Genomic DNA, 64,080 nt, shown 5'->3' with positions numbered 1-64,080 from the left:
CCATCTTGATAGCGCTCAATTGTATACCAAGATCTCAGTGCTTTTTATTCGTGCTTGAAATTACTGTAACGTAGCCGTTAGTGCAAGACGAAAAATGTTCTCCACCCACGATGGCAGGACGGGGGAGGCATATCCTGGAAATCCTTCGACATGAGGCGTAATATCCGGAACTATCGTATAGCCTGTGTTTTACGCAATATATTTTGTTTAATAGAGCAGGAAATACAGCTCCATTGATGAACCAACCAAATATGAGCCCTAGGTTTGTCTTCGGGAATTTAACAAAATAGGAACCAAACTGTGATGCCTTACTTTACTGAATCACTGGCATCGCATTTTATGTGAGATTTATTACTCGTAGTCCTTGGAAATTAGTTGTAATACAGACTACATTTCCAGGTTCATTGTCCTCTTTCCGAACTTTTTATGTGAGAGGTTATTTATACGCTTTCAATCAAGCGAAGTGTTATAGGATTTACCACCTCCGGCGTCAATGGTGGACACTTGACTACCTGCATAGACAAAAAAAGAATAAAAACATATTAGGCGTTCAGTGAACATGGCTGCAAGCTGTAATATTGCAAAGCAACGTATGAAGAATGCTTCCTCATACAGTTTCACTGAAAAAAATCGGCACTAGTCGCTGGACCAGTGTCTGCATTTTGCGAATGCAGTGTAAAAAGGTGTTCGTGTCCTTTCATTACCTGCTTAAACGAATGAAAGAACATTGGTTCCCCCAAACACATGACTGGTTCATTATCGTGCCTCAAAGGTGCGCATATAACACAGCACTGACACGGATAATCGTTTGACTTCCCGTGCAATATATATGGGCAACGTTGTAGAGCCGCAGAATAAAAAAGTTAAAAAAAGCTGCTTATATCCCTTCATTACTCAATGCAGGGGCAACTAACCAATTTCCGATATTCTCTATGTACGACTGGCGCCACCAATATGTATAAAAGTTATTTTTCGATGTGCTTGAACGTGAGTGTATGCATACAACTTCTTTCTGGGCGTACACTGCTTCCACTGCAGATAAAGTGTAGCTAGCGTCTCTTCTTCCTTTCGAGTGAATGGACTACAGGCAGAGACAGATTTCGGAGGGGTTGTTTCTCTCTCTGGTTATGTTTCTTACTTTTGGGATAAACATTTATTGTACGCGGTGGTACCTACACGCTTTGCTCCAAAATATTTGCATTCTATTTGAAATTCCGACTCTGCCCGTTCTTAGAAGAGAGTTTAAAATGCTCGTACTTGATCAGAAGCTGAATGGCCACCGTCTGCGCATTTCGTGCCTGAGGTAAATGGCTCTAGAGAGCAAAAGCTGAGCATACTGCGCCTCAGCGGCACAGAAATACGGGGAAAATGCTTGCTCTAGAGGGCTATGGCTCTTCACATTTCTTCACGGCGGCGGCTTCAGTGAGCGCCGATCAGCCAAAACCTCTCCCCTCGGGCCTTAAAGTATTTGTGCGTAAGTCACCACGCCTCATTTCCTTTCCGCCGCCGACCCGTTTGCGTTGCGCTGCGACCACGTAGTTAGGCCTGAAAATGGCGACATGAGTCACTATTGCTCATTCTGCATATGCAAGAGCTCTGTAATTCATTGTGTGTAGAACAGTAGTTCGAGTTAATTCTTATTACGATTGAATTAGAGTTATCGGCACAACAAAAGCTAGCCGATGCCCAGCGTGACGAAAATAGCTGAGAGGTCTAGAGAGGTCACGTGAGCTTGTGGCTTTATCGCACGTCTTGATAGCCGTCCTGCGTGGTAAAGAGATGCCGCATTACTTTGTGACATCAATACAACCTGCATAATGGGCCAAATTGCAACCTGGACGCCGGTTTGTAAGCAGCCTGCAGACCGTGGCAGGTGGTAGTTAAATCAATCACTCGTCAAGAGAAGTCACGTGAACTTGTAGCGTCATCAGAACCTGCCCACCGGGTAGTCAGCAACCTTTTCTCTAGAGCGCAACCCAGATAGAAGGACAGAATTGAAAATCAGAAAAAAGTGTTATACAGGTAAATGTCGGCCCCTCACAGCGCAGTGGATAACTAGCACTGCAGCTAGCACTCCGAATATGTCGGTTGACGGACCGACAGTTGCAAACAAACTGACGAATACACACGCAGAAGTTGCAATAGAATCTGCGGCAAATGTGGAATCTTATGCTGTCGCATTTGTGGGGTTTGACATGGGGAGATAAGTACGTTCTCCCCACTCAAACGCGGCTGACACGGTTCAAAGCCGCCCGGACCCCACCCCGTGATCGCGTACGCTACCGAGCGCACGCCGACCACGGCGGGCCATGCTCTGGGGGAACAAAGGAACGACACATTGGCTGACACAAACAGGCATTTATTGCTACAGAAACAATAACGCCAGCTAGCAACAAGGTACGCTAATGAATCGAGGGCGTCCGACTCACCAGCAAGGTTCCGAGCGAATGCTCGCCCGCGCTAGGGCAAGGGATATAAACTCCGCAGGCCGGACGGGGCGAGTACGGGAGCCTGTCTCCCCGTCGCTTCTTCGCCCCGTCGGCGAAGAGCGGAGCCGCCGAGCGACGCGTCCGCCCCGGGTGATTATCCCGGCCGAAGAGAGCCCATCTCCCGCGGGCAGGCTTCAGCAGTCTCCCGCGCAGCGACGCTGGCGCCCTCTCTTGCCAGTTAATGTAACTGACAAGGGAATCCGCTCAGCCTCGAGGGGAGACCGCCGCTGCACGGTGCCTCGCGGGAAAGCAAACTCAGGGGGCTGCAGGGCAGGTCCCCACATCCCCCCCAACCTTAAATAGACCCACGCGCCTGAAAGTACATGCTATGGAGGAGTCTCCTGGTCTTCATGTCTTTGAGGCACGTCTTGCAGCGGAGGTCACGCCGACAGCGTCCACGCAGACTTCCGCGGTATTCCGAAGGCGGCGTGAAGGTCTCCGCTGGGACGACTCGTATGGCCCGCGGACTACCGTGTCCGCAGGCCCGCGAATCGAAGGCCGGTGGGAAAACTGCAGGCCAGGATCCTGCAGTAGTCGCCAGGGCAGCAGCAGCCGGAGGTGACTGCTGACTGGTCTCGCCACAGCTGCCCCGGATGGATGCGGCGAACAGGATACAGGCCGCTCCGTCGCAGCAGGTGGCAGCGAGACGATGTGCACCGGTCAGCAAGCCTGGGTGGCTCCACCGGATCTGCAAAATTGTCGAAACGCTCTCGGCGTGCCTTTAACGTAGGTCACGGGAGGGGAAACGGCATCCGCAAGGGCCTCGTGGCACAATGCCTAACTCGCTAGCAAAACGTGTCGGCGGCTGTGCAAACGCAAAGTTCGAGTGAACAAAGCCCTTTCTTGAGTTGAACGAGACTGCTCAGTTCGTGCGAGGTTACAAAAAAAACGGACGGGCAGCAAAGTGCGCCCCCTCTCAACGTCACGGTCCGGTGGTCATGTCTCTTTTAATGTGGTGCAGGCAGCTCCGAAAAGCCTCAGGCCTAACGACCACTCCGACAACGACCGTGACCACAACCAAGACCCGAAACGGGTTTTGTGCGCGCAGCCGCGAGGAGACATCAGCTTTGTGGGGTGGTCCTACCCCGCTCACTGCACAAAGCAGCTTCTGAGCGGTCGGCGCCCACCATATCGGACGGTGTCGGAGCGCCCGGTGCCGAGCTGCAATACCAGCGAGCTCGTAGCGGCACCCGTGGCCCCAGGCCACCCGGCTCCCGGAGCCGCGACTCCCAGAGTCGAAAAAGAGATAGTAGAGAAAATATATACAGAAACTCGGACCACCCACGCGGCTTCCGTACTCACTCGCTTCGGGCTCGGCGACTCCGCGGGCGCTAGGCCTCGAACTCCCTCGATGCGGACCAAGTCATTCTCACGAAGAAACTCCAGGGAAAAAAAAATGTGCTGAGCATGTCGAAAAGTTCAAACATGCTGCAGCGCAATACACCTCGCACTCAAGAAAGCATGCCGCAGGTCCTAGCGATCAAAATTCACTCTAGGCCTAGCACTTGTCAAGTCCGGACAAAGCGTTCCTCGAACCGAACCGACAGTCGTCCAATGTTCCAAGAGCAGGCCCCACGTTGGGCTGCCAGATGTGGGGTTGAATTGGGGAGATAAGTACGTTCTCCCCACTCAAACGCGGCTGACACGGTTCAAAGCCGCCCGGACCCCACCCCGTGATCGCGTACGCTACCGAGCGCACGCCGACCACGGCGGGCCATGCTCTGGGGGAACAAAGGAACGACACATTGGCTGACACAAACAGGCATTTATTGCTACAGAAACAATAACGCCAGCTAGCAACAAGGTACGCTAATGAATCGAGGGCGTCCGACTCACCAGCAAGGTTCCGAGCGAATGTTCGCCCGCGCTAGGGCAAGGGATATAAACTCCGCAGGCCGGACGGGACGAGTACGGGAGCCTGTCTCCCCGTCGCTTCTTCGCCCCGTCGGCGAAGAGCGGAGCCGCCGAGCGACGCGTCCGCCCCGGGTGATTATCCCGGCCGAAGAGAGCCCATCTCCCGCGGGCAGGCTTCAGCAGTCTCCCGCGCAGCGACGCTGGCGCCCTCTCTTGCCAGTTAATGTAACTGACAAGGGAATCCGCTCAGCCTCGAGGGGAGACCGCCGCTGCACGGTGCCTCGCGGGAAAGCAAACTCAGGGGGCTGCAGGGCAGGTCCCCACACATTCCAATCTTTCGTTAACTTAAGAGTGACCATAGTTTGTTTTTTTTATTCAGGGCGCAGCTCTTAAGCGCCCGTTCGTAGGCTGAACCGCGTCGCCGCGTCGCCACGTCGGTGTAACGGAACCAAACGATAACTGAATGAAAACAAGCATTGCCGTGACTGGGAATCCAGCACATGGCACCGCGAACCGATCAGCTTCGCTGGCCCCTGCACGAGAGCACTAGGCTGTCGCCACAGCCGCCTACGCCTCCTGCTAAACTGCAACATACACTCGCGCTGTGCATTTGACGTCTTCATCGTCTTATACTAATGCTGCTATCGAACTAATGCACACACACTCTCTCCCGATGTGCATTGCACATCGTTGTCTTCTTCAACTAATACTACTATTGAACTAATATCGTCGCCAGACGTGCTGACAACCCAGCAAAGCAAAGCAAAGCAAAATAATGAGCCTACAGAACCTAAGACACCGACAGAGTTGCTCTCAACTTTCGCATTAAGGAGAGCCGTAATCATCCTTAGAATTTTATTCCCCGGTGGTATACCGCCTCTTGACCAGTGCAGCGTTTATCTGCATTTTGTTGAAATCTTTAGAAAACAGTTGCGAAAGATGAAACGCATCACTCGAAGGGAGGAGGCGCGTGCCTGCGTCGTATACATGCGTTAACTGTTTCAGAGCGTTAGCTCTATAAGCCTAGAAGCTAGGGTTTCGCATTGTCGTCGGTGTCGGTGGCGTCGTCTTTGCGTCCATATTCCGCATTTCTTTCAGCGTAAGGATATAACAGCGTGTGGGAACGCGTAGCAAATATACTGTTGCTGGCTCGAGGGCTCAATAACTCTTCACTGGTCGCCACTATCAGTAGAGGGCTAACGTGAGACAGCGAACTGAAACCAAAGATTCTTACCCAAAGCGTGGCGCATGACGTTATTTCATTCAGCCTCGTTTCTCCCCAATCACTGACCGACTACTGCGGCTTTTCGTACTTTGAGGGTAGGTCGCACAGAAGGCAAAAAGTATGTTTGGTTTGTTTTATGGGGGTTTAACATCCCAATGCGACTCAGGCTATGAGAGACGCCGTAGTGAAGGGCTCCGGAAATTTCGACCACCTGGGGTTCTTTCCCGTGCACTGACATCGCACAGTACACGGGCCTCTAGAATTTGACTCCATCGAAATTCCACCGTCGAGGCCGGGATCGAACCCGCGTCTTTCGGGCCAGCAGCCGAGCGCCATAGCCACTCAGCCACCGCGGCGGCTTGAAAAAAGTATGTATTGAACGCCTGCACCGTGTGCTGCTCACAAAGTCGCTGCGACGAGGAATGCGAAAAATAACGATACAAACGTTTGACTTCTGCTGGACATGCTTACATCTGGACCATTTTTAACCTAATGTTACCGCCAGATATCGCGTGTTCAGTCCGAAAGAAGCCAAGAACGTGTTCTAGATAAGTGTTCTGCCCTCTGTCCCCACTCGCCATACTTTGAGGGTAAAGGGCTGAAGTTTTTCGGTCGTTTTAGCAGTATCCTCTTCGAGACTCTATGAACGAACCAAGCCAGGAAACGGGGTTTCTGCGCACACCCCGTTGCCATCTTCGCTTTATGTGATACTACTGCGGTGGTGTGGGAAATGTTTAGTGGTTACAAAATGACGATCACGTGTAACTTGTACGCCGAAAGAGAAATTCAGCTATGCAGTGGTAAAAAAAGACATACGTCATTTTTTAAATTCTACCATAAAGACAACGGCTCACGTTACGTTGGCTCACTTTGGAGGAATCGTCCTTGGTATTAATAAATGGAAGGACCCTTGGACTACTGGGAACATTTCTCCAGGGTTCGGGCTGTACTATACTCTGGGCATGACATAAGCTAAGAAACGTCACGTTCCATTGGTGTTATGGGGCGTTGAAAATGCAATAAATTTCTCGTTCGCTTCCCCTCAACGTGCAGGAAGAAAGCAAATAAAAAATCGAGTCTTACCGCCAAACTGCGACTGCGACAGCGTGGAGACCCCTGTAAAAAGACCGGAAGACATATTTTTCAGTGTCAACATATAATTCTCAGATGGAAAACAAAGAAGGCGGCACATATGTGAAAGCAGTGTTTGAATTAATTCCATCCGCAACTCTATCCACTGAGAAGTAACAAAACGCACAATACATCATCTTCGAAAGCAACTATACATTTAGGTTTCAGCACACCATCTCTTCTTGGGCCTGAAGGGACACTCAGGTTAAATTGAACTCGGTCTACATCGATAGACTACCCTTTTTTTCTCTTTTATTGCTCCTCTCAGAAAATGTAAAAAAACAGCATGAAAGAAAGAAAGAGAGAGTCCGGACCAGCAACGCTTCGTCAGGCTTAACGCCAATTCAAGATACATGTAAAGAGGCTAAATGCTCCAAAGAAAAAAAATGAAATGAGAAATTAGAGCAGTAAAAAACAAAAAACTAAACTAAAAAGAAGAGGAAACAAAAAGCACATCTCAGTCAAAGTCAAAGGCAAACAGACAAATCACAGAGTGCAGGCCACGACGAAAAAATAGCGTGATAAAACCAAAGTCACAGTATATTCAAGTTCTCAGTAACATTCCCAGACAAAGCACAGAGCGCAGGCCATGACGAAAATCAGGGAAGTAAAAACATAATCAAAACAAAAAAAGACAAAACAATAAGTCACAACACAGTAAAGGTCACAGTCGCTCAGTCAAAGCACGACGAAAGGCACCCATGCCCAACAATAGAGCACGGAGCCCTTCTGTGTGCAGAGACTGCCGCGTTTTATTCGCAAGGGCACTACTTTCATTGAAAATAGAGTTTATATATGCCCGGAAAGGTGAAAAAAGTAAAATTCAGGTGTCGCCACCACTGGCGTTTTTCGCAAGCAAACTGTTCAGTGTCGAAACAGTCTTTTAACGGATCCCTGAGGCAATGCCACATCGCTGTTGACTTCAAAGCGGTGATCACCACAGAGTGTTTTCTTTGTCTCAACGTCACGCGTTGAAGTGGAGACATGGAAAAATTTTAAGCTCAGATTTTTTCAGCAAGAAATGCCTTTCATACTGCCCCGGAAACAAACACATAGAGGTTTATAGAGTAGATTTTTTCAGGTTTCAAGTGTGTTAGAATGGCTCCAGCTTTGAGTTAAGACGCATAATAGCTACAGCTGAGCAGGAGCTTAGGCGACTTCCGTTGACATATAGTTATACCCTGGCAACGCTTGCGCATGAGGCGTTTTTTTTATGCCAAATGTAATCCAGACTTAAAAGCCGGAAATTTTCAAGCAGAGTGCAATCACAAGATCAAAGACAGATTTAGGACCATCGGCCTTAAATTTCGAGGCGCGTGAACAGAGAAGAGCTTAGTATACGTTCACATTTATATGACACTGCTTCCAGCTGAGCTCAGAATACAAGCTATACAAGCTTAGTTCACCGAGCCTGCCAAAAGGCCGGAAGCGAGAACAAATTTTTTCTCCAAATTTTAAAATCTGATGTAGAATGTTATAGAGGTCACAGCAGCTACTTAATTAAGAAGACAGAAGCTCATTGTAGTCTTATAAGAGAGCTTGCTTTCTTTCCGACGTTGTTCTAAACATCACCTAAAACCTGTCTTGCTCTCTGCCCTTATCAAAATAGTTTATAGACAGTCTATAGACTTGTTATAAACTCTATTGCCTTCCTATAGATATTGTTTTTTTGTCTACTCATAGTCTATAGACTGTCAATAGACAAAAGTCTACTAAAAGCGTATGACCATAAATCTATAGATTATCTATAGCGAGTCTATAGGATTTGTATTGCCTATAGACTGTTCCCTGGGTTCGTCTTTAGACAATCTATAGACTTTATAGACAGTAGTCTATGGACAGTCTACACACTGTCTAAAGATGATTTTGTAAGGGTGTCTCTGGGCTCACTTATGCGTACTACAGACTTGGAAGGGAGTTAACTGCGAGGCGCGGTCTCCTGTGTAAATGCTACTGCTGCAACTAGCGCTTTTTAGTGGGCCTTCAAGAAAGTAGCATTTAAGATTTTGCGGATCTAGGCAGGCTTTGGGTGAGCCTTGTGCCAGGACTCCAGGCAACATGCAAAGTAGAGGAGTTCCACATCGCCAGTATCACATTGGAGGCGCCTGCGATTCGCTCTAAATTCCTGCATGCTCGCTTTTGTGAATATTCGCCTAAGGAAGTCAAGACGGGACACTATTTTATAATACTTCGTTTCGTTCTCAATACTTACGATCATCAAATTAACCCAGACGAAAAGAACAGATGGGGAAGCAAACGACTAACCACAGCCGCAGCCGGCCTGGTTGCTGCATCTTGTATAGACGAGCCACAGGAACTACGCTTTCTGAATTCGTAGCACAACATAAACAATGTTTCCCGTGGCGAGATAAGCGCCGATAAGGGTAGTGAGACGGGTGAAGCATATCGTCGCCTTTCGTAATTCGTCAGCGTCGGCACCAATCCACAAGTGTGACTTTGGCCTATGGCGTGTAGTTTAGAGGCATTGGCGCGTGTCCCAGGCACGACTTCTCTAAACGCTTGTCTATGTACCTATTTCTGCCAAAAGAATGCGCGGTTTAGACAAAAAATCTTGGTAAGGTAGTCTTACCGGAATAAAAGGAGACCTGTGACTCTGCAAAAGCAAAAAAAGTTAGGCAACAATATTAATGCGTGCATTGATGTATTCAGCAAGTCCCTAAAACCCACAGTACAGAAATTGTATGCGAGCCCTCAGATATTTAATTGCATTTGAGTTAAGTGACGGTAAATAGAGAGTTGGCCCCTCCGCCAGCGCGGTGTGTTACATTTGAATTTTTCCTCAATTGGCCAGCGGCCTAAGGTCGTCTGGAAAAAAGGCTTTTAATTTTGTGATTCGAATGACTGAAAACCAAACTTCGAGTTTATTTCGACGCATGTTTTAGCTCATAATACTTGACCCATTCATCTCGCTTTAAAAAATTGCGTGGTTTCACAGTATAATTTTTTTTAGAAAACTGATTGAAAAATAATGGCGTAAATACCCACGTTAAGCGGGAAAAAAACGTTATGAAGGTATTAGGAGCAGCTCATTCGTATCATGGTTGTAGTATTGTGAGGACATAGTAATTAGTTTGGAAGAACAACTTTCTGAAAAAAGCGTTACGGGTTCTTTTCGATAGTGATGTAAAGAATAAGCCATATAAACCATCCCAGTAATCCTCTCAAATGGAGAACTACTTCTGTCTTGCCGACGAAGCTAACTTGGCAGTGCATTGCCAATTAAATCACGACCATGGTTGCAGCGAAAAGAATAAATTTTGACCTGAAACCCAGCGATACTTAGTGTTGTAATACACGTCTACCCTGTGCTATGTCAGTGCACGTTAAAGAACCCCAGGTGGTCTAAATTTCCGGAGCCCTTCACTACGGCGGCCCCACAGCATGAGTCCGTTCGGAACGTTAAACCCCTATAAACATACACGGCATGTCTACCGTTGAACACATTTAGTGGCTGAAACACGCTAAAAAAGATTCAGGTTCACATTAAAATAATTAAAATAATGCTCAAACTACCAAGCGGACGAAACGTAAAATCGTCGCGACGGCTCAGTGGCTATAGCGTTCGGGTTCGGAGCCCAAATCTGCGGTTTCAAATCCTGGCCACAGAGGCTGTGTGAGGAAGAGGCAAATTACCAAAATAAGCGTGCTCTACGTTGTATCAGCGTATGTTAAAGAAAGCCTAGGGGGCCGAAACAAATCTCAGAACTCCGTGAAGGAGTACTGTCGCGCCCTTGTAGCTTCGGGAAGTCGAATTCAGAAATGCCACACCCGAAACGTCCACCATGGAGATTGCACTTACGTTCAGACATTGTTTTTTGGTGCTTTTCTCGGTTCCACACAAGATCCTGGGCGTGGGAAGAGGAACTGAGCCAGGGCTATTCTTCTCTTCTCGAGCTGAAACGACAGCGCGGCACGAGGGTTTGCGCTGCGTGCGGCGATCTTCTTTTTCTTTAGAACGAATTAGAAACTGTACGCGAAGGACAAACGAGCCTTAATGGCAAATTGATTGCGAAAAGATGATGTGAAGAGATCTAAATCTATGCTAAGAAGTCCACACTTCGCCATAGAACGTTTTTGAAGGTGAGATAATGGCAGTAGTATTCAGGGTGGAATTAACATTGTCCACGCTTCAGATATATTGTCACGATTGCGTTTTACGACACGGCTGTCGTTGACAGAAGGTAGTTAAACTGGTGAGGAACTCAAATTGTTTGTTCGGGTGGTCCCGTGCACAAAAATAAAATACAACTCGCCGGCGACGATAACAGCAAGTGTGCCCGACTGTCTACGGGTTCAGAAGAATGTCTGCAGTTCACGGTCATTCTGCCTTTAAAGGTGACATGGGACTTTTGAGGCCATACACGGAAAACAATGACGACCGTTTCGAATAACGTAGAAGCCGCGGTGTGTCATCAAAATTTTTAAGAATGCACTTAAAACGCCTCGCCCAGCAAACGCAGAGTGATGCGGCGTAGTGCCGTCGACGATAACTAATGGCCATCATAAATCAAGCAAAAATTATTTCAAGTTTTATGCAGATCATGGCGTTCGCTTTTTATTTCCAGTTTACTTGTGGATAGTTCACGTAGGATATTGTCTACAGGTGGCATTTTTTCTGTAGAAAATGGTGGATGAGATAAAAAAGAAAGAGTGCGAAATAAAGGGAGATGACTACTAATGAGGCAGACACAAGTACATGAAAAAGGAAAAAAACAACAACAAGAGGACGGGAACTTACACCCAAAGCGACAACGGCTACTTACGCGACAAAAGGCCAGAGACCCAAGCAGCACAGGTAATCGGCCCAATATTGCAACAGGATGGTTCCATCTTGGTCCTTTGTAGGGCCGGCCTTACCCAATATGGTTTCAATGTTGGGCCATTTACCTGTGTTGCTTGGGGAGAGGAAGAATTCAGGAAAAAGTTGTGAGAAAGAAGTGCGAGGCATGGCATGATAGACCTGACCTGTCTGCAATCTAACCTTGGGCGGAAAAGTCACCGTCTTAATGAATCGGCGTATATCTTTTATAGTCTGTCTCATGAATAAAGCACGTCTCCTTTAAGATGTCTTCAATGCGTAAAGCAAAATGGCTGGTGGTTTAGCATTGCTGAGCACAAGGTATTGAGGGAAAACACAGTTTTTTTTCAGGTGTACACCACCGCCACCTACCTGAAAGCACGATTGATGTGTCCAGTGACCCAGGGAGCCATTTATGCGGGACTTACTCAATATGTACTCCGGCTGCTTGTGCGCCAATTCCGCGTTTCTGCTGAAATGTTATAATCCCGAACGCATATTGCTCTAGTGCCGCGTTTCTGCCACGACGTTGTTCAAGCCAACTCATGCAGCGCACATCTCTTTGTCACTACCAACACTTAGCTCAAAGCGCGAATATTAATTTTATAGCAGTATTAGTTGAAGAACACGATGTGCAATGCACAGCGCGAGAGTGTGTTGCAGTTTAACACTAGGCGTGTTCGGCTGCGGCGACAGCATAGTGCTCTCGTGCAGTGGCCAGCAACTCTGATCTGTTCGCGCCGTCACGGGTTGAAATCCCAGACGTGGATGTTTATTTTTATTTATGAATTTCATTTGGCACAAACCCACAATCATAAAACCCTGCACTAAACAATTTTCCACAACTTGTGTTTAGCTCATGATAGCCTTAGTTGTTTATGCAGCACTAAACTCATCACAATACAATAAAACAAACTCACAAATACCTCAAGATCTTGCTGGAGGTTAGCCCATTGCATTAGTGCTTTCGCCCTATAAGACGTTTATCTTCCGGAAACTTCTTTTATTATACTCGCTGATTCGACGAGTACCAAGCTTATGCTCTATTTACGCATGTGCAGTGAAGTGCATCAAAGTGAGTTTTATTTCCATTTTAAGGAAACAGACAGTTAAAAATAAATTCAACATCCGGTTTAACAAATGTGGATTCGTGAAGGGCTTGGCTTATAAGCTGGTCAAGAAACATCTAACTTGCAGTGCTCGTTCGTCCGTTGGTCTTCGAAGAGAGCGCGTCAGGAGAAAACCGCGCAATAGCGCTGTCAGGAAGTTTCAGGCTAGTTAAACAGTTGAAAAGCGTAAATATTTTTACTATAGCGCAATTCTTAAAAAAAGTATATTAATATAAACTTTTTACTTATTCTTCACGCATTCAAACAAGCTGGCAAAGCGGACATGACCCGTTAGTTGGCTGCCCTTCTCCTCATGTTCGCTTCTGTTGCGGTGCCGTCAGAATGGATAGGAAGCCTATCACTTGAGAGCCACTATAGACAGAGCTCGGCGCTCCTATGTGGCAAATTTTAGTCTCTTTGGGAACGATCTTTAGAAGCACATGTGGCCTTGCGCATCGCAAGGTCCTTCGCATAGGGCTCTGTAATAATCTTAGGCGGCTCTCGTGAGGCGTTAATCTTCTCAAGCTGGTGCTTCTAGGTGTCTTTTCCTCGAGATTCCAAGAAAAGTAAACACGCCATAAGGGTTTTCGTATTGCGCTACAATACCTTATGATTGCTATTTATAAGTACAGACAGCTGCTTCGCATAAAGCTAGCTGGTATGCTGCTGTTCTTTATCGATGAAGTATCGGGATCATGGGTAATGGCACCTCCAAGCTCGAACCAGTTCTGCCACCTGGACTCCACAGCTTGATGAATACGTACGTGACGCCATTGCACCTGCTGACCACCATCCGACAACCATCCCGCTCTCGACTTGGCGCGTCGCAGGAATCACAATACTCCAACGACAACCGATATCGCGTGGCCATGTTCTTACATACGTCCGTCATCTTGCTCTAGTTACCATCTCGCCGCGCGGGTCCCTCCGAAGACGTCCTGCCATGATCGATATTCTGGCCCTCAACGTGTCTTGCGCTGGGACACCGCGGTGACATACAAGATATCTACAAGCCTTCTTTCAGCTTGGTATTTTGTAAGCTTCGTGCATTGAGACCTATCAATCTCTATGCTCTTAAACCCCATAATATATACGAAGGCGACGTTTATGAGGCGGGGGGAGAGTCACGGACAATGTGACCGTGTGACAAAGCGAATGACTTGAGATGGCTGGTGCCTGCTATGTGGTGCTTTTCAATGTTCTCCTGTGCCATGATTCTGTTCTCAGAACGATACAGCCTTCAAGGTTCCAGTTAAGGAACCCTGCATGGCGGTAAAGAGGTTAAATTGTACGAAAAATGATAAAAACTATTAAAATAACGTTCATGACAGTCGTAGGTGTCCTTTTCTGGACTGGATTTCATACTGCTTGCAAAGCAAGCAGTGAAAGTACACAGTACATTATTTCACTGTAACAAATAGCACATTTAGGTAAGTGCCCACTCTAGTGGTGCCATGCATTAGAGAGATAACTCTTGGAATAAGGAAGACAGCATTTAGAACTCACTTTAAAAAAATCCTGTTTCTGTCGTCTTTTTTTTATATACGATGACGTAGAGGTAGAGCGTCCGCCTCGCGTTCAGGAGGACTGGGGTTTGAATCCTGGGGCTGCGCAATTCTCCACCGGGCTTAAAAAAAATCCGCGTGTCGATGGAATTGCACAACCAGATCTGGGGCGAGGCCTGATCTCGGTGACCAGAACCGACAACGCACTCCCTCAACAGAACAGGATTTGGCCACCCTGGTGCAGTAGTTGGCCAAAACCTTCTATGAACAAACCAATTAACCCTCGGCCCTCAGTCCCCAGCGGCTGCAGAGAAACTGACCACGGCGGCGGTCAGACCTGTGATGCAGCGGAGGGTGATAAGAATTTCTGGCTCCGGACAGGCTGCCATGGGAATCTGAACCTGGCAAGGTTTAACGCTAGAACTTTATCTAGTGAGGCTAGCCTAGCAGTAGTGCTCGTCCTTAAGGGTAACAGAGTGGATTCCAAGAGAAGGCAAGCGTAGCATGCGGCGGCAGAAGGTTAGGTGGGCGGATAAGATTAAGAAGTTTGCAGGCAAAGGGTGGATGCAGCTGGCAAAGGACAGGGTTAATTGGAGAGACATAGGAGAGGCTTTTGCCCTGCAGTGGGTGTGTTCAGGCTGATGGTGATGATGATGATGATGATGGCGATGATAAATGCACATTTCAGTTACCGTATCCCCTGTGTGTTACTGTATATGTTGCTTTTAAAACAATTTTGAGCCAAAATCAACCTTCAAAAACCGCCCAACGAGCTGGGCGGCGAAACCACATATTTGGATACTGTATAATTGGCAGAAAGGGTGCAATCTTCGCTATATGCCTTGCCTTGAGTACTCTCTGTGCGCTGTTAAGTAGCGGGTGAATCTTTTGTCTCTCACATGCCTGTGCCGAAACTAGTAGTCGGCATGATCAAATGTCTGATAGTTAATTGGATCGGGTCGAGTTGAGAGGAAACAAAGATAATTGATGCTGTTTCGTTACCAGGCGTTCACTATCCACACTAATTTCCACTCAGAAACACACGGTTGCAAATGATAACGAAGCCAGTGTACTTCCACGTTCCAAGCCGACTCGGGGAGAGCATGACAGAGAGAAGCATGACGAAATCAGTTCCCTGGGATGAGCAACGCCTCTATTGCTGAATCGTTCATACAAATCTTTGCAGCTAAACGCCGCAGGGATGATGTCGGGAAACTGCTGGGGAATAGCGCATTTCTAACCCCAGCGTGGTCAGGGGTGCTTTTTTGAGCGTCGCTTTTTATATAAAAGTCGTATTAAACCGTCTTAGCGGCTAAAAAATAGCCCAAAATCTGATCATACGTTTAGCGATGCGATCACACCAGGGTGTGGTCTGAGCTACCGGTGCAAGAAGGCATATAGGCTATATATGCTGGATATAGGCATATAAGAAGGGTTGTCTCCTTCTCAAGTTGGCCCGCAGCCCACTAAACGAGCGCATTACATTATTTATCCGACCGCGTAACTTTCAGCGCTGCACATTCGTTTCGGATTACTTGGTCAATTGGTGGCTCTGTACGTCTTCAGGTTTCTTCTCTCTAGCAATGATTTGTGGAGCAGAATGCCCTTACTAACGGCATAGGCACCGTCACATGGCCATCAGCGTTCCTCGAAGCTGAAACGGCATATAGTTGACAATAGAATACAATACTAAGTATTAAAATAAAGTACAGTACAATGAAATACAGCGCAATACAATGCCATGCATTACAATAAATATAAATCAATAAAACACAGTAAATTTTAGTAGAGTACCATCGTTCAGGACGACGAGAATGAAATAACTGGAACAAGTACAGGATGAAGCGCATTTCTGGGCACACCAAGATCGTGAACAGCAATTTACCAGTACACTTCAAGAGGACAATATATAGAAATTGTGCCTTGCCAGTACTTACTCATCGGGCAGCAATAAAAAGGCTTGAAATTCAGTGGACGATAGCGCAGCGAGCTATAAAAACAAAAATCATTGATCCAGGCTTTAAAGAGAGAAACAGAGCTTTGAGTGTCAGGAAGCAAACGAAACTTAATTATACCTTGCTGAAATAAAGGATAAGTGGACATGAACAGGGCCTGTAATGCGAAGTAAGGACATTTAATGGTCGGTTACGGTAACAGAGTGGTTCTTAAGAGAGCGCAAACGTAGCATGAGGTGGCAGAGAGTACGATGAATGGATGAAATTCGGAATTTTTAAGGATACAAGGTTGACACAGAAGGCACAAGACAACGTTAATTCGAGAAATATGGGAGAGTTCTTTGTCTTGCAGTGAGCGAAGTTGGGGTGATGATGATAATGTTAACAGTGGAATTTTCTGAGCGTAAAGTACCGTATACGACCTGGGCCCGCAATAGCAGACTCTCCAGCGTGTGAGCACTGCGGTTGCGATGAAACGATCGGGTATCTACTCTTTGACTGCCCTCGTTTTGAGCGAGAGCGTGCCTTCCTGGCTGCTACACTCCGCCGCTTGAACTCTCGTCCTCTTGCAGAAACCAAGATTCTGGGGCCTTGGACAAAAACTTCGTCAGAAAGGACAGCGCTGAAGGCGCTCCTGAAGTTCTTAAAGGACTCGGGGTTGAATTACCGGCTATAAAATATAAACTTTAAATATGCGCCCTCGGTCCCCTTGTCATAGTGCTTGACGGACAGTGAAAAACTCATTTCGTTGCCGCTCTTTCTTTCCTTTTTTCTTCTTTTGTTCTCCTCACCACGTGTAGGGTATCGTACTGGGCATCGCCTGGTTAACCTTCTCTGCTTTTTCGTCCTTCTCTTTCTCTCCCTCTCTTTCACTCGCCACCGTCGGTCGGGGTGGAGTATTGTGAACGATAATGACGCGCTCTCCATAAACACTTCGAACGCTATGAATCTTATTGATATTTCTGCCTGTCTTTATCGTACCCCTTAAGTAAAACCTCTAGAAGCTTATTACAGTGATGGCTGTTTTCTGCCCTGCTGGTCAGTTTTTAACGTCTTTTCACTTATATTAAAGCGAAAGCTTTATTGGCCGCAAACTCGCGATTTCGCCGTGGCGGTACTCCATCGAGGCACGTGACGTCACAACGCGCGCCTCGCCGCGGAAGGTTACTGTGCTTCGCGCGCTCGTCGCGCCATTTGGTATGACGTCACACCGCGCCGCTCGCCGCCGCCGCCGCCGTTTGGTCGTCACAGGATTTAAAAGGAGAGCTGGCGTGCGCCGCAACCACAGTTGAGGCGACAGTATGGACGGCGACGATTGTGGTAAGCTGGAGGAGGCCTGGAATCGACAGCGGAACGAGATGAAGAGGAAACGAATCGCCCCGGAAACAGACTAACGGCGCGCCGAACGACTGGCTAAACGCCGCCATGATTATGCCGCCGCGAGACAGGCACGTTTAACTTCCGGTGTCTCGACCGCTAGCATCAGCGACAGGAGCCGGAGGAGAGACCTGAGTCCTGCTTCACTGAAGACGGCCTGTGATGAACGATGGAATACGACCAAGAGATTTCAGCGGCGGGCTCAAGAAACCGAAGAACAACGTGCCGTTAGCCTAGAGAATAGGCTTAAGAATGACGCGACACCTTCAATTCTTGGACAGCCTCGGTGCTGAAATCAAACATGAACCTACAGGTCATACTGGACGTTTATGCCTGTGCTTCATATATTGTGGAATATGTGAACAAGGCCAACCGGGGAGTTTCACACTTGCTTTCGCTACATATATCCTGGCATAGCCGAGCTAAGCCTCTGCCGTTTTTCTTCCATGGGTTCACAATTTGACTCGCAAGTGTACCTGCTCAACAGCTCACGTGTGGAATCTTAAGGTCTGGAATGAAATTTTTTTCTGTGAAGGTGACGTTGAAGCAAGACAACCACTTTGCCATGACGTGGCGCTGGTTGTAATAGAAGTGCCTGGGTGAGCTTAAGCTTGAATATAATGTTAAAGAAAACGACTAAGAGCAGGGGAAAACGCTTCCGTAGTGCAGCAAGGGCGCAACTAAGTTTTTTTTTTAACGAAACAGCACCAAAACCATATAGAAACGCAAGTTATAAGGTAAAACACATCTCGAGGAGAGTAATCAGTTATTTGAGTGTTTTACATTCCTAATGTGAAATAAAGAAGTTGAGAAAAAGTTTTGTGAACTCTGCCACGAAACTGGATACGAACTTCTTGCATGCACATTCACTAATGAGTATTGCTTAACACAAAGCTGTGGATTCTCTCAGCTGCTCCGAGGCCAGCTAAGCGTATTGGTGAGATTTTGTCCCGAGCAGGAACTCTACGAAGAGTTCTCTGTTGCTGTCGCAGTGGAGATTTATTTAGGGGGTGTAAGCGTCCCGCGTGGGTGGTTAAGGCCAGGGATTCCCAGGCGCTTGGTGTTGGATGTACGCGGGCGAGGCAAGGCAGCACCTCTTTGCATGGGATGCCAGCGTGACCAGAAATTCACCTCAGTGTGACGGTGTGAGGACGTAGTTCGGTGAGAACTTGCTATAGATCCTTTAGTAGTTCTTCAGGAATCTGGCCAGCATAAATTTCGCATGTGGCCTGTATTAGATCGGTGTACACGGAAGATTCTGATGGGTTAGCGGTTGCTAGAGGGCGGCCCTGAATACTGGCCATTATAAGACATCTTTACTTGCTGTAGGAGGATATAGGTTTAAGGACCGTGGGTATGTGTCACTACGTGATTGAGACTGAAATTGAATAAGGAGCTGCTCCGATGTGGGCTCCAGGTGCGTGTGTGTAGACGATCATCGAATCAATAGGATAAGCATTATTGGCAGCGCGTGCACAACGTGTGCCTAGTTTGATATCGACTTCAACACATTTTGGAATGGAGTGATTAAGAGCTTATTTGGGAGCGGGGAAAGAGAGGTAATGATAGGTAGCCCGATATATTTGAGAGTAGCTTGCTGAAGTATCCAGTGTTCCTGTTTTGCGCTAGAAAGACAGGCCATTTGCAATGATGTATGCGGTCTCCCAGGGGCAAGAAAAGCCATGTAGGGTATACGTGCTCTGTGGACATATGTGCGGGAACGTTACGGACGGTCCTGCATACTGTATGAAGCGCAGTTTCAATCTTATGTCTGTGCTGAAAGGTTTGAGTAAGATGTGGAACAATGCAGCGAATCTGGTGAGGGGTAATGTTTATACTAGCTGCCTCTGTTCACGTACGCCTCATCCGGCGCGCGCATTGACCATGCGGTGGACTAGATGCGTAAGATGATTGCAAACCATAACAGTTGTAGCAATTCAATGGCTTGATCAGATGAAGAATATATCTGAAGACAAAGATTCCTGCAGAACGATACGCGAGCGATTTGTGACCCGCCAATGAGAGTGTTTTGAGGTGGTTGTGCTTGCTTTGGTAACGTGTTTTAGCAGTGAGTAGTTATTCGGATTTGTCATGAGACAGGTCTAATAGGTCATATAACTGGGGACTACATCGACGACCTGCGGCATGTATATATATATATATATATATATATATATATATATATATATATATATATATATATATATATATATATAGATTTAAGAGAAGTGGGCACTTCTACAAAGACACTTTTATTTATCAACGTTTCGACCGCGGTGCGGTCTTCTTCAGGACTGTAGTGGTCTCGCGTCAGATGGACGTCCATCTGACGCGAGACCACTACAGTCCTGAAGAAGACCGCACCGCGGTCGAAACGTTGATAAATAAAAGTGTCTTTGTTGAAGTGCCCACTTCTCTTAAATCTTTATTCTGCGGAGCCAACGCAACCTACGTTCGTAACATATATATATATATATATATATATATATATATATATATATATATATATATATATGTGTGTGTGTGTGTGTGTGTGTGTGTGTGTGTGTGTGTGTGTGTGTGTGTGTGTGTGTGTGTGTGTGTGTGTGTGTGTGTGTGTGTGTGTGTGTGTGTGTGTGTGTGTGTGTGTGTGTGTGTGTGTGTGTGTGTGTGTGTGTGTGTGTGTGTGTGTGTGTGTGTGTGTGTGTGTGTGTGTGTGTGTGTGTGTGTGTGTGTGTGTGTGTGTGTGTGTGTGTGTGTGTGTGTGTGTGTGTGTGTGTGTGTGTGTGTGTGTGTGTGTGTGTGTGTGTGTGTGTGTGTGTGTGTGTGTGTGTGTGTGTGTGTGTGTGTGTGTGTGTGTGTGTGTGTGTGTGTGTGTGTGTGTGTGTGTGTGGAAGCAGTCAGGGTTGCTCAACGGGCCAGTGAAAACTTGCACAGTGAAAAGGTCACAACTGGTTCGATTATCTAGGTTATGAAGGACGGTCCACCGTCTGAAACTGTTGGTGAATAAACCTAGATAATCGAACCAGTTGTGACCTTTTCACTATATATATATATATATATATATATATATATATATATATATATATATATATATATATATATATATATATATATATATATATATATATATATCAAGACGACTAGGCTGGTGCAGAATACACCGGCAGACGAGAAGGAGACGCTACATGAAGTTAAGTCTGAAGAGACCTCTATTTCTAAATTCCACGAAAAAAGGAGAGCTCTGAAAGTGCGGAAAATGACTGGGGCTGATCAGGGACATTCAACCGTATTTCTCCTTATGCGTTATTTGAGGAAAGGTTGGTAGCGCGTAGCTCTAGAATCGGAAAACAAAAGCCAAATGCTCAAGAGAGTTCCCTAGCAGGGTTATTTTATTTTCAAGATCGCCTCCACTGCTCAGCGCGTTATATTGAGGTCGACAATAAAGCGAAAAAAAAGGAAAACACTTTTGAGGTGGTGTCCCAAAAACGCAGAAGTAGCCTGCAGGGGCACTCGTTACCGGTAAGTCGCTTAGGATTATCCTTAAGGCCCGCTACGGCGAGCTTTCGCTTGAATCAGTTCCAGGCGGAGGTAGTTGTTCACGTTGCAAGCTTTCGACACGTCGTGTTGGACCTCGAACACCACCCAACCGTCAGAGCTGTTCCTGGCATGCCTCTCCAGCTGAAAAAAAAATGAGAAGTTTATTTTCTGATTATAATTGCGCTCTCTGGAAGCAAACGCGGAAGCGTTAAAGAACAACCATATCCCGCGCGATTACATTATTTTTACATTTAAAAACATGATTTGGATCATGGCTCGACCACGCGATCGGTCACGCGTTTGACGATCTATGCTGGACGAGAGGTTCTAATCTTTCCGAGAATAACATGCGCTCGCGAACCACAACCACCACGGCCGTGTTTTGATGACCGCGAAGACGCAAAAGGCGGCCGTGTGCTGTGCAATGTCAGTGCACGCTGAAGGTCCCAAGGTGGTATAAATGATCCCGGAGCTCTCCACTGCGAACCTCTGTCTCTGTTTCTACTTTCACTCCCACCTGCCCGCCTTCCTTAACGGCGCGGTTGAGGTGTCCTCGTCAGTTACTAATTCCATACTTTATTATTGTTGTCAAACAGTACTAAAAACGTTAATGCGAGCTTTGAGGACCAAGCGTGGTGGGTGGACGCCTGCTGATTTTTTTGTTTAGTGATTTAAGGCACTTATAGCGCCACAAAGGGGAAAACTTTAGGTATGTTAATCACAGAAAGAAAGAGTGCAGGAAAAAGTTATGAACGGCACAAAACAGATACTTGAGAAAGAAGTATTAAAAGCGCAAATGATATATAAATCAAGTTCAGCAAACCACCTGAGAACAAAAGCCTGGGAACACAAGTGGGAGCTCCAACAGGATTCCACGCGTCAGTATTAAGTACCTGCGACTGCTAAAATATTTCTGCTTGATAAACTCATTCGTTTAGTTTAGTTTATGGGGGTTTAACGTCTCAAAGCGACTCAGGCTGTGAGAGACGCCGTGGTGAAGGGCTCCGGAAATTTCGACCACCTGGGGTTCTTTAACGTGCACTGACATCGCACAGTACACGGGCCTCTAGAATTTCGCCTCCATCGAAATTCGACCGCCGGGGCCGGGTTCGAACCCGCGTCTTTCGGGCCAGCAGCCGAGCACCATAACCACTCAGCCACCGCGGCGGCTAAACTCATTCGTTCGTCTACTGCAGCTTCAAAAGTGTGTGATTCGTTGCATGAATTTTAGTGATTGACGGTAAAAAAAAAAAAGATCTGCTCAGAGTTTTCTTTTTGTTTGGTATATTTGCAGTGAAAGTACTTGCGGTAACCGACTTTTTTCCGCTGTCAAATTTTGTGTAGTAAGAAGTGCTAACCTGTCATCCCGACGTTTCCAGGCATCGTCAACAATCCGCTCTCCCGCATTTCTATTCTCCTCCTGCCAAAGCGATGCTCAAGATATAGCAAGGTCACGAGTAACAACCCTTTCACCACTGCGAGGCACACTTGTGAGCCAAATTGTGGAATGTGTCGTTGCTATTAAGTAGGGTTCAGTCAGAGTTAAATGTTTGAAAACTTTGTTATGGACATAGATGGAGGATATCACCAAAGGCCGTTCTTAGATTTTTTGGTGTCGTTTGGACAAGAAGAAAAATGACTACAATATACAAAACCTCAGTGCCTTGCATGAATAATGTAATGCTAAAACATTTTTCAAATCCCCTAGCTTAAAGAGAAAATCGTCGTCGCCCAGTGAGCAATTTCTCGGCCATCACAGAAGCTGTCCTGTGGCTCCATTAAGTAAGCTCACCATTATCAGAGCCGACCTTGAGGAGAAATGGTTGTCGACGTTTAAAGGAGAAGCTTCGGAAAAATATTTCCTCTGAGACTGTTTTAGTGTCGAAATAGAAGGATAAGAATGGGGTGGAGCGCATATGGCAGATGCTCTCAGATCATGAATGGCAGTTTACCAATTTCCCCGAAGAGAAAAGTGTACAACAGCTGTGTCTTACCAGTACCCACCTACGGGGTAGAAACGTGGAGGCTAACGAAAGAGGTTCAGCTCAAGTTATGCAAAAACGCAGCGAGCCATAGAAAGAAAAATGATACGCGTAACGTTAAGAGACCGGAAGACGGCAGAGTTGGTGAGGGAACAAAGGCGGGTTAATGGCATCCTGGTCGAAATAAAGAGGAAGAAACGGGCTTCGGCATGGCATGAAATGCGAAGGCGAGATAACCGCTGGTCCTTAAGGGTAACGGAGTGGATTCGAAGAGAAAGCAAGCGTAGCAGTGGGCGGCAGAAAGTTAAGTGGGCGGATGAGATTAAGAAGTTTGCAGGCATAGGGTGGGCGCAGCTGGCAAAGGACAGGGTCAATTGGAGAGACATGGGAGAATCCTTTGCCCTGCTGAGGGTGTAGTCAGGCTGATGATGAAGATGATTATGACCACTTCTTTGGCAGAATTTTTCAAATACACTACCAGAGGTGTTAATGGAGTCCAACACCGCGTTTAGAAACTTAGGTTCGATCGTTACCACGGGATGCTGCCGAGGTTACCGTCTGCGCCGTCGTCTGCTACGATGCGCTGTTCGCATTCGCCCAATTATCATGCCGTTAGAGAAACCGCTTTCGTTTAGAAGTGTCAGACCTGTAGATTTTAAACGGCTGTGTTAGCAAATGTATAGCAAGCGGAAGCTTGTCCGACTCCGAGAGAGGCTTGTCAGAGTTGGAGGAAAGCCTTGCTGATAGAGCTCTTCCTGGGGAAATCTCCGGCTTCGAAATACACATTTTTTTATCATGAGATTTTAAAAAATAGCTTCGAAATAACGTTGCATACTCTGCCACACACGTCTTCAACGAACGGCCACCTCAGTAGGTACACCATGCTACAATAAAACCATACCGGAAAGTTTTGTTTTCGCGTGGTCGAGCCTGGTGGTTCTCAAATGCCTATGAAGCGCAAACCTCGCTTTTACACCGGAGTTCCCGGGTTCGAACCCGACCGTGGTGGCTGCGTTTTTATGGAGGAAAAACTCTAAGGCGCCCGTGTGCTGTGCGATGTCAGTGCACGTTAAGGATCCCCAGGTAGTCGAAATTATTCCGGAGCCCTCCACTACGGCACCTCTCTCTTCCTTTCTTCTTTCACTCCCTCCTTTACCCTTCCCTTATGGCGCGGTTCAGGTGTCCAACGATATATGAGACAGATACTGCGCCATTTTCTTTCCCCCCAAACCAATTATTATTACACCAAACCGGCGACAGCAATGGCTCCGAAGATCTCTCACTTAACGGTTCAGCGCTCGTCGATAGTGGGAAGGACACGGCAAATATGAAGAAACATCTGGCAAGGCGGGGCTATACCATAGACGTATGACGTTCTCCTCGTCTTCCCTCAAAAAACGAGGAGTTGGGGAGGCAGTGATATTTCTCTTGAGGAGGGTAGCCGTTCAGGGGAGTGAGAGGAACCACTTGCGTGCGGGCACGGTAGATGGAATCATAGCCAGCGAATCCACTTTTATTACGATGGCTTTAACACCCCTTGCTGCAAAGAATTTTCATAAAGTTTGCGGTCATGCGTTTTAAAACAAAGCCTAATAGCCGCCGTAGCATATATATTCGACCAAAGGTTTCGTAGAGCCCTTTTTAAGATAGTGGGAGTGGGTGAGAGGGCGTGGTGTACACTACGATGAAACACTCTGTTGTTTTCAAGTCCTTATTATCCGCCTTAAATTATGGAAAAGTTGTTTTAAAGGCTATATTTTGCAAAACGCAGCTGCAGCGATCCGCTACGTTAACTACCACTGCGCTTTATCATCTAGGAAGGAGAGAAGCGGAGGTGGTACCTTTAGTGTTAAGCTTCGCTCGGTCTCGTAGCTAGCCCAGTAGGTGCGGTTATAGTTGTCCACCCAGGAAGTGTAGCCGAATTCTTCCCTATGATCTGACGTTGGGAAGTTATAGGACCCAGCTGAATTGCAGAGGATGCCGTAGTCGGCCATTACAGCACGGTCGCATTTGTCCAAGAACGTCCTCGGCTTGCCGGATCCAACTTCACCGACGAACAACGCGACGCCCAACGTAGAGGAAAACATGATGCGGAACTTGTCGCTTTGGGATCGCAGGCGCTGCGCGGCACGCTCCGCAAATGCCTGTAGTTGCCCATAGACAGGACATGCAAAACAAAATGAATCAAAGAGAGAAAGGCGTCGCGAAAGTTGGAGAACTAACGCTGGACGTTTAATGAATTAGCGATAATCTCAAACGTCGTCTCTTCTTTCATTCGGCGCAATGTGAGAAGCAGCTACAAGACAGGCAGCTGCAGGACCTCTATCTCAATGTGAGACATAGTCAAACACCGGACAAAGGGGTAGGGATCAATGATAATTGAAGAATTTACAGATGCCTGTTAAGTAAGGTCGACGGTGATTTCGGGCAAATTAAGAAAGTTTCACAAAATTCTAGAGACGGGAACCTCCAGGACTTCCTACACATATATTTCAAACGCATGCAGCCCAAATAATATCGGGGGTTAAAGCACGCATGTCGCGAGAGTAGCGCCCGAATCCATTATGCACGTAACCTAGCACCCAGAAAGTTGGCGATCGCTACTACGCATGGCACGTTCATTTCACGGTACTATGGGTGTTTGCCGGGGAGTACTGGATCTGCGTTCCCAGAACTAGCTTCAAGAAGTTGCCCTCACGATGAGGTGAATGTCTTGTGTACGTCGCGCGTGAGCCTTTGAAGGCACGCTCCCTCTAGCGGGGAAACGCGCAACGCAGAACACTTTCAGCGCTTCGCCTCCGGCACAGGACTGTTTTTCTCCCGCAGTCCAGCTGGTTTTGCCGTTCTGCAGAACAATCTCTCCAAGTGCTTTGTTTCCGATTCCACAGAGGTGACCGGCCAATGGGAGGTGACCGCGGCGTCAGGTCACCGACCTACCACCGGCCGCGGCGACGGGAACACACAGCGACAGCTGAACAGCGAGAAAATGAGGCGAGGAGAGCTCGCGCACTCTCGTCTGTGCTTGCGGACGCCGTTGAAGCAGGAGCACGTAGCTGGTGACACGTGCCTATAGCACGTGACTAGAGACGTTATTCTACGGAGCTGCGAGGCCACGGCGCCGTTAACGCAGCGCCGCTGCTGGAAGTTTCTCGATGCTGTGAGCGGGGCTTAGGGTGTCCGCAAAATTACAGCATCCAGATTAGCAGTGGTCTTTCTGTAGCGAAAGCTACACTAAGCTAGTCAGCCGCGCATTTCAGGCGGTCCGCGCTAGTCACTTCGCCGCAGTCACCGTAACCATGGCAACCAGCTGCGCCGAGTCGCAGGTGTTCGCCGCGCGCTGTCGCTTCGCCGGTCTCCGCGCAGCGCCGCGTGTGACGTCTTCACTTATCTATGCGCCTCACTGCGCTGCGCTATGCTGTTAGCAGCTGCGCCGCGGCTCAGGATATAAGACGCGTAGCGGCCGCTCGCCTTGGGAGAAGACGCAGTGGAAGAAGACGCGCCTGGGGGAAGGTGAAGGCACACTCAGAGCAATATAACGCCAGCAACATTTCAAGTACGAATGCATTTGCTACACCGCGTATATGGTTCAGTGATGAGCACCGGGTGACACAGCGTTGCGTTTCGGTCGGCGCTTTCGTGTTGTGAGAAATATTGATCCCGACAGTGAACGGTGGATATGGTACAGAGCATTTTAGTCCTTGGGCAACGGAAGCTTGTGGTAGGCCGGTGACCTAGGATATTGAGGACTTAAGGCAGGCGCCTTTACGAAGCATGCCGAAATAAGCACCAAATAAGAAACAGTGTTCATCGATTTCATCACCACGAAGCATTCGAAGCAGCGTTCGTAGGTTTGAGTTAAGACACAGCGCGGACTTCGTATATTAAGCTCCAACTATGATTTTTTCATAGGAAAGCTCATCTACTTCTCGTACGCAGAATGAGCGTGGCGAAAAAAACTCACAAAAGAGGGCAATAGCGTGTGTGCATTCTTTAAGGACACGGGGAAGGAGTGACACCCCGGAAGTGTCTGCGGCCCAAAAAATCCAACGCTGTGTATGTGCGTCTGGATAATAATCGTGGTGAGTGATCTGAAACAAAGAGAAGAAAACAAAGAATGGGGGTGTATAAATTTGAGACCAGAAACAACATCTTGAGTTGAGCTTGTGGTAGAGAGATTTCCGAGGGGCTATGTTACGCACCACTAAGAGCGTAGATAACAAAGTTACACATCGGGAATAGTGCCCAATATCTAACACCTACTGTATGGAAGAGATGTCATTCTTTAGGATCAATATCGTAATAAAAATACGGTGTCATCGAAATTTGAGCGCGTGTTGGAAACACGTCTTGAAAAAATAAGTATCTTAAAAGGTCTGTGAGGCTCTAATAAAGTTGCGGCATGCCTGGAATATTGAAGCACGCCGCTTCACGAATAGTGTCCAGCAAGGATTTTTTAAATGCCCTTTGTAGAAGCTGAGTTATCTGCAGTTAAAATCTGAATTTCAGCGTCTTCCCGCCTTTCCCTCTCCTCTCGTCACTTTTTGCACGATGGAAGGCAGGCGCTCCTTCGCCGACCCCCCTGTGGGAGCGGAGCTTCCCGACCCGCCGGAGATAAGCGGCTCATTGGCCGCGGCCACAGTAACTGCCTGACGTCTGAAAGAATTTAACCAGTGGCCACCTCTCACCTTGTCTACGCAGATGTGGGGGATGGAGAAGGGCGCGAACATGAAAAAGTCGGCGAGAAGGGCTCGCCAACTTTCGCGCGTGATTGTGAGTCCTCTGTTGCGTGTAGAGTATTATTTGGTTCAGTTTTTCAAGGCAACATAGTGCAGTGATTAAGTCAGTTAATGTGCTCTCCTCGGAAGGCGTTTCAGAGCCCCTTTAAAGGGAATCAGATTATCCTCAGTCGAAATATTTGTCATGTCCTCCTTAGAGCTGCATTGCACGGTTTTTCTCGTTTACTGTACACCAGAATCACTGTAGCGGCAGGCTCACATGAAGGTCTGGGCCCGCTGAAATTGAAATTAGTATGCGAAGTTTTTTTCCTAACCGCTTAATGCCGTTTAATATCTTTGAATGCATTGTACTTCCATTCATAGCATAATTTTCAAACCTATAGCTGCGGACTACTTCGATGTTTACTAATGTATTTCCTACCCTGCGACAGCTCTTGCCTTGGGGCTAGCAGTACTCTGAATAAATGAATAAAGAAACTATCACATATATGTCAGCATGTGGCAAATCACTTTGAGCACGCCTTAGTCTCATAACAAGCACTGATCCATAGAAATACCCATTTATGCGCCTAAGGTTCTAGCTTTCGTGAGTACTTCAGAAATTTGACGATTTTCTTCATATTAGACCCTTTACAGAAGAGAGGAAAAAGTTGGAATGCAGCAAGAGAAATTGCAATCTAATTTCCGGACTCGAATTATCATACCCTGAGCGTTAGAGATAAATCGGTGACACAGTTTAGACTCCCCTTTTTCGAAACATATGCAGGCGGTTGTAAAGTATCGCCCTTGCAACGCAAGGCGGCAAAAAATCAATACTAGTAAATTATATCCAACCTTGCTTGTCTGTGCCACGCTGTTTTCGCGTCGGTTTCTCTGTCACACGCAGCTGACATGCCCTCGGAACGGAAATTATATTGTGTTTTTATGAGAAATTTTTGTGGAAGGTGTGAGTTGCCCATGTCACAGCTACAACTTTCTCAGTATTTTTTATTATTTCTTCCGTGCCCTTCCTTGTCGGGATGCATGTGTTGCCTCGAGGCAGCGCACCACGGTGCACAACTTCTAGCCTTATTAAAACGGGTATGAGCTGTGGTCACTGCAATATCACTTCGTTAAACCTTGGTGTTATTGGGCAACTAAATGCAGACAGAGCTAACAATGAACCATGTTTGGTGGTGCTGTATCTCGTCTTTCGTTTAGTGTGTGGAGGAATGACATAACAGCTATAAAGGTATAATGAGCCTGCCAGTCTTCAAAAAAAAAGAGAAGCACAGATGCAAATGAGTGGCGGACATTTAGAAATAACTAAACTTATCTATCTTAGCCCGATGCGCGTGGTACAGTAGTACGCTTTAAGGGGCCGTGAGGGCATCTCTATGCAATTTTAGTTCCCGACGAAAATCAGTTCTGTGGCTTTGTCTACGTGTGTCGATTCTAGTCATGCACATAAGTCGCGTTTTTTGCTCAGAAAATTGCATTAAATTATTTTGTGCCACTCGGTTCAAACATCTGACGCCTGCACTGAAAAGAACTCCTTGATCACTTTTTTCAAGTCAACAGTGTTAAAGCATAGCCGCTGGGATCCGCGTCAGGAAAAGTGTCTAGCCTCTGGAATCGGCGCAGCGAAAAGTGTCTAGCGTCTGGGATTCACGTCAGGAAAAGTGCTAGCCTGTGGAATCCGCATCAGGACAAAGTGCCTAGCGTCTGGATTACGCGTCAAACGCGTCTAGCCTCTGGGATGGGTGTTGGGGAAAAAAGTGTTCGCAACACCTGGATTTCATCTTTTGGTCTTGGTCCTGTTCTGTCCTGAAGAAATAATATTTTTAGTGAGAGTTGAGTCTTGGTCGTTACTCTGCGCTTATAATCGATACAGGCCAAATTAAGGTTCTCCTCACTCTTCTGTGCGCGGTTGCGCTGTACAGTGCATTGGCTCAGCAAATAAATTTTGAACTGTAAATTATGGCCTGCGAATTGCTTGTTGTATTTTTCCAGCAAGTGAGGAATTGCCGAGTTTTCAAACACTATAACAGCGCATTACATTATAACAAATATTATAGCTGTTGCACAGAACTGAGGCTTGGGAAACGCCAGCGGCCGGGGACAAAAGACGACGACACAGTGTGGGTGTTGAAGAAGAAGCTGACGACGTGCCGAACGCTAAAAAACGCTCCTGTTTCGTGCCGTACCGGGTTCCTGGTTTCTGACGGACATCTTGGTTGAAGGCCAGTTGACGTCTTATACTACAAGCGGTGGAGGTGCGACGATCTCTTCACCCTGGAGCTTCGCAGCCGCGTCCTGCCTCCTACGTCCATCATGACCGAGACCACGCCCCAAGCTGCGCCCCCGTCACCCGCCGTCATCCATGCCACTTTCAGTGGCATGGATGACACCGACGTAGAAGATTGGTTGGCGTCCTACGAACGCGTAAGCGCTTACAACCGTTGGGACGATAGTGTTAAGCTTACGAACGTCATTTTCTATTTGAACGACGTGGCAAATCCGTGGTTTCGTAACCACGAGGCCGGCATCTCCACCTGGGCGGCTCTGAAATCCATCCTAACCGAAGACTTTGGGCGTCCCGCTGTCCGTAAGCTCCGCGCAGAGCAACGCTTACGAAATCGGGCCCAACTCCCTGGTGAAAACTTCACCAGTTACATAGAAGACGTCGTGGACCTGTGCAAACGTGTCAATCCCTCAATGAGCGAGGCTGGCAAGATCAGGCACATTATGAAAGGAATTGACGACGATGCCTTTCAAATGTTTGTCGCCAAGGATCCCCAGCGTGTCTCCGACGTCGTCAGCCTCTGCCAAAGCTTTGATGAGCTTCGCAAACAGGGCCTTTCCACTCGGCGTTACGACCTGCAGGACGCCACTCTCTCAAGCTTGGCATTAACAGGGAATGATGACATGGACTGCCAGTCCCTACTTCAACACATCCAAACCTTTGTTCGCGAGGAAGTCGCTCGGCAGCTGTCGGTCTCCACGTGCCCGCCTCCGCCCACCCCATCGCTGGCGCCCTGCCTTCAACGCGTCATCCAGGAGCAGGTCGCTGAGGTGCTGCCCGCTCAACATCAGCTACCTCTCGTCGCGGCGCCTCTCACATACGCTGATGCCGTGACCCGGCCAAATCCCCAGCCTGTTGCCCCTGCCTACAGGCCGCCCAACAATCTCTACACGCAGCAGCGGCCTTCCCCTCCAGCTCCTCGGCCTGTTTCACGGCGCCAGCCAATGCCTGCAAAGCCGTGGCGCACGGCGGACAATCGGCCCATATGTTACGCCTGTGGCGTGGTTGGTCACGTGGCCTGATTGTGCCGCAATCGCGGACCCATCCCTACACCTATATTCGTGAGCCAGCCTACGAGATTGCGACATTTCCGCTGCCTGCGTTCCATGACGAGCTTCCTCGCGACTATTCCCGCTATGGCATCCGTTCCAGCCGCTCGCCATCTCCTCGCCATCGTTCTTGTTTGCCGATGACCCGCCGCCCACCGACCGCCCAACCGGAAAACTGAAGACCGCAGTTCCGGAGGCAAGAACTGCGACACCGACGAATCGTCAAAGCCCTCTTTTTGTACCTGCCAATGTCACTGCGGTGTTCGTGGAGGGCATAGCCGTCAACGCGCTTATTGACACTAGTGCCGCAGTTTCTGTCATGAGTTACGATCTTTGCCGTGGACTGAAAAAAGTGACGACGCCGCTTCCTTCCGTTTCCCCAAGCACCACCTCCGCTCAAGATTTCCGGCCCATAGCAGCTTGCACTGCCCGTCTCCTAGTCAACGACGTTTCGTATATCATCGAATTCATCGTCCTCGCCCGCGCTTCGCACGACAGTATACTTGGTTGGGACTTCGTATCCACCCATCAAGCTGTCATCGATTGCGCTCGTGCCGAACTTGAGTTATCGCCACTGACTGACGCTCCCTTTGCCGTGCCGCCTCCCGCTGATGCTACAGTGATTGTCGCCGAAGACACCGACGTTCCGCCTTTCTCCCCCGCCCTTGTGCCGCTTTCTTGTGCCGCCTTCTCCGACGCAACCTTTGTTTACGCTCCCTTGTCACACAGTGCCACCATGAACTCCGTTTTACTGCCGCACGACCTGCTCACGATTTGTGATGGTTCAAGCGCTATTTACGTTCGCAACCCGTTTTCCTGCCCTACAACTTTACTCCGTGGACAGTCACTTGGCAGGGTCGGGTTGCTCGACTCTGCCAGTATCAAGGGCCTTATCGCATCATCCAGCAAACCTCTCCTCTAAATTACCTCACCGAGCCCCTCCAAACGTCCCCGGATCACCGTCACCATGGCCGCGAAATTGTCCACGTCGATCGCCTTAAATTGCACTACGATACCCTCATCCTCGCCTTTTTCATAAGTCGCCCGTCCGTATCCTCCCAGTCGCCAGGGTGGCGCCTTTTCGCCCGGGTGGTAGCTGTTGGACTGAGCTGAGGCTTGGGAAGCCCCGGCGGCTGGTGACAAAAGAAGACGACGGCACAGTGTGGGTGCTGTTCAAGACGAAGCCGTCGACGTGCCGAACGCTAAAAATGCTCCTGTTTCGTGCCGTACCGGGTTCCTGGTTTCTGACGGGCCTCTTGGTTGAAGGCCAGTTGACGTCTTATACTACATAGCAAACAATCCATCAGCGCAGTTGCGACGAGCTTCAAATTTAGTTTCATCAAAACTGCTATGACCAAGACTGAGGAAACGACGAAGCGTTGCTTCGGGTGGAGATGCTTGCAGAAGATCTAACAAGGCTACATACGATGCAGTGCCAGCCTCGGTAGTACCCTTGGCACTAAGTAATTCCCGCGTAATTTGTCCTGGCCTATCTTAGGGTCTGGTTGAAGCCGAAAGCAAAATATTTAATTCACAGCCCAGGGTGCTTAGTGTGTAGATACCATATATTATGCCATGCTTTGAATATTTGGTGAGAGTCTTCAACCCGGCACTTTTTTTACTGCCTTCCTTTCTAATTTCAGAGAAGTAATACAAGGAGGGCTTAGTGTTGAGATCGTCAGCGTCGAATGAGCTTACCCTATTGCTCCCACTTCAGAAACAAAGTCGTCGACTGCTTGAGCAGTATAAAATTGGACCCCGAGGAAAACCACAGGCTCGGAGTGTTCCTGCTGGATAACCGCTTTCTTCAGCTCCTGCGCAGTGCGTTCAGCAATGCGTTCAGTTGAGGCTAGACACAATGTACGCTAACGCAGATGCAGATTTTTACTGCTGCCCAGCCTCTAATATCAGCGATGCTGACGTCGTGGAGGCATCGATAAACAAAATATAAAAAGGCTGCACGTGAGATGTGCTAATTAAGCTGACATTTATTTTTTTAAAATATATCCTCTAGCCAACACAATGACGATTTGAGAGCGAGATTGTAATAAACTATAACATTCCATTGTTGCTTACAGGTACACATCAGGCCTGTGGCGTCACACCGGGGCATGTATTTCAGGCTTTGAAATCCGAAGAAACTAAAGAAGATAAGCTTAAAAATAAAGATAATTTCATTGCTTGAAAATTGGGCATTGTGCTGAGTCACTGACACAAATACATGTACATATACAAAAGGAAGAGAAAAATAATGAGTAGTGTGTAACGTTCCCAATAACACGAAAAAGATTCAAGAACATATCGAGAACTTTTGCGCACACCGAAGTTCTGCACTCACAATCAGCACTGAGTTCGCGTCTGGTCAGCGGGAACATTTTTCGAAGCGAAAAGCTTCACTACGTTAGTTAAAGCATTCGCAGCGTAGGCCAGAGAATGACCTTGAACGACCGTCAGCCCAACCACTTTAGCCGTGTATGACCGTATGTGGTAGTTATGGCGTCGCACCCTTGACCCTGACCTTGACCCATGACCTTTCGTTGACTTCTGACCTCTGACCTTGAGATGACCTTTGACCGTTGACATTGGGTTACCTTTGGGGTTGACCTTAAGGACATCCGATGGGGTGATGTGAAGCCACGTGATGTCATGCTTTGGGGGTGTCGTAGGACCATGGGATACTATGTCATAGCCACGTGGTCATGTGAGTATTATAGAACGGCTGTCGCGAGCGTGTAGCGGAGCTGCCATGGACGAGCCGCAGACGCTTAGCAAGCGTGCTTGCTTTTCGCTGAATTCCAGGGTTAGCCAAGTTTAGTCACAGCCAATTTCTTCGCGTAGTGACAGTCATTTGCAGTAAAATAACATCTTCTGGGTCAATACTTAGGTGAAGCCTTCGTGTCTAAAACGAGTGTATAAATTCCCACGCGAGTACTGACCTCGAACACCGGTGCCAGCTCGGTTGTGTTCATGCCCTCGTGGCGGGGGAAGTTGAGCACACCCATGGCCGACACATTCATCTCCCGCACAAGTCTTTCCAGCAGGACGAGTGTCCTGGGAATAGTACCCACGGTGCTCCTATTGTTCCGGGGGTGCAATAGTGAGAAGCTCACACCGACCCCCATTTGCTGGTGAGCGCCGACAGCCTGCAGACAATAAGGTGGGCGTGTGACAGCAAATTTGGCTTTTTTTATTTGAATAGACTAGGGTCAAAATTGGGATTATTGCCCATGTGTGAAGGACAACTAAATATTTAGTGGAAATTATATTATGTCTACAATGTGGTTTATTGGATATTAAAAAGAAGGTGAAGTGGTTTTTCGCGAATTTAATGTTCTTCGAGAAATCGAGTGAAGCTCCTAAGTAAAGCATGCCAAGTAGTTTCGCGCTAGCTTTTAAAATAATGACGTAATCGCCAATTAAAACGACAACTATAGTCACGCTTGTTCTCACAATGCTAGAGAATTGCGGAGAAACTCATAATAGTCATTTTTTCCGAATTTTCAGACGTCCGCTGCCTTTCGCCCACGAGCTGCCATGACTTTCCCAACAGCGCCAAACAATGACTCGTGTCGTGTGCTTCACCTTCGGCGGCGTTGATTTATTTCCTTGAAACTACCGTTTCTTAGCTTTATACGCAGTGCCGCCCTACGTGACGTCATCACTGCAGCCTCTGCCCGTCGCTGCGCACTGCGGAGAAGCCTTATTCTGTTTTAAATCCCAGCACAAAAAATGTTTTGCATGCTTTACCTGCAAGTTTCATGCATTCGGCCCCTCTTCGAATTCTAAAACCTGTTCACTTGCCTTTTAAGCAGTCGAGAATATAATACGAAATATGTTAGGGACATTTTGCAGCACGCCATTACTGTGCATCCGCAGATCGCTATAAGCACGCCAGATGGGGCTAGCTGCGGGCAAGCTGCAGGCATGCCTGCCGTGTCGGATTCATCTGCGCATGCGCACTGCCAGTACGCGGTACCTCGTAAACCGTACTGGTAGCGGTGTTGGTACGGGCTATGCAAATTTTGAAAATACGGATAAAATGTGGGGTATTGAAATTCAATATATATGTAAAGCTAGACACCGCAAAAAAATCAATTTATGATCAGAGTAAATCAAATGCAGGCCATCGATTTGTACGAATTACTAATAATTCAAGTGCTTATTTGTGCGAGGGAAAATGTTATTTCAAGGCAATGGTGATATCCAGCTCAGAGCTGAGTGCACGCAATACTAACTTTAACAAAATCAAAACTTTTATTCTGTTAAGGCGGCTTCAATAAAATATTCGCTTAACTTCCTCTTAGCAGTGAAATAACAGGTCTTTAGAAGAGTGCACATTTGAAGTTCAAGCCGTAAAGGAACGGCTTTTCTTCTTGGCCCCTTTCACAATGTGTACGTCATGTTGTGAAGAACAAATAAAAGTGAATGAATGAATGAATGAAGTTTGTGTTTTATGAAGTCGAACACGTGGACGTTGCTACGTTCACTGCAGCATATGCACCTGTCAAGCACTAGTCAGCAGGTTCAGCCCAATAGCTTGTCGTACTGATGACCCGTGACGCCATTATTAGAACACAGCTCAAGCGACCTAATTTGTGTAAAAATTACGAAAAGCAGGTACATTTATTTCATTCCGCATTTTTGTCGGGAGGCTTCGCATAGTTTTTTCACCTGCTCATTCTCTGCCAGCGCATCGGCACTGAAACTCAGCTCTTTCTTCCGCGCGCAGTTATGCAAGAAACGGCCATTTCATGATTGGAATGCACCTAGGAAACAAATGTTCCTATTGTGGCATTCCTGGCCCTATAAAATGGATTTTTAGAAGCTAGCAAGTGTCTTTAGCGAGTCGTTTATTGTCGATGGAGGGCAATTTATACTATAATCCCCTATCGGAATGCGCGTAACGAAAAAAATATTCGGACACGCAGTGGCATAGCGAGAACATATCCGAAAATCTTGACAACAGGACTTTTGGAGGGCTTGAAGCGGGTAAAATGAAAAAAATTATTCTAGAATTACTCGTGTCCTAAAAAACCTCACACAGGAGACTTTGCGCAGTTTGCGAATCAACAAAATTGAGTCTTATTTAAAATTGTCGCTTATGTGACACAATAGAACGTCTTGCGAATTTTCATACTTTCCTTTGCTGAGGTTTCCTTAGATAGAAGCCTGCTCTTTTTAAAAGGGGAATGCGACGGGGTGCAAGACTTGTGGGATGAAACAGACTCCCATCAAGCCACCACTTACAGTGTTTCTTCAATATTTTGTAGGAAGATGCCTTTAAAATTTTCTTTCTGCCTGGCTCTCGCTCACAGAAGAAATTTTATCTCTGCTGAGGGTTACGTCTTTTCTATCTAAGACTGCCACCCTACCCCTGCGCAATCCTCGTGCTTCTCTTGCTGACGTTCTTCCCCACTCATTCCTCAAACCGTCAGCGGCTCCAGACACAATATCATTACCACGGAATACTTTCTATCGCACCCATTTCTCGCCGTTCATCACTTTACGCTTTAATCAATGAAGATGGAGGGGCGGTGGGGGGGGGGGGGGGGGAGGTCAGTGGTGACGGAGTGAACGAAATCAGTATTTATTTTAGTTAAGGGAGTCCGTGATCTAATACCGTTATTCGCTTTCGTCAAGAGCCAAAGGCGTCTGCGCTGCTATTGATGAGAGCTTATTTAATCTATGAACTCAGATTTCATTCAGAGGAGTGTAGATTTGGGAAAAGCAAGAGAGAAGAATAGTGGTCTCGGCCAACTTAGGTTCCGTCTTTCTGATTTTATGGTTTGCCTTCTTGCTGTTACGAAAGCGTCAATCAATAAATGACTATTTGCTGCATGGTTTTATATGCATGCTAACAATAAAAATTTACACGGCTAACTTTTTGCATCAACTGGAACATACAACTTCTAATATCAGTTTCGACACACCTGCGATAATTCCCAAGTAAGTTCTTAAAAGAGATGGAGTAAATCTTTGAGACGGAAAATGTAATGAGTAAACTAAGGAGAGGCTGCTGGTATATTTGGATATTAGCTCAAAGATAAATGGGGGACCCACTGGGCATTAAAGACCGCTCATATTTTAGACAGCAGCATCTTAGAAAACGTCAACGTCCGAAAATGATCCGAGCCACATGATATCATTTGCTTGGCGAGTCGCTTCCTCTCGAAAAACCTTCCGCATTATCAGGCTTAGCTGTAAGCAATATTCCCTTCCCGCATTTCGAGTCAATATTAAGCTTGCGCACTGCAGAGGTCACCGAGAGAAGTATTGGGTTCGATGATCTTTGGGTTAACCTTAAAGGAACTCAGAAAGGGGTTTCAATAAAGGTGAGAAATGTCTGGGATGTTATAAGATGACGGATCATAATTATCCCCCAGCAAGATTTATTTCAATGCGTTTTGTGGAAGCTGAGTTATCTGCAGACAAAATTTGAATTTCCGCGTCTTCGCGCCTTTCCCTCTCCTCTCGCACGCCAAAACGGCGGCGCTCCTCCGCCGGCCCCACTCACTCGGCCCCTCCCCTACCTCCACCGCCTACGGCGCGCGCGGAGTGGCCGCGGCAACGGTAGCGTGTGACGTAGGAAAGAATTTGGCCTTGTGAACTAATGATAACCTCCGGCTGCTAACGTCATTTGCACGACGTGACGTCATATGCCAGGTTTTCGCGCGAAAGCCCGGCACCACGTGTCGCCGCGAGGTTTCGAAAGCGGGAATTTTTAAAAATGTATTGTAAATTTCCACTTCGCTTTTGAGGTCGCGTACGCGACATTTACGCTCGGCAGCCTGTGCTCTACGTACGGCAAACATTTTAAAGCCAAGCTCAGACACCCCTTTCTGTGGCCCTTTAAAGACTACACATATTCTTAGAAGTGCACACTCCATGAATGACCATGTTTTACGTACATTGTAGGAGTCACCTCGTATATAAGAGTATAGCCATGCTACCCATGCCACCCAGGTGAGCTTGAAAGAAGAAGGCAAAGTAAACATAGAACAACGCTGTCCCAATAAAACGCATGGTATTCTGTGGAAAAATGTTCGAGGATGCGCTTGTGCAAAACATTGTACCCAGTGTTCGCGTGTGGGAGAAGATATTCTTGTTAAGGTCGTCCTCATGTTGATCGAAAAAAAAAGACGGAAGCAGTGCTGGAAGCTTCAACTTGGCACACCTGCGCAAAGAACTTTCGATACGAGTTGAGTTGCCTTGGCGATCACCCAAGCAGCACAGCTAATCGGGCCAATATTGGAAATATATTGCCAAAGGCTGGTCCTACACAGGATCCCAGTGTGAAAACATTCATTTATAATATCGGGCCAATTACCGGTACTGCTTGGGCAGCCAGTGGCTGCGCCAGTGATTTCTGCATGTCTGCAAATTCGCTAATTCTGATCACTGTTGACGCCAGTGGTCCTACCGCTTTAAAGGCATCCCAGGAGGTCTCTCCGTATATCGGGAGAAAGGAATTTCCGTATTTGAAGAGGTCGGGGTAGATGGCGTAGTCGCACCAGCCGCCATCGAACACCTTCGGGTCCACAAAGCTCTCGCCGACGACGCACATGACCATGCCAGATCGACGAGTTGTGGTCGTGGCTGCGTAAGAGCGCGGCTAGGTTCGCAGGGTGTAGAGAAACTAGTGCGAACAATAACCACAGAAGTAAGAAACCATAAACCAGCCGCCTTTGCAGAGGTCTCTTCAAGCCCGGAAGACGCGAGCACTCATGTTAGTGACATAAGCCACTATTGTGCTCCTTACAGCTCTTGGGTCTGTGTATTGACACTTCGTCGCATATTTGCTGCTCTTGTTACGAGAGTACCAATAAGTCAGCACATTACATGCCTGCAACAATATGAAACTTGGAGGAAACATAAGGAAATCCTGCTGTATAATGTACAGTATAGGACATCCTTTATTGGCAGCACCATGTGCCTGCGAACGTAAACATGCTATCAATGTGGCGGTTGGAGGTATGCAAGAGCCCATGCGTCGTTTCTTTTCATAGAGGATGCATGCTGATTATCACCGTCAGCAGCCTGACTAGACTCACTGCAGGAAAACGGCCTCTCCCAAATCTCTCCATTAACTCTGTCCCCTGCCGGCGGTGGCTACGCTATTCCCGCAGACTTCTTAATCTGAAAAGCTCACCTAACTTTCTGCCGCAGCATGCTACGCTTGTCTTCTCTTCGAATCCAGTCCGTTATCCTCAACGACATCTTGCCTTCACATTACATGCCCCGCCGAAACTCATCATTTCTTCTGTAGTGTGGCTAGGGTGTCATTAAATCAAAATGTTTCCCGACACACTCTGCCCTCTTCCTGTCTCCTAACGTTACACCTATTATGTTTCTTTCCATACCTACCAATTTTATCCTCCGTTTAAGCAGAACCTTTTCGTTAGCCTACACGTTTCTGCCACATAGGTGAGCACCGGTAAGATACAGCTGTTATAAAATTTTCTTTTGAGAATCCGCCCAATCAATGCATGCTAGTACGTCATCGCATATTCAAGTTCCCAAGTAGAGCCATCGTTAATTTCGTCAAGAATCACTTGATTTGCAATCATGACAAGCCTCCAAAGAGTCTATTTTGAGGCAGCCTTTAAAGCTGCAAGCGTCATTCGCAGCTGTTTTATTGCGCAGTGAGGCTCCACTATCGACGTAGTTCCCATACGCACCGTGAAGGAAACCAATGAAATAAAAGTTTAGAACCTTTTTCGCATGAAGCCAATAACTCGACCCCCAAATGAAACGAACTGAAAATACTTGTACTTTCGTTTAGTTTAAATTCAACAATATAATGAGCCTGAATGCTAAGAAATGAGTGAACATAGTCGGCATAATCCAGAAATGTAAGTGAAGCAGTCTGATCACGAACCGCTTAGCTCAGTCTGTGCTTTCTTTGGCATGGCTTAGCCAAAAACACTTTCGTTCCTGTACTACTAAGAAAAAAAAAAAAGTTTGAAAGATGGGCCTCTCGCTCTCAACAATGCGCCATCTTTTGGCCGAGGCAGTACGCTCATTGTGCAACTTTTTTGTTCCGATGGTACCTGAGCACTTTAAAAATTCGATTAGTCTTTCGTTACTGAAACGCCGCTAGAGCTCAGTAAACTTGCGCAGCAATTAAACAAGCCTAAATGATGGGATTCTCAACTAAGCAGTGTTGCTGTACTTACCATATCTTGCGACCCTTTCAACGAACCGCGTGCACACCAAGCGAGTGGGATTCAGGGCACAGTCGTCAATGTGGATGGATTGGGGTAAAGGAATGTTGCCGAGAGAAGCGCATTGCCTTCTTACTTCCGAGGGTAGGCACAGCGGTCTGCGGAGGTGTCATATGCATTGGGATCAGGGGACCAATGGAAGGCACCAGAAGACCAGTGGTTCCTGTGCTGTTGATGGTCGTGGAGAGGACTGCTCTGCGTGGCCCGCTACCGGTGCTTACGACCACGGTAGACCCGCCCCCGCCTCCGCCGCCTCCGCCGCCGGAGCTGCCCGCTTCCTCCTCTGTAAGGCAGCGGAAACGACGAGCGCATTCGTGTGCGCGCCCGTAATGACGCGCCACTGTTTCCGTTCGAATGCTTGACTGTGCGAAGAAAACGAAAACCTGTTGTCGGAACATGTTCTTTGATTGCTGTCATCCGGGTAATTTTATACTGCATAGGGCGCTATATCCGTAATAAGATACTAGCAAACAAGAGCTATCAGAAAAAAAAACATTACAATAAATCGGCGTGAATTTCATCCGTAGAGTACATTAAATTTAAGGTGTTTCGCGTATTCAGTTCATGTCGACACATAATTTCAATACGAAGCCCCACTTCTCTCTTCAGTAGACTGTTATAACTGTACGGAGAAAAAAGTCAAAATATTCAGAAAGTTCAGCAATTTAAAGCAAATTTAAAGTAAAGCCGGCTTAAACTGGCAGCAAAAACGTAATAACATATGTTTACATGGCAAAGAAAGCGCCCTACAACATGAAACCTTGTGTCTGTAATTATGGCGACGTCTGTAGGGCGAGCAGAGAGAACAGAGGAAGCGAACCGCGTTTTATTTTTTCAGCCGCAAAAATAACGGACAAAACTTGACTGCCTATTATTACCCGCCGCTGTGCCTCAGTCGGTTATAGTCTCGCCACAGGGGACTTTTTTCGATGGAGGCGAATGCTTCGTCCGCGTGCCGTGTGATGTCGTCGAAATCTTACTGGAGGTTACACCGCAGCCTCTTTTCCTTTCCGTCTTCCTTCGCTTCCTCATATATTCCTTTCTTCATGGCGGTACTAACATGTCTACGGATAGTTTGACAACTAATGAATTTTTCCTTTCACACAAATTACTTTCAGTTTTCCTATTATCGGCCAGAATGCACACCCGTGGTAATGCGGCTGTTCAGCGCTATGTGTTGTTCGTTGTGCTTTTTACTAGTGTTGCCTACAACACTCACGAGTGTATGACGGTGGCGTTTCTGTTTAGGGAGGCTTAGCGCAAAGTTCGGGGCGCACGTCATGTGCACGAAGTGGTCGCGTGATTCCTATGTGGGGGTGCTACCAGGCTCCGCGGTGACACTACGTTGCGAGCACGCTCTATGGTCACGAAACTTACGACGTTTAGGACCCGAAGCTTCGAATTAACAGCTACCGCTGTGAAATTTGCACATACACTCGCGAAGCGGCAAAGACCTAAACTTCTGGGAATACTCAATGGAGTCCCTTTGTTTCATAAAAAATTATCTTTCCAAGCTCACCCTGCAGAACATGAATAACGTGCCCTAATTCCTACGCGAGCATGTATCTAATGTTGGGAGATAAGACGAATGATTGTTAATGTTATCTAGATTAACTCTGCGGTGCGCACAAAAAAGTGCTAAAATGTGATTATCAGTGATCTAGAGGTTATTGAATGAATGCTACGTCAACAAACATTTCGCTAAAAAAGCGTGTTGAAAGAATGAGTGAATACACAACCAGTCGTCCTGTAAATGATTTGCGTCGTCGTGAAAAACTTATGAGGAACCTACATTAATACGCTTCATTACATGATGCGTCACAACAAAGGCATTTTTCTAAAAATCCTAAACTATTCACGTAACTCGTACTTTTAAAAGTGTTCTGACAAGAGAGTCACTGTTCTAGTTAATGTCCAACAACGTGGGTAACTTGCACTATCAAATATTTGTACAGCCATGAAGACCACCTAAAGCCATCGCAGGGAGTACGTCTCGTACTCTAACAAGTTGAAACCTGATAATGACATTTTTTCGCATCCCACTTACCTTCACCAACGTCATTAGCGTCACCTGTAAAATGCAAAAGAAAAGAATGTGAACTTAAAATTAAACTGGGTTCGTGCTGCTTGAAAAGGAAGGAAATGTTATCCACCGGCTTAAAATTAAACTGGGTTCGTGCTGCTTGAAAAGGAAGGAAATGTTATCCACCGTCGCGGGAGCTAACTTTTTTGCACTGCAAACCAATAATTTTAGCTTCTGCACTTGACGCCATAGAAACATACTCCATTTCTCCTTGCGCAAGGACCACTTTAATAATAATAATAATAATAATAATAATAATAATAATAATAATAATAATAATAATAATAATAATAATAATAATAATAATAATAATAATAATAATAATAATAATAATAATAATAATAATAATAATAATAATAATATTAATAATAATAATAATAATAATAATAATAATAATAATAATAATAATAATAATAATAATAATAATAATATTAATAATAATAATAATAATAATAATGCCCATTGCAGGGTAAAGGCCTCTCCCATGTCTCTCAAATTAACACTGTTCTATAGAATAATAATTTGGGGGCTTAGCACGCACGCAAGCACGCAAAAGACGGCTTCAAAAATCGACAAAACTGTCGGCATTCATCATCACTGTCATCATCATCATCATAAACCGAACTACGCCCACTTCACGATAAGTGCCTCCGCCACATCTCTCTAATTATTCATATGATTTATTAGGTGCATTCATACGGGCCTCCAAACTTTACTGACTGTCCAGAAGGCAGGCTCAACGGTGCTGCGTGTCAGTGTGAGCTAAAGACCCTACGTAGCCGTGGTGGCGTTGGCTAAGAACCTTAGGTGAGGCAGGCCTGGTATCGATAAGCACTTTGAAAAATCTGGAAAGAGGCCAGCGCCACGAGTCGCTAGCGCCTGGTGGTCTATTTCCAGTTGCCAGCCAATACAGAGCTGGACTGCGGCGCCGTAGTGGCAACGATGCAGCCACGCACCGCAACGTTTGCCAGAGCCTTGAAAGTCAATCGGCGGCCTGCAATAATTCTAAAGAAGCTGTCTACTGCTGCAGGATGCACTGCTTTTTGCGCCTCTAAGACTTCCGGTTGCGAGCGTTGTTTTTTTTTTTCGCTTCTATTTGGTAGATAGGCATCATGCCATACGCCATTAAGGAGTTTCAAGCTCTTTTATTGTTCCTTAAACCAGCTCCAATGAGCACAATGAAGAGAAAGCCTGCGCTGTTCCGGCAGTGATTTGCATATACATTTCCGGGTGGCTCGCTGTTTCGAATGCCCGACTGCCAAAGCAAATAACGTAAACTCCGAGGCCTGAGGAAATGTTTTAATTCATCAATTATTAGGTAATTTCTGAAAATTACAGACTACTCCTTTTCTGCGGAATTCGTGCGGTTAAACTTCAATTTTATTTCCGGGTCTGTTTGGCCCGTTGTTTCGTGCTAAAGCTGTGCATGCAATCAGTGAAGAAAACGGTCACATAAGCAGTCCATCAAGTGCCAGTTATGCGTGTTTGACAGCCTAATCATTTCTGTCCCCCAGGCTTGAAATCTTGTTTACAGAGCCTGTAAAGACAGACAGTCGATAACCAGATATGAACTAGTGCCGCGGACATTACGAATTAAATGGACCTAACATCACTATGGGGATGTTCCTAGTGTTTTTGTTCCTAGAAAAGTCTCGTAGAAACTTACCAAGAGCACTCTAGCGAAAATAACAGCTGCAAAGCCAAACTCACCCATGCTGAAGGCCAGGATGATTCCGAAGCAGACCACAAGGGAGACGATGCAGAAGGCTGCCAGCACCCCTGCTGTCATCGACGAGCCCTCACTGCATGAACAAGTTTGGGTAACGAAGCATCGTTGCACCCTAAGTGCGCTGAGCTCAGTGCGGTTACCTTAATAGCTATTGACATTCCTACGCTAAATTTTTGAATATGCCCCACTAATGCACTCTCAGTGAAGCCTCGCTTAGCGCGCTTTTTCCTCGGCGTAGCCACAACGCTTCATTTATGCTTCGTTACCTCCCTCCGTCATATGAAAGGAGGCTTCACTGCATTACCACTCGCTCTCCGCTTGCGCAGTAGTGTGTTTCGAGCGGCTGCGGTGACACCGACTTCAAAATGGCGGCTTCCTTCATGCTATACTTCGCATCCGCCACCTTTAGCTTTGTCGACTTCGCCAGATTTCTTGTTCGTTCAGTAGAGTTGCGTATGTTGACGTGTAGCCATATCACTCTCCGACCGTGGTATGCGGGCAGTTGGCTTTGCTCCTGCATCGTAACCAATTTGACTTTGCTAGACAAACGACCTTTCATGCCGAGCCGTATAGAGCATTTAAATATCGCGAGTAAAATGCAAAACGAGCGCACATAAACACACGCAACTAAAAATAAATTGTGAATTATAAACTGTGCCTTAGCGAGGGAGCGTATAAGGACGATTCTAAAGTTAGATGGCTTCCTTTCAAGGCTTCCTTGAATTAAGCATGGAGTGCGCCACACTGGAAGAATGGAAACCGCATAAGCTAAGGAGCATTCTAAAATCTGCCCCTTAGCACCTCAGCGAAGTGATGGAAAAGGTAAATAATGATCCGATGACGTGCTTCCTACGGCGATGTCCGTGTGTGTGCGGATGCTTGACTCTTGAGGAAAAGTTTGTAAAGCGAGAAGGCAAAAACGTAGAAAGCCCATTGCAGCATACGAAAAAATTTACCGGCGCAATTATTGATTACAGAACTGAGTTAGATGAATTCGTGAGGTACTTACTCCTCTTGAAGTTTCGAGAACATGAAAGAGAAACTTTGGAATTAATATCAGGTGCCAGAGAGACGCGACGCATGTAAGCAAGTTGCAAAGAAAATTTGCTTCTTTTAGATACACATGCTGCGTGCTCTTCCCATGAGTATATAGGATTGCGCATCTACCGTCTGCCACGCAGCGTCGTATAAGCACCACAATTGCCTCATAAAAAAATGCGACCTCGAGATAGTTGAAGAGATGCTAGTGATCCTACACATTTGTAGAATATCTTAGGTCGTGCACCGAAACTTTATTTTTCAGAAAAGCGGGCCCTTTGTTTAAACGGACACTGAGGACCAATAGAAGTTGACATGCATCGACAGAGTACCGCGTTTAATCCCTAAAAAGAACCCCTTAACCTGAAAACAGAGGTTTCTTAAGCTAGAAGAAAGTCATAAAACGAAATATAGATGTCGCCACCACCGGCCTATGTGCGTCGACACTGTGTTTTGCGCACGGGTCCCAGAAACTTCGTTATACCGTCATGAACTTCAATACCACGGCTACCCATGCTTTTCGACGAGGACGCCACGAATTTAAGTCGACTGGCAGGAAGATGTTTAAATACAGCGGTCTCACTGATAAATGCGTCTTTTGCTGCGGATCAAACGTCAAGTAGCTAGAAAGAGCCCAAAAATACATTTTTATTGAGAACAATAATTGAATGAAATTGTATTTTGTACCCTTTAAGAGCGGCACAGCTTCGAACAGGCTGCTCGAAACGCACATATTTGTTTTGTTTGTTTTGACCCCGCCCTGTAACAGTACAGAGTAATTTTCGAGATCAGCACTTGGGCGAGTGCTGAAGGCAATTCTGGGGAAATTGAATTTACGACTAAGCCAGCACCAAATTTTAAAGGCCAGTTTTGAAGTATCTTTTCCGAATTCATGAATGCGTGTTAGAGATTCTGAAATACTCATTTCGCTGAAGCGGAAAAAAAAGTAAAGTTCGCTTTCTTAAGAAAAGTGTCGGCGATACATGAAACAACGAAGCTAGAGAGCAGATACACGCATGCGTTAACTTTAGTGCCGACAAGCAGTGTGTTGCTGACATGTCTGAATATTTGAACGCTTTAGAATAAATTGCTTACACCTTGAAATTGATGCTGCATATTCGTTTTTGAAATAAAAGCAATCGTTCACTCCCTGCTTTTTAACTATAAAGATCCTATTTAAAGACGTACTGAAGCCCGCAGGTGAGAAGCTATTTGTGTCGAGAAGAGACACTTCAACAGCATGGCTTCTGTCGACATTAAATATAAATAATACAAAAGACTGCAGAGCAAAGCCATATTGTGCCTTGCGGCGACTTCCTGTCGCGTTATTAACGCTGACTTTTTGGGACGTTATAGCATGTGGCATTAATATGTAAGCATCATTTGAAATAATCATACCATCAGATTAAAATAAAGGATCTTAATTTTGCATTAGGTCAATCTTATACTAAATGAAAGCTGTGCTTTCATTTAGCGCCAATAAACCAAGCAACACGGAAACCGTACCAGGCCTTAGGCGTTCATCTCAACGAAGGAATGCTACGCTGAGATGCTACTGGTAGGAAAACATTTTAAGAGCTAAAAATTTTGCCGCTGCTCCAAGACGTCGAATTCTTGGCACGAGACGCCATGACCGTGGAGGCGAATTCTTTGCGAGAAATGCGTTCTAGCCTGGCGACGTAACCACAGCTAGCCAGTAAGAGGATTCATCTGTTTGCTTATTAGAGAGAACGCGTTCAGTTAAATAGCCTTCACCAAAAATAAGCCACTTGTGTTTGCTTTGGGAGTTAGCAGTACACAATTGAAACTATCCGACTACCTAGCAAACCTAACGTTATGGTACTAAAGTCCAAGCGACATTAATTACTGGCTCTTGGCCGAAATACACGGAAATAAATGTTAACATAAAAAGCTGATCAACCAGTTTCTCCTGCTCTTACGTGATCATATGTTTCAGCATGATGTCTTGAATATAATTATTGTACTTACCACGTCCAGAAGAAACGGTGGACAGTTGGCTGCCTGAAGAAGAAAAAAAAACAAATTTTGAAATCAATGAACACTGTTGAAAGCTGTAACACTAAAGAAGAACAGAAAAAGAAAGCGCTGGGGTAGTATTTTGAAATGACGTTAATATATAAAAAACAGCTGTTTTATTATCTAAGAGTGCTCCATGCTTTGTGAATGAAGTTTTAAAAAAAGTGTGGAGTAGAAGTAGCTTACACGAATGAAGAAACATTTGTATTCACAGATATTCAGGGACTTCATTGTTGCTTCATAATAAAACTTTTCTCATGCGAGTGAGCGTGAAAATGGGCGCACAGCGTGCTTCTGCTATGTACAAAATTTATACTGCACATAAGACGGCGAATATCCTTGCTTCTTTTGATTGCGCAAGCTGCCCTCAAAGGCAATGAGCAATATAGTAGTAGTTTTTTTTTTCAATTTGAACACTTGCCATAAGGTAAAACTTGCGCTGGTTGTATATACCATAGAAAGTGGTATAGGCCATTTTCATACAAAAACCAGGGCAAGCTCCTGCTATTTATTGTTGTCCGTTAGCCACTTCGAGAAAACTTCCTGCCTTGGGGCCGTGAGTCGCACTTCCTGTGATATTCGTATCCTTGAAGCCCGTGTCCCGCGTAAGTCCACTGCTTGGGGCGAAGACATACCTCTGCCGCCGGCGTTGAGCACTTTAGACATGTGCTGGGTCCTGCGTGTTCTTGAGAGCCCCATTGTTAGGTCACCGACCCCAGCTCTTATCCTTTTAAGGGACGCTTCCTCTACTGTCGTAAAGTTATTAGGGAGTATGTGGACGGGGGAATAAGGGCACATGTGCTTTTCCTTAAAAAGGATGTTAAGGGAGGAAGAATGGAGTGGTCATCGCAAGAGCGGCTGGTGGGGAATGCATTAGTGTTTGGGATTTGGGGTGTCAGGGTGTGTGCTTTCCTCTGGCCAGCGTTTTCAGCATCTTCTTCAGTCTAGTGTATCTGGATGGGTTTCTTTGCTCATAGAGAGCATGTATATCCTGAGTAACACTTCGTGTCTTTTCCTCTCTTTCAAGTTGTTTTGTGGCCGCTAAGGAGTCTTTGTAAATGTGGGCTTCTGACATAGACGCTATGGCGTTTAGGCCGCCGTAGCAGCGCGCAGTGCATAGAGCTCTATACCAATTGAGTCCGGGTGGCTCGTTATGTATTCGCGAGTTACATTAGCTCTCTTCGTGTCGTGCTATAGTATCTGCTGTTCTACCGCTCTTTTGTATGATCAGTTAACTCATCCGTACATGCTATACATGTTCTTAGACGACCAGGTTATCTTTGGGTACGCTTTTGTCTCTTCCCAGGAATAGTCATTTTATGCGGTTGCGCGCACACGTTCTGATACACATGTGTAAAATGTGTATGCTGTGAAATCGGGTCATCGTTTGTTTGGAGAGGGCAAGGTAAAAAAAAGAAACAAAAAAATCCGGATGCGACCTATTCCCCGACAGTGCATTTTGTTCGTGAGAAATGTGTTGCCGATCAGGTCACTGTGTTTGTTTTAGGAGCATGGACCTCAGGAGGCCAGAAAGCAGGAAAAGAAGGATGTGCGAGAGGTTCATTGTTGTTCGGTGCTTCTTCACTACATCATAAATGAACACTTATTGTACGCGGTCCCTCCTTTCCTCCCTGCTTGCCCCTGTTTTACTGCGGTCATGCAATAAGCTCCGTAGGCCACTCTAGAATTTTGTCGTGTGAAACTAGTGCATAGCGTATAATTTGTTCAGCCCAGGGGCGGGGCTTAATGCTTACCGTACTGCTCATCGCCACTTAATGCGAACTGAGCGAATTTTTTTGTGAACGATGAAACGCGGTGCACAAAAAAAAAAAAGGTGAGTGTCTGCGTGGTATCGGTTTCTACTTTTTTGTTAATTTCATGAGCTCATTACAGTGGGGTGAATGAAGCAAGCAACCCAAGAAGAGGCCGTGAACGTCTGTGTGGGCATCCCATAGCCAAGTCTTGTACGATTGCAATTTGAGGGTTTGAAAAATGGTGTTCACAAAATGATAAAAGGAGCAGTTGTACGCCCAGAGAACGATTTCGCTCCGCAGTGGTCGAGGTTGTATTGTGCGTAATTTTTATGTGCTTTGTTGAGAAAAACAGCTTAAACTTGAGCAGTTCTGAGGGAGCGCAGTCGTGAGTAGAAGATGTAAGAACTTTTGGAGAAACGAGAACGTTTTTCCTTGGCTTGTTCGGACCGACGTTTGGCTTTTGACTAAGGTTTGCTGGCGTTTCAAACGTAATCGATCTTTCGAACTCATACCCTTTAAGGATCGGAAGAGAAAAAATAAGAAACTGAGTCTCACCTTCAACCTGAGAGAACCCGGAGACTCCTGTGAAAAAATTTGAAGACGAAGAGATTTATTCTATTATTGTTTACGACTATTGCAAATGACACACAAATAGGGTTATACAGATGATGGCCCAAATTGAATAACATCACCCCATGGACCTTAAAATAACTTCTCAGGCATCTTACTCGAAAAAATGGTTCTTAGAAGACTCGCGGCCGTACGTTCGATTGCCATACTTGCTACTTGCACGATAACTAAGGTGACATCAGGTCAAACACTATTATGCGCAGCGGACACTTGCTCCTGCAGCTCTGGTTTTTCAAGACACCTGTTACTGCCTTCAAAGCTGGTAGTACTGGGACACCGCGTAATCATAAGAGAAAATACAAATCTAATCTAAAACCCTTAACTTTGAATTGCAAGGGACATGAACCGGAAAGAGCCCAGAATGCCTAACTTTTTGTGCTCATGACTCCAGCTAACCACTCATAAAAAAAGCTATAATCCGAGTTCTTCGAGCCTGTCAAGGTAGTTTCCTTAATTTTTTGTTCTCTGCATTAACATTTTGAGCAGAGCGTGGCGTATTCTGAGTTAAGAAGACAGAAGCTCATTGTCAACTAAGATTTTGCCGACATTCTTCTAAACATCACCTAAGACCACCACTCCCGTATCTCGATTCCTGTCTTTAGGGCTCACCCATGGACCAATAAACAGAGTGGCAGCTAGCGACGAGGCGACGTCTCTTCGCAAAGCTGTGTTGCTTAAAACTGCGGTGCATTGTGGGCACGCGTGAAAATTGCACATAACGAAGTATTCCAACGAGTGATTCGGGTCAAACCCGGCGCAAAAAACTAAACATCGTGTTTCAAATGGCGATTTTGATTCAGATCTGGAGTTCTCATTGGAGTGCGAAAGATATCTTTCTATTTTGTGAATTCCGACAGCTGCGCTGGATCACGGAAGGAAATACAGACGAGCCTGCTTATACCGGCCGCAGGTATAACAAACTCTCCCTTATTACGAACCAGGGAGGGGCTACCATCAAAGTATTTATTACAGTAATGGCATAGCGATTAAATTACCACGGACACCTTTGGCTGCACAACTCGGTTACTTCGAAACTGGAGGCACGGTATACTCGGTCCCGCTTACGAAAACCACCGCTGCTTGCACGAGCGGAGAGCGACGAGCGTCTCAGCCTCCGTGTCACCTCATCTCCCTCCTTTTTTTGGAAAGAACGCGGCGACCCAGAAACTCAAAAGTAATAAAAGCAAGTAACCAATTAGAAACACGTGACGTTTCTAATAAGGCCCAGTGCATGGAACTGACTGACGTGGATGGAACCGAGAATTGCTTCCGTAAGGCAGCGTTTAGCGACCCAGGAACGATTTAAGATGCTGTCGAGCACCGCGTTTGTGGACATAAGAATATTTGTGGCAACACGTTGTCGGTGCGCCTTTGGACCGACCTGATGTCGCCTCGGATGACTTCGTTGGTTCGGATGATGACGCCGACATCGCAGTACTTCGCACTGTCAGAAATCTTATCAGGATGACTAGGAGGCCTACGCAGGACCTGCTAACGTGGGCGCTTCTACCGCGATTAGTTATATTGCGTCCCCTAACCAGAATGTTAGTAGTAAGGGTACCGGAAAGGGAGCATGTGACTGTTCTGTGGAGCTTGGAATGTGCCGTATTAGTGCCTAGTTGGAATAAGCGGACGTGCATCAAGGAATTACATTGTCAAAGTTTGTATTCTTGGCTACAGTGTGGGAACTCCATTTAATATGAACCCCTGGATACCACGAACGCGATCAGCACGACCTTCAGGTTTGTTATGAGTGCTCACGACTATACTCCGTAGGGGCTCACTGATTTAGTGACACCGTGGGTTTGGTCAGCATAGCGCCTGGTGTACAGGCAAAGTGCAAGGATGAGAGATTCAAACCGCAATAATCACGGTGTTGTTGGCTCCGATTCACTACAAATCCCTGGTTGCTGGCGTTTTTGAACATTCGTGGAAACAATCCAGGGACCGAAGTTTGGCAACGATTTGTTTCGTTTACGTTTCTTTTAGTCACAGCACCAGTCATGTGAAAAATCACCGACTCGGCCGGCCTGATCAGGGCTCTATCACTAGCCGCGCTGAAACAGCTGCATTCAGTCCGGCCGCACCACAGGGACAGCACTACACTAACTATTCTCATAAGAAGCGCACAGGTTCTTTCCCTTGACGAGATTAGCGCCGATAAAAGTTAGTCAGACGTGTGAAACGCGTCGTCTTGTGCAGTCATTCGCCTGCGTCGGCGCAGGTCCACAAGTGTGGCATCGGCATGGAGAGCGTTATGCAAGGGGGTGGTATCATGGGCATATTACTGTTACTACCAGGCTGACGTGTCAAATCACTGCTCCATATATGTTAATACTGAAAACGAAATTGCTGGCGTGACACAAGCTCTGATGAGGAATCTTACCGGAATAAGCGGACATCTGCGACTCTGCAAGAACAAAAAAATCATGAGAGACATTTTAAAAATCTGAAGAAAAAATCATTTATTCGCACTCTTGTCTAAAACTAATTACAATTTTCCCTACAGAAAGAAGCCATTCCCCATATTTGTTATCAAATTAAAGATTGATAGTGTTCTAGCGCTGCGTCTGTTTCATTTCCATGTTGCTTAAACTGTCGGGGCAGCTAAACATTGCTTCGAAAAACAGAATTTTTAAGTTCATCAGTCTAATGACCGTAAAAAAAGTGCAGGATCAAGTACATTCAGGCGTTTATTTAACTATCTTATTCTAGCTTCATTTGCATCCTCTTAAAAATAATGCCCTCTTTCAAACGCTTGTAAGATACAGGTATGAGAAATATGCAGCGAACTTTTATGTGACGAAGAAACAGCACGCTGAACCTATTATGAGCGGCTTAATGAAGGAATCGTTGCCGGTTATGATCTTTGTGACGAGCAGTCGGGCTGAAAAGGCAAAGAAAGCCTTTACATGTCAGAATTTTAAGCCAGGTAACAAATGTGTAGAATATGCTGATTCCAGTGAATATCATGAATGCAGAATGTGTTCAGTCCAGTCGGTGAATCCAACCATGTTGTTTATCATCGATGAAAGTAATTTATAACACGACGGCAGCCCAGGAAAGTAGCCAGGCATTATTTTCAAGGTGAGGAGAGGAAAGGGGGGGGGGGGGGGGCTTTCTTGCTGAATACCTGCCTGCTGCAGCAAAAATGAACAAAATTTGACCAGAAAGCCTAAGAACGCATGCTTTGAGTTTTCAATACTGCCACGCATTTAGTGGCCAACGCACGGTAAAAGATTTCATGTTCGCATAAAATTCACGGACAAATGACCAAGCGCCCCATATATCTGCGAAGGTGCGGCGAATCACTGCCGCGGCGGCCGCATTTCGATGGAGGCGAAATGCGAAACCACCAATGATGTGGGCGGTATTAGTATAGGCGTTAAAGAGTGGCAGTGGGTCGAATTTAGACGCGAGCCTCCCGCTATGGTGCCCTTCTTATCTCCCGTGCAGATTCGGGGCATCGAACTCCCGCATGCAAACCCCGAAAAGTCTTCCAAAGACATTGCACTCACGTTCGGCCATAGCGTTCGATGGATTTCACCGTTAACAGAAGATCCTGGGAGGGTTAAGAGAAATTGGGCCGAGCCTGTTCGTTCGTTGGCAAGCTGAAACGAAAGAGTAGCGCGAGGGAGATGTGATGCGCGCGGCAGACTGGCGGGCTTCTTTTTTTTTTTTTCGTCGGCGCAAAATAAAGACAGCTCGTGAAACGGAAAAATTCTTTACGAATAACATCGCAAGTGATCTGGCTAAATCGATAAGAACTTCATGCTTTACCTTGGGGCGTATTTAATTAACAATTACAGTTGCCGTGACTAAGGTGGATTTAGCGTTCGGTACTTTTTAAATGTATGTATTCAGTTGACAGCGCGAGAAATAATTTGCTAGCATGGCTTGCACATTTTTGTTGTTTTATTTTAAGCAGTATTCTACGCAATTTCGTCAATACACTTATTTTTTCGTCGAAAATGGTCGATGGGAACAAGAAGAATCGCACATTTTTATCAAAACAATTATCATAATTTCCGGAATTGATTATTATTATTATTATTATTATTATTATTATTATTATTATTATTATTATTATTATTATTATTATTATTATTATTATTATTATTATTATTATTATTATTATTATTATTATCAATGGTATAAACCTTTATAACTATTACGAGTGCAGACACAAGGTAAACGGAGAAGAAAAAGAGGCTACTGATTTCTTGTAAACATTGCGCAATATCACCTTAAGTCAGCAACAACAAGAACTCAGAATCACAGCGGGGAGAGAACGAGTGCAGAGAAATATCGGTAGAAAAAATTTCAAGGAAAATATTGGCATACGTGTGATTTGAGGTGTCTTGATGCTGGTTCTCCTTAATATGAGTAGCCATTCTAAATGTAACAAAATGTTCGCTTTGTATTGTTGTGCAAGCCGCTGTTTACATCTACTCAGTGTCATCTTTTTTCTACACACAGAATAAATGTCCGAGTATAAAAACGCACCCATAATGAGCAAATTCTTAATTCTCGACTTGTCTGTGGTAGTTACTAAAGTGTCTGCCATTATTAAAGGCTGCCAATATCGGTGAACATGAAATTCATGCTGCATTTACGGATCCCAACTAGTACCTCAGTATGAGCTTTATTTCCTTGTAATATTAACACTTATTTTGAATTAAAGAAGTGTTCAACTGGTGTGGAGAAATGGAACGCTACTCTTCTTACATTATCGTGAAAGAAGTTGGAGTGGACTTTCACTCGCCTCTTCTTCAGGAGAGCTGCTCAACAAGAAGGGTTCATCAGCGCCGTCGACAACTTGCGAGACAAATATTAAGTTTGAAAACGGCCGCTCAGCACAAGCCGCGAATTCACTGCCAATAAATAAACGAAAACGGCAGATAACATTTTATCACAGCCCTATTTTAAAGAACGTAGGGTTATTTCAAACTCTTAATTCGTTCTCCACGCATTTCTTCAAAACGCATGTGTAAAATGGTCGTGGTTCCTTGGGTTCAATGCCTTCTCTGACCTGCACTTCATTGAGTGCGGCTGTCTCCATATAGTAGATGCGCTAATGCAGCGTGCGTACTTTATGATATATGTTGAATGAGAACGATACAAAGGCTATCACACGAGCGTCCATCCAGACAGATCTCTGCGTCCTCGCGCAGCAAATTTTTTCACCGCTGACAACGAAGCACGTCAGCACGTATTGCTCTTTGACTGTCCCATCTTCGCGTGTATCTTCACGCGGATACAAAAAAAAAATGTCTCGCAAGACGGTTGGCCTGTGGCGTAGTTTAAGCCCGTGTAAAAAAGCCGACACAGCTTTGCGCGTGCAGTGTTCTCAGTGCATTTTTCTCGTGCTTCCTGTTGTGCGGGCGAACCGCGAGAAGCAGAGACACGGCTAAATGGTATAGTGGTAACGCTGAACCCTTTATGAGACGAGGACACCAATATTTATAGCATTAATTCACTTGACGCTTGCTACCCAATTAGCAAGTACACATCTGCAAAGAAAAGACCAAGCCAGTCGACTGAACTGAAACCGAGACTGAAAACACAGCCATCCTCGTTTCTGACTGCGCTACTCAACTTGCGGATATCAATCTATCACAACTGACGGCTTGTTTGTATACAACTACCCGACAAGCTGTTGTTCTGCCTAGTCAAAGTATCTAGCCACTAGAACTATCAAGCTCAGCGCAATATCCTAGCGAGACCCATCCTCCTCCCGTGTCTCAGCCGATGCCATTCTTCCGCCTGATTAAATGTGTACAAGTTAATTACATCCTGTCGTGCGGAGTACAAACACGTATAATCGACACTGATCTGTCGTTTGCTTTCAGCATCCAAAGTTACTCGTCGAAACACAATCACATGGCAGGAAGCGAACCTAGAGCATTTCCAAGTTCGAAGACACGGTCAATTAGCTATCCCCCATTTCTCCGAGGGAAGCCATGGAAGCGTCTGCCTTAGAGCTCCTTCGGAAATGACTCCTGTTACTTCGTTGTATTACACTGCAGGTTCTCCAAACTTAGGTTTCATTTCGCTAGCTTTTGTACATATTCTTGTTCTCTTTCTTTTTATTGCTATTGGCAATCTTAGCATCGCGCTCATTGTTCCTCAAATGCGTACCCTATCTTTTTTTTGCATTTGAACTAAATCAACAAGGACCATGAGAATGACATCCACACACACACACTCCTACAAACGCACGCGCACAAGAGTTTGTGCGTGCGTGTCGTCTTTCTCGTTGTCTTTGTCTTTTTGTGCACACTTCCTACAAAGTTGATATGCACCAACTGGCCTCCCAAGAACTTTTAATGAACTAAATAAGTGTTCCAGATTTTTTCACCTGATTTTTTTGACGACCGAGAAGACCATTTAGGGCCATCTTCGATTAAACGTTCGTTCTTATAAAATACTGATAAAATGCAATAAGAAATGGTTTATAATATATTCAGATGCGATTTACAGTTCATATTCTGTAGCGCATTCAACATTACGTGCATAAGTACAATGCCATTTTTTCGCGGTGATATCAATTTATATTTTACTCTTGCTTGGCCAGAACTTTTGAAGTAGTTGCTCATTCAAGAAAGCTGTCATAGAGAAACCTCAACGCATGTGGTAAAGGTAATCTATGTTGGGCGTTTGCGATATGCACCAGCAGGGGCTAATTTAGGCTCCCGCGCTACTTTTTGCATAATTCTGCTATTTTTAGGTGCTGCGGAAACAATTACGCGCTCCTTTATCGTATTATCTAAAATTAGGAAGTTGATAAATTGGCGGAGTGCAGTCATAAGCTTACCTTTTCACATAAAAAGCAAATACTTGGTATGGTTAAAGTTCACCTTGCACGGGATAATTAACAAAAGAATATCCCGAACATAAATTTTATCAATTTAAGTTTATCAAAGCAGGAAGCAATGATAATTGTGTTTAGAGTCTCTGTCCAGGGGTTATACGTATGAGAGGCCTCTTCCTTGCAGTAGGTTTAGCAAGGGTGATGACTATTGGGGTGATGACGCATACACAGATATACGGTGGTCGCTTAAAATAACCTAATGGATTCCAATGGGCTCCTGGAATGAGGGCCATCCAAACACTCTATTCATTCAACGTTTTTTCATTCTCTCCCTGAATTCTAAGAGAAGGGAAAACGTTGCAGTGTCCCCCATTCAGTTGCTAATTATTACCTAGTGAAAAAGCTGGCGCCAATGTCTATGCGAGTTTCTTAAAGGGAACTTCATCCACCTTGGGAACGCCGGGAAGACAGCATGACGTACTTGGCTTGGCCCTAAAACATGGCTGCGACTGCAGAAATACAAATTTTCGCAAAACACAGATTGCAAGGAAGCATTGTTTTACAATCAGTATATCATGTAATAAAATATATGCTTACTGTACATTGTAAGAAATGAGGAGAAAAACAAACGATAATCGAATTTGCTCATGGCTAGAGAGGACTTTCTGTTCATGCCGCCAAATATAGCTAACCATAGAAAATATTCTTTTGCGTTGAACAGACACACTTTTTACAGCGAATATTCTTTCAAAAAAATTGTTAGCGCTTAAAATGCTACACTTTAGAAGCTTCCGTTTTCGCATTGTGAAAAACAGAAACGTTTCGTTGGTGTCGTCTGCTGTGTCCGTACATAGGCGAAATCCGTGCCGTGAGAAACTTGCCCGAGCCTCCATTCTTCTATGAGAATCTAGTCTCAGCGCACTAATTGCCCGCTCTCGCCATGTCCTGGCACTGCGCTTACAGATTTTGCCTAGAAAAACAAGAATTGGGAACCGCACACCTCTCTTACCACAAGTAAGTGACGGCCGTGTTCATGCGGACAAGGGCAACATGGCGATATTTGCGTGAATTAATTCGTGAAGTAGAAGTCGTTCCAGCATGCAATGCGCGGCCACCGCCAGTCTTCGAAATAAATGAAATGGAATCCTCGGCGAGTACGGTTAACAGAAGTTGGGCTTGTCGAAGTACTTCGCGCTTTTAATGCGCCTCCGAGGCTCCTACGCGCAATATGCAGGCTGGTCACGACAGCATACCGCTGAGTTCTCAGCTCACTAAAAACCTTGTTCCCTTCTTTCACATTTCAATGCACAGGTTCCCGCTGAGCAAAACCCAGCATTGCTGCGTAAATGGTACCAGTGATGGGGCAAACTGACTTTATACCTAGCAGGCGTCAGTCACTGCGCTCAGCTCACTTCGAGTCAAGCGCCTTCGGATGTTTCTGATCTCAACTGAACTGTGTGCGTACCTTCTCTACACAACCACAAAGTGCACAAAACTTGGCTAAAAACTACAATGACAAAAACGAAACTGAATACCCCAAGAAATCCAACCCGTAGCACAGTAAACAAGCCACTAGATGTCTATCCGGTGCGCTGTCTTCCCGGCATGCCTCGGGCGTCCATGGTGGATGAAGTGAAGAGCCGCCAGCTTTCCCTCTAGTGGGCAGTAAGCAATTCGGTGGGGTCACCAGGCAGTTAAGTGGGTGAATCAAATTAGAAAGTTCGTCAGGATAAGTTGTGTGCAGCTGGCGTAGGGTATGGTTAACTGGAAGGGGATGTAGTAGTAGTTGTTGCCACCAGGGCTGCTTTTGGTGTTGCTGATGGTAATCATGACGTGCGCGCGCTCAAAAGAAGAAGTTGGGTTTCCTCCAGCGGCCGGCGTGCTGTTCGATCTGCTCCGCTAGTGACTGGCTTTTCTGCTCCTTCATTGCGGCAGTTCTTAATCGTACAATCTTCGCAAGAGTGCAGGCCTACTGGCCAATATGGACGACAGTGAGTCACTGCCTCTTTCGTATCTATTATGCGCATACAGGGTTCTTTCGTAAAGGGCCTGCCACAAAACGACTGCAAGTGCGCTGCTAAAAATGCGTGATGAACTTGAGAGATTACATGAGTAGTTAGGCGTAGAGAACAAGGTTAGATAGACGACGTTATCAAGTTCTTGAGGATAAAGTGACCACAGCTAGCGTAGGGCAGGGCTTCTTGGAAGCCGATGTGAGAGGCGTTTATGCTGCAGTAGGGGTAGCTTGACTAATGCTGATGAATTGTGACTACCAACAATAGAAATATGTTTAATATGGTTACGAAAGGAATGCAAAGCCACTTGCGATTTTTTAAAGTACCTCAAAGGTCCTTTTGTGAGGGCTTTACGTGAGGGGTGGGCTATAAGATGGTGCTAGCGAAATTTAGTGATGGGATAGCTGTCTTCAAAAGAACTGACCGTCTGTGGAGGATGCGATCTGAAGAAGATTGTTTTAGTTTTTGAATGTTCAGACAAAAAATGAGTGAAGGTGGGTCACAGCGCAAGCTCGAGGTGGGTAAACGACCTTCTGTCGGCTTTTGAGGGCTTTAAAACTGTGAGCCGTTTGAACAGAGAAAGTATACGAGAAAAGAGTGATATAATTTAATTTAGAGACAAACTCTTGAAATTCTATGGCGCTGCAGAGGTCATCCGGAGTGCGTAATTCTTATGATAAGTAAAACTCGGTTGAGTACAAGTAGATGCATCAAATCAGCCGGTTTCAAACAAGTTAAAGGAAGTTAATTATGTTATCTTGAGTGGTGTCCCACACAGCAGATACATATTGTAGGTACAGTAGAATGAGCATTTTAAAACGTAATATAACAGAGAGGGGAGTTTAATTTAAATTCAGACGAACGTATTCGAGAACTTGTTCGTGTTCTTAACCTTCCTGATGATATCAGTGGATAGACTTGAGGTTGTTGCCACTTCCCCGTTCTATGTTGGCACATTTAAATCTCTTTTTATGGGTTTTTCACAGTAATGTTCAGTTCTTTAAATTCTTAGGAAAGGACAAAGCGAAATTACGAACTTGCAAAGGAGAAATATTGCACTTGCAAATTAGTGTACAAATTGTTTTTTTTTTTACAAAATATCAGGATTAATCCGCCGAGGTGGCTGAGTGGTTATGGCGCTCGGCTGCTGGCCTGAAAGACGCGGGCTCGATCACGGCCATGGAAGTTGAATTTCGGTGGAGGCGAAATTCTAGAGGCCCGTGTACTGTGTGATGTCAGTGCAAGTTAAAGAACCCCAGGTGGTCGAAATTTCCGGAGCCCTTCACTGCGGCGTCTCTCAACGCCTGAGTCGCTTTGGGACGTTAAACCCCCTTAAACCAAACCAAAATATTAGGATTGGCAGGACGCTTGCATTGAAATTGCTCGTTACAACTCTTTCGAACCCAGCAAATTATTGAAGTATATGTATAAAACACCGTCGCATTAGCCCTGCCCACTAATTATGAGTATTAGCTGGATGCTTGGATTGAAATTGCTGGTTCTAGCTTATGCGAGACCACCAAAGTATTCAAGTATAGTTATGAACACCATCGCATTGGGTTTTTAATACAAAAAAAAAGAAGACTGAGCGCATCCCATTTACACAAGAAAATTATGCTGCAGTTCTTGAACCACCTAAATATTTGCTGGAGCGAAATAATTTTCCGCAGTACTATGCAAATGCTATCGCAGTGGCTTAACTGGATCTTTAAGAACTGCGTGGCCCAACCAGTAGCACTCAGACGGCAGAAGTCCATATGTAATGCTACAGAATATATTTTCTTTCTCTTTCGCGAAATGTTTATCTCTGAAACACTGCATTATTTTCTGTTGCGACTCCCAACTTTTCTTGCCGAGTTTGCTGGCTCCATACACGAGCACGAATATTACGACAAGCTTAACCTATAGGATTCGTATTATCCTTATTAGTTTATGGCACGAGTGCGGCGGGGACTGAATTAAATAAACGTTGTTGTCTTAAAATATTTCATACTAGGTTGCAGTATATCGATTAACTTCTCTGCATTCATTTTTCTCTTTTAGGCCACGTTTATCGACAGATGCCCACGTCGGCTGGTAAGACGAAGGTTGTTGAGTTTTATTGCATGGTGAGGAGCGCGTTCCTAAGTTTAAATACTGCAGTAATAATTGAATTAGTACAATATCAATAAAAGTGTTCATGTACAAAACAATCTGAAAGTATTCCAAGTGCAGCAAAGTTATTTGCGGGACTTTGGGTAGCTTTTTGCCTTTCGTTTAGATGAGCTGTTTCGCAAGCAGTTTGATCGCTGAACAAGACCCAATGATTTCCACAGAATTAACGCTGACGCATGAGAATACATGTAATGGTTCTTTCTGAAAAAACTAGCATGCATTACCTATTGACGTATTCTCACTCCCTACGCTATTTTCTTTTTTGTCCGCACCATTTTACGAGCAGGATGCTGGAGAGGGATAAATACACTCATCAAACACCTGCACTACGCACGACACCCCACTGTTGCCATCCTCCTTTGTGCGCTAAATCCTGCCCGAGAAGCAACGTGCGGCTGCTTAGCCTCCCCTAGCTGCAATGTATTGCGGATGAGTCGGCGAATACAAAAAAAAAAGCCACCAGTCTGCACGCGAGGCAAGCTGTCCCGGAGTCTCAGTGCGGCTGCAGTCTGTTCTTGCGTCACTTTCCAACCAGCCGCGAGTTACAATGGCAGTTGATGCTATTGGTGAAAAAAAAAGACTTGTGCCAACAACAAGCTTATGCAAATGTTCAGCGGTCTTCATGAATGAAATGCAGACGGAAAGAAACCCGCTGTCTATGGTTAATCTCGATCGTGAATGAAGCACGAAGCCTGGCCTACCATTGAGTCTGCAATTTTAGAATACCGGAACCGAAGATGGCTCGGGCAAAATTGTTTAATTGAATAACACAAGATGTAGTGGCTCCAAAAACTTCGCTGCTACTTTGTGTCGTCACGCTGCTCGTTCACCAACGCTAGGTGCATGTAGGCAGCGCCGCCTGAAAAAGAAAGAATAATTCAACTAGCATGAAAATAGTCGTATATATACAGCACGGCACGAATGCAAGCGGGCGGCATGAGCTTTTTACCCGACTGCAAGGCACGTAACAGTAGAGCGATGGCAACGAATAAAGGAACACATGACATGCACGGGGCGATAACCTCGGTCATGCATTTTAGCATTTTATTTAAAACTCTCGAGAAGAAAAGTTTCAACTGAAAGCCTATGAAGTGCATTTTAAATATGTCAGCAGTTATGGCCTAGCCCTGATTCTTCGAAAAAAAGCATCAAGGACGCGGATCTTGAGCTCACCCTTTCTTTGATAAGAATCAGGAAATGTCCACTAAGACGATGCAAAACCATGTCAGGCAGTTATGAAAAGTGAAAACTTGAGGAGTGCCCCTGCCGAAAAGAGATTTCAGCTCTCAACACGGGCGCGGCAATTCGCCCTTCCTGTAAGCGGTAACATCGTTACTCTAACGTAGCAACCTATCATCAGTTCGTTTTATTCGACAAACACCGGTATTCTTACACATGTAAGGCTGGCAGAAGCAGATTAAGTGAGAATTCGAATTTCTTTCAGAGAACTGGCTTGTGCTGCTCGCAAGAAGGACCAAATTTCAGCCTTATCGCTGGTACCGCTGAGAAGAAACGATGCAAAGATAAGATGTGGGTTATTTTCGGTCCCGTATCTTACTATTGTCTCCCGAATGTTGTATTTGTGAACGGAGTGACTCAGTCGCAAACTCAGCAGAATAAATTGCACGCCCGCCACGACCGAGCAGGCAGCGAGATCATTCATCAGAGACTTTGCTGCTCTAAATCTCACCAGTTCGATCGCACTCCCCAGTTGAGATTCAGTACAATTCGATGTTGAATATTAATATATACAATCCAGCGTCACATTTATGCTTCAGACAACCGGTGACAAAAAATTGGCATGAATTCTGAACATGGCACCGTCGCAACATGGTCGCTTGCTACCGCTTGGTTGCTGCAGGCGCTAATGGCGTCGCGCACGCACGGGTGAACACGGAGGCTAACCTCCGTGCAAAAATTCTAGCCTTGGCACGAATACAACCAGTGGATGTCACTACCAGAGATCACACGCTGCTTCGTCAACAGCCTAAGATTACATCAGTGACAGGCAGCTCTCGGGTAAAATAAACATGGCGGCGCTCATTTATTCAAACTAAAATCGCGTATAGCAGCGCAATAGCAACGTATAGCACCCAACGCAAAACCTCTTTGCCATGGAGCCGGTAGCACAAGTATTTTTTAATATTTGGGTCGACGTTTGAAAAGGGGAGCGCATATGGAGCAGCATTCGCTATACCTTGTCAGTCGTCTCAAAATAACTTGCTGCTTTTATTACGAGCCGCATTTTACTGTTTTTGTCTGCCTCACAAGCACACAGAGCAAAGCAGCATCGTCTCTCCGTACGGTAAACTGCCATTTTGGCTGTTTTGTTTTTCTGGCTTAGCTCGAGCAGTGTCGCGCCTCTCAGCTTCGCAGTTTTCATGCATATTAACGAGCAAGTGTAAGCACATAATGTGTAAACATTTGCGCATGTTCTTCAGGGAGAGTAGGAAAGCAGGGAGCTTTCGGGCAGCCACGGGAAGCTGGTATTCGAGGCGTACACAGCGCGGAGCATTCCAGCCGCAGCGCAACGAGCCCTCGAGCGAATGCAACGGGAAGGTGTATATCCGTTTTCCAACCGAGCGGGAGGCATCGTGCGAAATCTTTGCGTTCTTGGCCAGTAGTGCCACTTTGGACCAGTAGCGATACTGAAAGCAGCGCACGAAAACGCGGACCAGGATCGTAACAGCTGACATGCGCGATGTGATTCTGTCACTGGTGTGCCGTCTATTTTTTGCCTTCTTTGGCAAGCGCGCCATCTCGCCAGTTAGTCCAGGTACCATTATTATGCGCTTTCTGAGTTTTGCCGTGAAGTGGGGCCCTCAGTTGAGCGTTTTAGCATAGCGGAGGTGTACTAGCGCAGCCGTATACAAGATTACCGAACGCGGGCTGCGCTTGAAGAATGGAAGGCGCCTGTGCCATGTGGTCGCGCACCTGATACTGCATGCACCGCGCACACATGCGGCAATGCGGTATACCTGTACGCTCCTTGGTGGTCAATTAATGTGACCGTTATTAACGTTACCTATAGCGTTCTTTTATTTCTAACGAAACCGATGATGATGATGATGATGATGATAATGGTGGATTTTTATGGTGCAAGCAAGCGCATCTGTGGCCAAAGAGCGCCATGGCACAGGCTATGTTCTTCTACTCAAGGTTGGGTCAAATACCCATTTCCCAAGCACTTTACCCTAAATAAGCCGAGCACCTGACCAGGGGAAAGCTTGTACACATTGTATCACCGGTGGGCACCCGGCGGCACTGGGGATAGAACCCCGCAACTCCCGCATGCGAGCCGGATGTTCAAACCACTGGGTCGCCGCTGCGGTTTTTGTGCCGAAACCATTCATTTTCGCTGCAATTTCTGTCATCGCGGGTTTTCGAACTTTTTTTTCGTTTTTCCTATCTAGACAGTACGGAGCGATACTTCGAGTACGTGACAGATGGTAAGGCTACAAGACTTGCCGCTTCTTTAGTCCTAGCTTTCGATGGTTATTTTAAAACGAGGCACATTGGTCAACTTTTGTCTCTAAGAAAAAGCCACTATTGAAAGCGCATTGTCATG

The 64,080-nt window shown here is 46.0% G+C and overlaps 1 protein-coding gene across 1 annotated transcript; it reads right to left on the bottom strand.

Moving 5' to 3' along the window:
- Window positions 1-20,869: 20,869 nt before the first annotated feature.
- On the bottom strand, window positions 20,870-40,675 carry LOC144095248 (uncharacterized). The gene is made up of 8 exons (XM_077629030.1): window positions 40,642-40,675; window positions 40,335-40,541; window positions 38,455-38,630; window positions 33,971-34,177; window positions 32,733-32,848; window positions 26,927-27,053; window positions 24,807-25,109; window positions 20,870-21,124 (listed from the first exon to the last, which is right to left on the bottom strand). The coding sequence occupies exons 1-8, from the start codon at window positions 40,673-40,675 to the stop codon at window positions 20,987-20,989; spliced, it is 1,308 nt and encodes a 435-aa protein (XP_077485156.1). The 3' UTR covers window positions 20,870-20,986.
- Window positions 40,676-64,080: the final 23,405 nt, after the last annotated feature.

The sequence above is a fragment of the Amblyomma americanum genome, chromosome 6 (assembly GCF_052857255.1).
Source record: "Amblyomma americanum isolate KBUSLIRL-KWMA chromosome 6, ASM5285725v1, whole genome shotgun sequence".
Taxonomy (NCBI): Eukaryota; Metazoa; Arthropoda; class Arachnida; order Ixodida; family Ixodidae; genus Amblyomma; species Amblyomma americanum.
Note: the sequence above shows the minus strand (reverse complement) of the source record. Positions and strands in the feature narration are given on the sequence as shown.

Excerpts from the sequence above, each read along its gene's own strand:
- LOC144095248 (XM_077629030.1), bottom strand. The coding sequence starts at position 40,675 with ATGACAGCAATCAAAGAACATGTTCCGACAACAG. Across the intron at positions 32,849-33,970 it reads AGCTGGCACCGGTGTTCGAG|GAGCTGAAGAAAGCGGTTAT; the intron begins GTCAGTACTCGC and ends CGCACTGCGCAG. Across the intron at positions 25,110-26,926 it reads ACACGCTATTGCCCTCTTTT|GCATTTGCGGAGCGTGCCGC; the intron begins GTGAGTTTTTTT and ends GGGCAACTACAG.